We start from the raw sequence: 72,089 nt of genomic DNA, 5'->3' as shown, positions 1-72,089 counted from the left end.
GTCCATTGGTCTGGGGGTGAAAACCAGAGGAGAGGCTCGAAGTAATACCGAGACCGGAGCAGAAGGCTGACCAGACGTGGGAGGTGAACTGAGGCCCGCGGTCTGAGACTATGTTGGCTGGAATCCCATGTAGGCGAAACACGTGCTCAACCAGTAAGTCTGCGGTCTCCTTGGCTGTGGGGAGTTTCTTGAGGGCGACAAAGTGAGCAGCTTTGGAGAAACGGTCAACAATGGTTAAAATGACAGTATGACCCCGAGATGGCGGGAGTCCAGTAACAAAGTCTATGGCAATGTGAGACCAAGGATGGCTTGGTATCGGCAACGGGAGGAGCAGGCCTGAACTAGGCCTGGTGGACGACTTGCTACGGGCACACACGTGGCAGGCAGAGACAAACGACCGGCAATCCTCCCTCATGGTTGGCCACCAGAAACGCTGGCGCAAAACAGCCAAGGTGCGGGTGATGCCAGGGTGGCAAGTCAGGGAGGTGTGTGCCCATTCCAGCACCTTGGGGCGGAGTGATTCAGGGACAAACAGATCATTCTGCGTTCCCTGTCGGGGGTCCGGATAGTGGCCCTGAGCCACCAAAACCTCATCCTCCAGGTCCGTCATTGCTGCAGCTACCACGCAGGATGGTGGGAGGATAAGTGCGGGTTCCTCTTCAGAATCGACGGGACAGGGCATCCGCCTTCCCATTCTTTGAGCCTGGGACATAGGACAAAGTAAAATCGAATCTGCTAAAAAACATGGCCCACCTGGCTTGACGGGTGTTCAGCCTGCGGACTGACTTGAGATATTCCAGGTTTTTGTGGTCTGTCCAAACCACAAATGGATGACGAGATCCCTCCAGCAGGTGGCGCCATTCCTCCAGGGCTAACTTTACCGCCAGCAGCTCGCGATCCCTAATGGCGTAGTTGCGTTCTGCGGGAGTGAACCTATGGGCGAAGTAGGCACAGGGGTGTACTTTCCCATCCCCCAGCCTACGCTGTGAGAGGACAGCACCCACTCCCAGCTCAGACGCGTCCACCTCCACGATGTATTGCAGTGCGGGGTCCGGATGAGCGAGCACAGGAGCCGACGTGAAGTGGGCCTTAAGGTCGCAGAAGGCAGCCTCGGCGGCCTCCGACCACTGAAATGGTGTGTTGGTGGAAGTGAGGGCCGTGAGAGGGGCCGCTATCTGGCTGTAGCTGCGTATGAAACGCCGATAAAAGTTCGCAAACCCCAGGAATCTCAGCAGCTGTTTCCAGTCGCCCGGCCTGGGCCACTGGGAGACAGCGGTCACCTTTGCGGAATCCATCCGGAGTTCCCCGTTGGCCACGATGAACCCGAGAAAGGAAGTCTCAGGTACATGCAAGGCACACTTCTCTGCTTTCACGTAGAGGCGATTCTCCAGGAGCCGTTGCAGCACTTGCCGAACATGCTGCTCATGTTCTGCAGGGGTACGAGAGTAGATAAGTATGTCGTCCGGATAGACAAAAACGAACCTGTTCAGCATGTCCCGAAGGAAGTCGTTGACGAGGGCCTGGAATACGGCCGGCGCGTTGCAGAGGCCAAATGGCATCACCAGATATTCGAAATGACCCAGCGGGGTGTTGAAGGCGGTCTTCCATTCATCCCCCTCTCTGATGCGAACCAGGTGGTAGGCATTGCGGAGATCCAGCTTGGTGAAAATGCAGGCGCCATGGAGCGGCGTGAAGGCAGAATCAATAAGCGGCAGAGGGTACCTGTTCTTGATGGTGATGGCGTTCAGGCCAAGGTAGTCAATGCAGGGTCTGGCGTGCCATCCTTTTTCCCAGTAAAAAAGAAGCCTGCACCAACTGGGGAAGAGGAGGGGCGGATGATGCCTGCAGCCAACGAGTCGGCGATGTAACTCTCCAGGGCCTGCTGCTCGGGCTGCGAGATATTGTAAAGGCGTCCCGTAGGTAGAGCGGCACCCGGCAGGAGCTCAATGGCGCAATCATAGGGGCGATGAGGAGGAAGGGCTGCTGCGTGGTCCTTGCTGAAGACGTGCGTGAGATCATGGTAACAGTTAGGAACGGCAGAGGTCAGGCGTGGGTGGCGTTGGAGCCGGTCTAGAGGGAGTAAGAGCAGACTGCAGACAACTTGTGTGACACGTGGGACTCCATGCTATCAGCTTTGGGTGAGACCAGTCAATACTGGGGTTGTGCACTCAGCCAAGGAAGGCCCAGCACTAAGGGTGTGCGTGGGCAATCAAAAACATAAAAAGCAGTTACCTCACGATGATTCCCGGAGAGGCTGAGGTTGATTGGCTCCGTTTGGTGTTCTACCCGGCACAGCAGCTGTCCGTTGAGTGCGGTGGTTTTCAAAGGAGTGTCCATCTGGCGCGTTTTGATGCCCAATTGTGACACGATTGAGCGGTCAATGAAGCTCTCGTCCGCCCCGCAATCGACCAACGCAGAGACTTCGCAATTCCGACCCTCCCACGTGAGGGAAGCCGGCAGCAGGAGACGGCGGGAGAAATTGTTCATTGTATGGCTCACCAACGCCTCCCTTGCTATTGGCGAGCCCGATCTTTTAATGGGCGGACTGGGCAGGCCCGCAGTATATGATCATTACCACCACAATAGAAACAAACCCGAGCTGAGTCGGGGCGAGCTCTCCCCCGCCGAGAGCCTAGCACGGCCCAGTTGCATGGGCTCCGAGCCCTCCGCTGGGGGAGAGGCCACCACCGCAGGAGGTGACACCGAGGCGGGCTTCCCTGATGCATGCGTGGGGGCGGCAAGTGGGAAGGACGCTCGCCTTTGAGCCCCGCCTCCAAGCCTGGCTCCAGAGGGGGGCCCCCAGTAACCCTCTCTCTCGCCTTCTCCATCATTTTGAGCCATGCTTTGTCTGGCCCCTCACCTAGGACCTGTTTGCCATGGGTGACCCTGCCAGGGGCTTAAAGCCCCAGACAACATAGCTCCTAGGATCTTCGGGACACGCAAACCCCTCCACCACGACAAGGTGATGACTCAAGGAGGGGTGGATTGACTACGGTTTAGGGCTACTCTGTTTCGACAACAGTTGTACCTCTACTACGAAAATCTCAACATACAGAATTTTCAAGTTAAGACAAGCCTCAACAGGAAAATATTGTCTCTTGTTATGAAAGAAACTTCAGGACACGAAAGGGAAAAATACAGTGTGGCTGGTACCTGCAGCTCCCAGAGTTTACTGAACGTAACATACTTATAGCTGCTTTGCCATTGGCTATTGCCGACCATTCATGGCATTCAGTTGGCTAATAGGGACCTCTACTGTATGTGTGTGTATCCCAGAGTCCTCTTCATTCGCCCCTCGCATCCCGACAGCTTTACATGAGTGTACACAACTGGGATTTTTATGTTTTCTGTGCAGTAGCCTAATTCTGTATTTGTTAAGGTTTTTGATGCAATTTTATGCATTATAAAAGATTTATGTCTGAATTTTAGGGGGCTTGGAACAGATTAGAGCATTTACATGGAAAACGCGTCTCTACTCACAGAACTTTCAGGATACGAAACTACTTCCAGACCCAATTAATTTTGTAAGTAGAGGCACCACGCCATTACTTTCCGGGACTAACAGAAACGCATACAACGGCATCACAGGTAAGGACTGTTTGATCCAAAATATTGGAATAAAGTGTTTTCATGCCTTTTGTATCAGGAAGTACCATGTTGCTCGCAAGACGAACTGACAGCTCTAGTTTTGCCATTTCTTTCAACCGAAACTAGCATTTCATTCAACACTGGTGCATTGTTTGGAGATGTATCACAAGGAAGTAAAATTTGTCTAAGCTTATCAGGATACGCATTAGAATTTTTAGTTGTCATAAAGCATGAACGGAAGGCAGTCGAACAAATTCTTTTCATGGTAAGCTGCGTATTAAACATTTGAGTTTCATTTCCTGTCACGCAAGCAAGCCTTTCACATCTGCTTTACAATTGCAACAAATTGCTGTGATTTAATGATGAATTTGGAACTGTGCATTAATGTATTTTATAATTGTATAATATTGTTATGTAATACTTATCTTGGTAAAGTAACAGTTAAATTAGTCCTTTTGTTGGGAATAGTTGTAAATGTATGGCAGATTACAGTTGTAAAAGTTTTTGTTGTATACCTTTTTTGTCTGCCCTCAAAGGTCAATTAACACTTAGCAGAAGGACATATAAATTTAGGAGAATAAAACAGCATGGATTCTCAAAAGATTTACATTAGCCATTATAAGCATCTTAACGACTGAATACTGTTGTTCTAATTTGATGGCAACACTTTGCAAGTACGGTGAGTCCACAATTATCACTGTTAATAGGGACCAGAACCGACCACGTAAAGTGAAAACCTCGAAGTAGTGTCACCCCCCATCACCTGCCCTCTCACCAGTTTTTTTGTGTGTATGTATAATATAAAGAAGTGTACAGTGCTGGCCAAAAGTATTGGCACCCCTGCAATTCTGTCAGATAATGCTCAATTTCTCCCAGAAAATGATTGCAATGACAAATGCTTTGGTAGTTTTATCTTCATTTGTTTTGCTTGCAATTAAAAACACAAAAGAGAAGGATGTTTTTTTTTGTGTGTTTTTTTTAAAAATAAATATCATTTCACGCAAAATTCCAAAAATGGGCTGGACAAAAGTATTGGCACCCTTTGAAAAATCATGTGATGCGTCACTAATTTGTGTAATTCACAGCACTCGTTACTTACCTGTGGTACATAAAAGGTGGTTGCAATAACTAAATCACACTTGCTGCCAGTTAAAATGGATTAAAGTTGGCTCAACCTCTGTCCTGTGCCCTTGTATGTACCACATTGAGCATGGAGAAAAGAAAGAAGAACAAAGAACTGTCTGAGGACTTGAGAAGCAAAATTGTGAGGAAGCATGGGCAATCTCAAGGCTACAAGTCCATCTCCAAAGACCTGAATGTTCCTGTGTCTACTGTGCGCAGCGTCATCAATAAGTGTAAAGCCCATGGCACTGTGGCTAACCTCCCTGGATGTAGACGGGGAAAAAAAAGATTTCAACGAAAGATTGTGCGGATGGTGGATAATGAACCTCAACTAATATCCAAACAAGTTCAAGCTGTCCTGCAGTCCGAGGGTATAACAGTGTCAACCCGTACTATCCATTGGCGTCTAAATGTAAACGGAATGTATGGCAGCATACCCAGGAAGACCTCACTTCTGACCCTGTGAAATAAAAAAAGCCAGGCTGGAGTTACTTAAACTTACCTGAGAAATCCAAAAACGTTTTGCAAGAATGTTCTCTGCTCAGATGAGCCGAAAGTAGAGCTTTTTGGGAAAAGGCATCAATATAGAGCTTACAGGAAAAAAACAAAGCCTTCAAAGAAAAGAACACGGTGCCCACAGTCAACTCAACTAACTCAATTACTTTTTGGGGGAAGTAATTTGTAACTGTAACTAATTTGCTTTTTTTTAAAGTAAGATTAACAACACTGGTTACTACCCACCTCTGTATTTGTCACGCTACTCATTTTTGAGTGACAGGGCATGACTATCTTTACTTTGGACAGAAAAGTCTCAACATCAGTGCAATCAGAACTCATGCAGAATTCTACCAGCATGACAGGGCAAGACAAAGCAAATTTATTTGTATTGCACATTTCAACACAAGGTAATTCAAAGTGCTTTTCTTCACATAAGAATCCCAAAACTCAAATTTAAACTAGGCCTGCAAGCAGGACTGAACAGGCCCTCGCAATCTAGCGCAACTCGGACGTCACGCAACTCGGACAGTGTGCAGGTCAGGGTGGTGGCAGATCCTCCTCTCTAATCATCTCATTAGAACCTAACATGCTCGAAAGTCGCCTCTTTACATTCACACATATAAGAGATAAAAAAAACCCTATTGGAGAGAGTACTACAAAAAAGGAGCCACTACTGAGCTGTGCAGCCAAGCCCTTATTCATTGCCAAAATGAATCTTCTAAGTGGGCCAATTCGACCAAGTGTGCCAAATTCTGTGGCTCTGTAAGCTTTCCTTTTAATGGCGAACAAAGGGTCGTCACGGCAACAGAAAGAGACATGTGGACATGGGCTGTAAAATAAGTATTTCAAAAGGTCTTGAAACTACAATGACCAACCTGAAAAGAACTGGACATGTATTGGAAAAACGAGTGACTTTCTATTGCCACTAGTTGGCGCTGTAGGGTTGATGCAAATGACCCCTATAGGACCCTTAAGAGTATGACTCAACAAGCACGAGATGTTTGGCGCAGATATGTTGTAGATCTTCCAAGTTATGACTGTTCAAAACTTGTGGTGAGACGAAATGGCTTCAGTCATGTTCAGTTCTCCTGTTGGACCCATCTGCTTCAACCAAACCTCAGTATTTTTCATCAGGCACCTGAACACATGTCTTATGGCTCCCCTGATGCAGGTTTCAGGTGAATAGATTTTTTTTCCTTGGAGGAGGAGCCTGTTTTGTAAAAAAAAAAAAAAAAGGCATTTCCTGTTCCCACTAGGGGGCGCTAGGCCTAATGGGTAATATTTCAATGTGCTCGTGTTAAGGGTGGGATCCCGCACATACATGCCAGATATGAAAAAGATTGAACGTTGTGTCAAAGAGCTATTAGTCATTTACTGAATTTGTCATTTTGCCGAAAAATGGCCGACTTTGGCACCACGCCCAGATCAGACCCGTGAATGAAAACACACCATTTTGAAAATTTTAGATCTCCTATGTCTCCTGAATAGTCTCACCAATTTTGAAGATGATCCAACTAACTCCTTCTGTGACAAGGTCTCAAATGTGCACCCTGTTAATTGATAAAAAAATTCACATTCAATCCAAAATACCCGACTTCCTGTTGGGTTTGGAATATGGGTTCAGAGACTTTTTGGAGCAGTTTTGCACAAGGTATCGACTCTCCAAATTTCATTGCTCTACATTAAAAAAACCTAATAGAAAACGCCCTTATGAAAAATTCAAGGGGGCGCCACTGAGCCATTTTGTTACATTTTTTTTAACGTCGCAAGATTATCGAAATCCACGCAAAGCCGCATGTATGTGCAAAATTTGGTGAGTTTTTGTGCATGTTCAGACCTCCAAATGTAAACTGTATTACAAATGGATAAAAACTTCACATTTGATCCAAAATACCCGATTTTCTGTTGGATTTGGAAAATGGGTGCAAGAGACTTTTTGGAACAGTTTTGCATAAGGTATGGACTCCCCAAATTTCATTGCTCTACGTTGATAAATCCCAATAGACCCTACTCACCAACATCACAGAATGACGTGTCGCTGTATCCGGCCGCCATATTGTCCGTCATTGTTTATCTGTATTCTCAATGGTTTCAATTTGTCGTGCAATTTATAGTGCAATTCATGGAAGCCCCGGTGCTTTCAGACACTGTAAACTCATTGGATGCGTTGCATAAAAGGCGCTATGTGGAAAAGCTTCAGTCTATCTATTCGCCAGATCCATATTTGATGCCTAAATCTATATTTTTCGACCCGCTGTCTTCGCCGTCTCTGCCTGACATCTGCTACCCTGATATCTACAACTATCTTGTCCACAGAAACTCAGCCTATTCTCACGAAACTTTGAAAAACTTTAAGAGCAGCACTCTAAGCAACATTACCCGTGTGACCCTTTACTTCCAATTTTCTAAAATGGCGACAATCAAGAAAAAAAATGTTGACTGCGATGGCCGACGCTTTCAAGTATAGGTGGATATTGGACGTCACGGCAACAGAAAGAGACATGTGGACATGGGCCGTAAAATAAGTATTTCAAGAGGTCTTGAAACTACAATGACCAACCTGAAAAGAACTGGACATGTATTGGAAAAACGAGTGACTTTGTATTGCCACTAGTTGGCGCTGTAGGGTTGATGCAAATGACCCCTACAAGAACCTTCAGGGTATGACTCTCAACAAGCACGGGAAGTTTGGCGCAGATATGTTGTATATCTGCGAGTTATGACTGTTCCAAGTTTTTTGAAGACAAATTGTTGACAGTCATTTTCACTTTCCTGTTTGGACCCCTCCGCTTCAACGAAACCTCAATATTTTTCATCAGGCACCTGAACACAGGTCTTAAGGCTCCCCTGATGCAGAATTGAGATCAACAGATTTTTTTCCCTTGGAGGAGGAACCTGTCGCGTAAAAAAAGGCATTCTCTGTTCTCACTAGGGGAAGCTAGGCCTAATGGGTAATATTTCAATGCACTCATGTTAAGGGTGGGATACCGCACATACATACCAGATATGAAAAAAATTGAACGTTGTGTCAAGGAACTATTAGTCATTTACTGAATTTGTCATTTTACCGAAAAATGGCCGACTTTGGCACCACGCCCAGGTCAGACCCCTGAATGAAAACGCACCATTTTGAAAACTTAAGCTCTCATATGTCTCCTGAACATTCTCACCAACTTTGAAGATGATTCAACTAACTCCCTCGGCGAAAAGGTCTCAAATGTGCACCCTGTAAATCGATAAAAATTTCATATTCGATCCAAAATAACTGATTTCCTGTTGGGTTTGGAATATGGGTGCCAATTCTTTTTTGGAGTGGTTTTGGACAAGATATAGACTCCCCAAATTTCATTGGTCTACGCTGACAGACCCTAATGTTACAGGCCAATTTTAAAATTTCAAGGGGGCGCCACTGAGCCATTTTGTTAATTTTTTTTGCAACGTTTCAAAATTATCAAAATTTACAATTTTCCGCATGTATGTGCAAATTTTGGTGACTTTTCGTGCATGTTTTCATTTGCCCTGAAAAAAAAAAAAAAAAAAAAAAAAAAATCCTTTGCAAAACAATAGGGCCTTCGCAGGCTTAGTGCTCGGGCCCTAATGACTTATATTATGCAGGGTGAAATGGAATATATTTTGAAGATCGCGCAAACATTGACTTTTTTAAATCATAAGGAAATGAAAAAAAAAATTCAATCATACAAGGGAAAAATGGGCGGCACGGTGGCTGAGTGGTTAGCACGTCCTTCTCACAGTTCTCAGATCAAGGGTTCAAATACCGGGCTTCGGCCTTGCATGTTCTAAGCGTGCCTGCGTGGCTTGTCTCTGGGAACTCCTGCCTACTGCCTGTAATTAGCTGGGATAGGATCCAGCACCTCTGCGACCCTCCTGAGGAAAAAGTAGCCTGGTACTCCAGACTCACCGCTGTTACAGCTATTGAATCTGGCCACCATTAAGCGGATAAAATTTCCAGGGCGGAGCAAGCCACAGCAAACAGACAGCGGAGTGGATCAATCAGCGACGGGCGGATGTTAGAAACGCGACGAGGGAGAGCGGAGTTTATTCAGCATGGCTAGCGCGAGACAGATTGTTGTCAATGACTTGTGTCGATGTGTTTTCGGTAATTTAAAACTGATTTTACCGTGGATTGGAACATATTCTTGGCTCTCCTGTTCGCTATCTCTGTTGTTGTGGAGACGACTTCCGACACGGAAGAGTGACGTGGCTCGAAAAATAATTTCGACCCATTATAAAAATATGTTTTTTTGTTCATTTCATTCATTTTTGTTGCAGTTTTATTGCTTTACAACTTTTTACAACTGTAATTGACTTCCCTATGCACACAGACACACACACACACGCACGCACACACACACACACACACACACACACACACACACACACACACACACACACATATATATATATATATAAATAAATAAATAAATAAATAAATATATATATATATATATATATATATATATATATATATATATATACACACACACAGTGTATTATGGGCACCCTTGAAAAAGATGTGTTTTTTAGCTTCTAATAATTTTTTTCCCCAAATAATATGGGACCTTAATGGACCAAAAGAGAAAAATCCCACCTTCAATACAAGTGCATTCATTCAGTGGGGAAAAAATCCCACATTAAGAAAAAATTATTTGATATCAAATAATGTGTGTCGCAATTATTAGTACCCCTGGTGTTAATACTTTGTACAGCCCCCTTTTGCCAACAAAACAAGGTCTGGGGACGGAGATGGCCATGGGAGGAGCTTGATTTTGTGTCTCGTGAACCATCTCTGTGAAGATTTGGCCATATGTTTAGGGTCACTGTCTTGCTGAAAGACCCAGTGACGACCCATCGTCAGCTTTCGGGCAGAGGGGAACAGATTTTGATTTAAAATGTCCTGGAATTTCAAAGCATTCATGATGCCATGCACCCTAACAAGGTTCCCAGGGCCTTTGGAAGCGAAACTGCCCCACGGCATCACTGACCCACCCCCATACTTCACAGTGGGTATGAGGTGCTTTTCAGCATGCGCATCTTTCGTGGCACGTCAGACCCACTTAGAGTGTTTGTTGCCAAAAAGCTCAATCTTGGTCTCATCTGATCAAAGCACACGATCCCAGTTGAAGCATGAGACGGTATGTATTTTTGTGTGAGACTTTCAAAATTGTCCAAAATGCATGTGTGATACATCATTCGAAAGCTTACAATTTCAATTTTCTGGGAGAACAAAAATTTTGAACAGGAAGGCATCTAAAATATATATATATTTTTTTTAAACAGCAAAACCCTAATTGGAGGCGAGAGCACGCGAGAGCAGAATTAAAGACGCCACGATTTTAATGAGATATTATCGTGTACTTACCTCGATCCAAAAACTCCATGGAGCATGTATCACCGAGTGTCAAGACACAGCTGTGAATGGCCACAGCCGGATTTTTAGAAAATTTTATGGGTGAAACATGGTGATATAACAAGGGTCGCGATGCAGAAATCGCAGACAACAAGGAGTGGTTGAGACTTTATTTTTCATATAGTTACCCTTTTAAACGTTATTTTTTATTATTTTTTTTTTGTTTTGATCGATTATTTATCATCTAACATATCAGGGAAAATGCGACAGTAAAAAAAAAAAAAATACAATTAAGCGATAGTTATGAGGTAGATATCCGTGACAGACACCAAATTTTTCATTGTGACGTAATTTGTTTAAAAGTTTAAAATATGCGAGTGAATCATTTTCTTAAGTCGTTTTTTTAAAACTAAAATTTAGACATTAATTAACGATTCTAAGCTAAAAATGACAGACATTTTGAATAATAAATATAATTACTTACCTTCTTTTTATGGCTAGGTTGAAACAAAAGCGGTTGCGCAACGTCTGTAAGCGGGGATTTTCAGGGTAAAACGGACAAATTAAAAATTGTTCAGGGGCTTAGTGCGGCATGAATCAGCAATGGCAGCATATAGACATATTGTTCTATCAAGCACAACAATTGTTTTGTCTTAAAATACAACAGTTTATTTTAAAGAGGGTTGCAAGAGCAGAAACTGCTTTTTCAGCCTTGTCTGCATTTTCCGCCAAATATATATGTATATATATATATATATATATATATATATATATATATATATATATATATATATATATATATATATATATATATATATATATATATATGTATGTATGTATGTATGTATGTATGTATGTATGTATGTATGTATGTATATATATATATATATACATACACACACACACACACACACACACACACACAGTGTGTATATGTCTACACACACACACACACACACACACACACACACACACACACACACACACACACACACACACACACACATATATATATATATATATCATGAGGCATTGCACCACTTGAGCCAATTGGTTCGAGAAAGGGTTCATTTCTTGAAGCTTCATGTGTCCACGGAACAACCTACTGGCTAACTGTATAATCACAATCCTTTGTCTCCCAACCACATGAGGGATTCGTTAATTTTTGAGTGTGTGTCTATTGGGAAGGTATTATTTAGCAAAATATTGTCTGACCAAAGCCTCGATGTACATAGATTATTGCATAAGTATAATGTATATATTTTTTCTTCAACTTTCTTTTCATTGTTTTCCAGTCACAGAAGTTAAATTTGGCATACCGTACATCTTCAGCAATGGGATCAAACTCATAACCTCAGTGACCACGATGTAGGGGGGGCAGTACCCCCTGAATTATGGAAAAAAAAAAAGGAGCTTTACATATGAAACAAAAAAGGCATATAAAATATATGATATGATGTCTCCTGTAGGTCAGCAGTGCCAAGCAGCTCCCCAAAAATCAACGTACAACAAATTATACATATAAACATTTGAACTTTTGGTTCCAGTAAGAGGAATTGCCACACACAGTCACAGTCTCATATGTCACTCATTAAGTAAAACCTATATGTATATATTTTTAATGTAGTCTGTGTATTTGTGAAAATAGTTTTATAAATGGCATTACAATAATGTGGTAGGTAGTGGAATGTTATTTTTTTCTGATAATGACATATGCGTATGTCGCCGGTGTTGCATGGATCCGGACCCACGACGCAATCCGTACCCAGGACAGAACTCGAACTCACTCGCACGACGTGTCCAGCACGATAGACGGATGCTCTGACCACCAAGCCAGAAGCCCGGGCTACCCACTTTGCCTGCCAGGGCACCCACACGAGGAAAGGGAGGTTTCGACACAACCAGAGGCGTCGCATCCCATTGGGCAAATCAGGCAATTGCCTAGGGTCCCCAGCAGGGGCCCCCAGAGGGCCGACAGATTTAGCACACGCAGCTTTACTGCACTGTCGCAGCGATAAGTGCGACAGTGCCAGTGAAAGCCTTGTGTCTGAGTTCCCTGAAGGGGCCCCTTCACCCGCTCTACACCCCCCTCCACCCACCCTCACGTGACTCAGAGTGAGAGTGAGCAGTGATTTTGCTTTTTTTTTTAATTGGCGTATATCCAAAACAAAGAGAACTTAGTTATCCTTCTGGAAGTGACGAAAGAAAAAAAAGCATAAGAGGAGAAAAGGAAGTAAGACAGCGGTGAGTGTACTATGTTACTGTAGTTTTATGTTCTAATGTAATAGAAGCCGGGCACTTTGAGTGTCCTAAAAAGCACTCTATGAGACCGAGGCGTTATTTTACTTTTATAAAATATGCTATTGCTCCAAGTCCATCTGTCCCCCTTATTTGCACATGCTCGAAGGGCCCCATGTTGCTTGTTGCCTGGGGCCCCCGAGGACCTTTGCTACGCCTCTGGACACAACGGACTTGAGTGAACCCGTTACACATAATCAGAGAGAACAGTAAACATGTTCGTGTAACATGCAAAAGGTTACTGATGATGCTTGTGCAATTTGGACATTGATGTAGCTTGTAGATAGTGTTTTTTTTTTTTTTTTAATTGTTTTATTATTTATTTAATTATTTTTCCCACGGAGAGAAAGTCCTCTTTCTTGCTGGCTTCATCCTAGTATCAACTACTGTACCCTTCTTTAAACTCACTTAAACTTTCCACTCTCCAAACCACCTCCAAATTATCTAAACTCTCACCTGATCACAACTCTCCTGCTAACACCCACATTTTGAATGCAGGCAGAGGTGTTGATAGACGGAAGCGAGCTGTCAAACTGCGCAGCAAACCTAAAGCACTCCATGAAGCGATCACGTGGTACAGCTTGGCAGCGAGGCTTCGGACGTCATCATTTTCGGAACCTCCCCTAAATGAAGCGATCCTCGGTACGCGCTTCGCAGAAAAGTCCCTTCATTACTCGACACACGCTTCGAAGACTCGGCGCACCTCGTGACATCACTAATTTTATCTATTTTCTACTGACTGTCTTTTCCTGTTTTTAGAGCGATTTTAAAGTGAATTCTCTGGCTGCTCACAAATTGTTCCAGCGGGGAATTGTTCCAGCGGGTCCTATAGACCTGCCCGTGTGGACACCAGTTTTTGTTTGCAATATATTTTTTTTGGTTTGTAGTGCTTACTTTAATTGCAGTTTCCACCGTTTGTTTGCTGTGCGAGAGCAGTCCTGTTGTGCTGAAAAATGTCCCCCTCGGTGAAGTGTCCCCCCTGACGGGAGCACTTATTTATGAGGCTTTATTCAGGTGAAAACGTCAAATGTTTTCATGGACGCATTACAGTGATGGATTTACGACTGTAAAATCACTTTTAAATAAATAAATTACACAAAATACTACTACTGTATTTTGGTAACAAATCGTGGACTGGGCCACATAACCATCTTTGAAGAGAAATGTATTAGTCTACAGGTTTTCACGACCATATCCCAATGAAAATCACACAGGTGTGACATTAGTTCAAGCAGAGTAAAATAATACATATTCACAGTACAAGATTTATTAATTCAAGCAGAGTAAAATAATACATATTCATAGTACAAGATGTATTACTTCAAGCAGAGTAAAGTAACACATATTCACAGTACAAGAAAGTCATTTCCGTGTCCATCGATTGGTAAGAAAAAGCTGTTTGTACGAGTGACGTGTGGGCACTTCTGTCAGGGGGGACATTTCATGCGCGGGGGGGGGGCATTTTTCGGCACAACACCGGCCGACCTGGGGAGCCCGAATCCCACCGTCTAGCCAGAATTGACTCACTTTTTAGCCTTTTTATCATCTTGCTTTTTTAAAAAATAAACTCAGTTGTGCAACTGTAAAGCCTCGTCAAGCCTCCTCTTGCTGTGTCTCAGGGCCGGTGTTCTGTCAAAATTTGCTCCCTATTAAAATTTTTCTCCCAAAGCTTTTGTGGCGCTGAAAAAGCCCTCTTTTACATTTAATTGGACTCTAAATGTTATCCAAAGGTGCTAACTAAACTAGACATCATCATAAACATGCATGTGCAACAAGAAAATGGCGTATATTTATACTTAACGACACGGCGAAGTCGTTAACAGTGAGAGCACGGGGTGCAGTTGCTGTGTGCAACTAATATGGTAGGATGTGTTTGAGAACTTTAGTACATGTCTTTACATGATCAAACTTAAGTAAATATTCCTTTCTTCAAAGAAAGTTTGTCATGTTTACTTTGGAATCGCTGCATTCGCGGCCATTTTTAACGTTACTCGCATGCGCAAAACCGCAAGGTAGCAATTTTTGATGGGTTGCAAAATTTGTCAGAACACCGGAACGAACCTCCGTGTCCACAAACACAGGCACGCAGCATATGCAACGCCGGATTAAGTGGAAAAAGTAAAAGCGCTACCGCATACCAACAGTCAGGGGTGATTTGTTTGAGGATTCAAGGTAATTATTATATTTTTTGTACCATGCATGCATTTTGAAACGTGAAAAAAAAAAATCAATGGGAGAAATGAACTGCTACGGACTTGCATCGTCCTTCGACATATTTACGTAAAATAAATGCTACCTGCAAGTTTTTTTGTTTTTTTTCTTGCTTTTAACCAATAATCGAGACTGTTTTACGTACATATCTATAAAGAATTCAGGGATTTAAGCATTTATTCACAAGAATTTAAACATAAAAAGCTCTTTGTTGTGGTAAGGCGGCGCCACAGTGTGACTTGAAGACGAGCAGCAAATTCGACATGTCTACTTAAAATAAATGCTACCTGCACTTTTTTTTTTTTTTTGCTTTTAACCAAGAATCGAGACTGTTTTACATCCATATTTATAAACAATTCAGGGATTTAAGCATTTATTTACAAGAATTTTCTACATAAAAAGCTCTTTGTGTTTCCACTCGGTCAGCTTAGACGGAAATAGGCCCCCTATTAATCGCCCTTGCTTGTCCTGTCAATACCATTATGAAGTCTATGTTCGTAATGTTAAATTAATATTCTCTTGCACATATTTATTGATGTGCGCTATCAACTGGTTAGGTACCGTTAACAATGTAACATTCTTAGCAAATACTGTGTTTTGGTTGTTGCCTTGTGCTGAGCATACTTCATGCGCTGTATTTTCTGGGTCAACTACTGTTGTCTTTTTGCGATAATTTTTTTTTTTGCTGGGGGGGTCACCAAAACTTTTTGTCACCCTGGTCACCATGTAGGACCAAGTCATACAAAAGCGTAGCAGTATTATGGCTAAATGTTGTGCAATATTATAAAATTTAAATTATTTATTAATTTATATTTATTTTATTTTTATTTATTTATTTATTTATTTATTTATTTATTTATTTATTATTTATTTATTTATTTATTTATTTATTTATTCATTTAAATCACGAGTATGACTGCTTTGAGTCTTTGGTGTTTTTTCACCGAATATGTATTTGAACAAAAAGGAGATGCTGGATACTAAATGTTGTGTGGTGTTATATTTCTATTGATTGTAAAGCAGGACTTTCAATGGATTTTCATCAAACACAATTTTTTTTTTTTTTAATATATTTTTATTCTCAGGTACATTACAATTTTCTCAACTCATTCGCAATCATAATGGAGATTTTATGCTCTCGTTCTCACAGTCAAATTTAATGGTCATAGCTGCACTGCTGTTTGATTGTCCTTTCAATGTAGGTTGATTGGAAAAAAGAAGTTCCTCTGACTATTGAGCAAGCACACCAGAAAATTAACATCCTTATTATACCTTTTACATTCAAATCATGAATTCATTTTTGTAATGATATATGATTATGATACCCAGATGCATCTGCTCAAAATAAAACTTTATGAACATATGCGCACGTTTTTAATTTTCAGAAGTTGGCAAACGTTGATACGTAAATCTGGACATTTTGGCTTTGTACATGACAACAGCCATCATGCCAGCAACTGCAAGAAGACATCCAGCAATAAAGACGAGGTTCAGATTGAAATTCATCACTAGAGAGAAAAAGAAAAACAGTTTTAGACAGAGAAACAATACAAGTCGATACGAGTCATGTTTCGTATCATAGTACCTGTGGTTTTGTTACTCTCTGCTGATCTCTGAAGACGTAATGGCCCTTGAGAAACAAGGTGGTTTGCGCTTTGGATGACAGCCTCTCTCTTATAGTAATGGTGGTTCGATGTGGTGTTGATGCATCCCTTTGAGCACCGAGTGTATGGGTTCCCTGCCTCACACATCACGACTGAACAGCTGATATATACCTTGTAGGGGGAAAAAATGAAATAATTTACTGCAACAACAGTCAGAGACGAATTCCTCTACAGCAGGTACAGTGAATCTCAAAAGTGAGTACACCCCTTGAAATTTCTGCAGATATTTAAGTACATCTTTTCATGGGACAACACTGACAAAAAAATGACACTTTGACACAATGAAAAGTAGTTTGTGTACAGCTTATATAATTTAGGTAATTTATTTTCCTCTCAAATTAACTCAAAACATAGCCATTAATTTCTAAACCCCTGGCAACAAAAGTGAGTACACCGCATAGAAACTAGGTACATCTCTAAATGTCCAAATTGAGTACTGCTTGTCATTTTCCCTCTAAAATGTCATGTGACCTGTTACAGGAGTGCTGTCAGCATTGCTGCACAGATTGAAGAGGTGGGGGGTCAGCCTGTTCGTGCTCAGACCATACGCTGCACTCTACATCAAATTGGTGTGCATGGCTGTCACCCCAGGAGGAAGCCTCTTCTGAAGACGGTACATAAGAAAGCGCGCAAACAGTTTCCTGAAGACATGTCAACAAAGCACATGGATTACTGGAACCATGTCGTATGGTCCGATGAGACTGACAGGCTTTCTTGTGTACAGTCTTCAGAAGAGGCTTCCTCCTGGGGGGACAGCCGTGCACATCAATTTGATGTAGAGTGCAGCTGTTACAGATGGGGAGTAATTTATGATTTTGTTCAGGTATATGTTTGCTTTTCTTTTACTTTGTACTGGTTTATGTTGGTTTTCACCTGTATTTTTCCTTTGCAGCAGTTTCCAACTGTGTGACCACAGAGGGCCTCCACAACTGGAACCACTTCATCATCAGTTAATCATCCAATCATCTGTTCCTCCTTCCACTATAGAAGTTGAATTGTTTGCTCTGTTCAGGAGAGGCAGTGGCAGCTCTCCATTTGGTTGTGTTGGTTTGTTGAAGCCTGTTATGTTGTTGACTTTCGTTTTGTTTATGAAGTTTGCTTTCTGCCACTTGTTTACTAATGATTTCTTTTGTCTTTTTTTCTTTAGGTTGGGGCAGAGCACAGAGCTAGGAACTTTAGGTATACACCTGCAGGTATACATTTTGTCTCCCACCTCATGTAGGTATTAACTCTCTGTATTAGTCCATTAGATAGAGTGGCAACACAACCCATGTATTTTGGGGCACTATCGGTGCCTGCCACTGTAGTGATTTAGTTTGGGGTTTGTTTTGGGTTCTAGGTTTAGTAGGGGATTTTTTTGGAACTTTTTACTTGGTGGTTGCTGCATAGTGCAGGGGGTTGGGTAAATCTTTGTGTGCTCTGTGGTCATTGTTTTTTTTTTTCTTCTGTTAAATAAACTCTTTTAATTTGCAATTTTGATTTGTCACTACCTCCGCCTTTCACACCTGCCGTTTTATGTTGCGCTCGCGGCCCCTGACCACCGGGGGTATTCGTAACAGCAGCGTATGGTCTGAGCACTATCAGGCAGACCCCCCACCTCTTCAATTTCTGCAGCAATGCTGACAGCACTCTTGTAATGAGTCACATGACATTTTAGAGGGAAAATGAAAAGCAGTACTCAATTTGGACATTTAGGGATGTACATAGTTTCTATGCGGTGTACTCACTTTTGTTGCCAGGGGTTTAGAAATTAATGGCTATGTTTTGAGTTATTTTGAAGGGAAAATAAATTAACTCTATTAAATAAGCTGCACACAGACTACTTTTTATTGTGTCAAAGTGTAATTTTGTCAGTGCTGTCCCATGAAAAGATATACTTAAATATCTACAGAAATGCAAGGGGTGTACTCAATTTTGTGATACTTTTACTCTATACGACAAAGAAAGTTACACATTGTCTGACAATACGACATGACATTTCATAACAAATGATAATATGAGTAATACTAACAAATGATAGGGAAAAGTCCATTGTTAAAAATTTTTTTTAAAAACTTGAGCGACAATCGGATCAGTCCTTTTGCAAATGAGCAAGTTAATATCCTCCCCTTGTGCCGAACCATGGGCTGTACACATTGGAAAAATACAAGCAGACGGCAAGGTGTAAACAATAAATTCCTATGCCATTTTATCACGGCTTTGAGGAGAAAAATTCAGATGTTTACTGAAAAGGGTTCACTTTGTGAATTATTTTGAACACAAAAACAGAACAGCAATGACCAAAAACAGTGGTACCATAGACTTTATAATTGAATGGAGGGGTCACATCTGTGAGCCACTGCGCAACGCCTTCAAGTAGAGGGCCGTCCCACAGTTCGCTTAAGTTATTCGCAGTCGGCCGCAGTTAGTCAGCACATGCAGGGATCCAACGCCGGATTTAGGTTAAAAGGTACGAAAGCTGTACCGCATTCAAACAGGAAGGATTGTCCCAGGAGTGATTTGTTTGAGGATTTAAGGTGATTATATTTTTCGTACCATGCATATATTTTGAAATGTGAAAAAAAAATCGAAATTAGCCGCTACAGCATTGGCATTTTACTTCGCAATATTTTCGCAAAATAAATAATAACTGCACAGATTTTTTGCTTTTAACCAAGTATCAAAACTCTAACGTCTTTCTACGTCCATATCTATAAAGAATTCAGGGATTTAAGCGTTTATTCACAAGAATTTTCAACGGGAAAAGCTCTTTGCTTACATATGGCGGCCACTAGTTTCCTTACTGACTAGCCCCATAGTTCGCAATATTTGCGTAAAAGAAACGCTACCTGCACGTTTTTTGTTGTTGTTGCTTTTAACCAAGAATCAAGACTGTTTTATGTCTATATCTAAAAATAATTCAGAGATTTAAGCATTAATTCACAAGAATTTTCACTGGAAAAGCTGTTTTTGTATGGCGGCCGCCACATTGACATTCAGACTAGCATCGTACTTCGCAATATTTACGTAAAATAAATACCAACTGCACGTTTTTTTTTTTTTTTTTTTTTTGCTTTTACCAAGCATCGAGGCTGTTTTACATCGATATCGATAAAGAATTCAGGGATTTAAGCATTTATTCACAAGAATTTTCACCGGAAAAGCTCTGTTTACAGATGTTAATTGCATGTTGTTGTTTTTTTGCATTTAACCGAGAATCGAGACTGTTTTGCCTCCGTATCTATTAAAAAATGAGGGATTTAAGCATTTATTTAGAAGAATTTTCATTGGGAAAGCTCTGTTTACGTATGGCGGCTGCCACATTGACTGACAGACTCGCATCGTACTTCGACATATTTACGTAAAACAAATGGAAACTGCACTTTTTTTTTTGCTTTTAACCAAGAATCGAGACTGTTTTACATCCATATCGATAAAGAATTCAGGGATTTAAGCATTTATTCACAGGAATTTTCACCGGAAAAGCTCTGTTTACGTATGGCGGCCGCCACATTGACAGACTAGCATCGTACTTCGACATATTTACGTAAAATAAATAAAAACTGCAGTTTTTTTTTTGCTTTTAACTAAGAATCGAGACTGTTTTACTCGTTATCTATTAAGAAATCAGGCATTTAAGTATTTATTTACAAGAATTTTCACCGGAAAAGCTCTGTTTACATATGGCAGCCGCCACATTGGCTGACAGACTAACATTGTACTTCTACATATTGACGTAAAATAAATGCTAACTAGACGTTTTTTTTTTTTTTTTTTGCTTTTAACCAATAATCCAGACTGTTTTACGGCCATATCTATAAAGAATTTCGGGATTTAAGCATTTATTCACAAGAATTTTCACCGGAAAAGCTCTGTTTACATATTGCGACCACCTAATTGACTGACAGACTAGCATCGTACTTTGACATATTTATGTAAAATAAATGCTAACTACACGTTTTTTTTTGGTTTTTTTTGTGCTTTTAACCAAGAATCGAGACTGTTTTACGTCCATATCTGTTAAGAATTCGGGGATTTAAGCATTTATTCACAAGAATTTTCACCGGAAAAGCTCTGTTTACATATGGCGGCTGCCACACTGACTGACAGACTCACATCGTACTTTGACATATTTATGTAAAATAAATGCTAACTACACGTTTTTATTTTGTTTTGTTTTTTTGCTTTTGCTGTTTTACGTCCATATCTATAAAGAATTCAGGAATTCAAGCATTTATTCACAATTTTCAACGGAAAAAGCTCTTTGTCTGTGTTTCCACTCTGTCAGCTTTGACTGAGATAGGCCCCCTATGAATCGGCCCTGTGCCCCGTGTCCCGTCAATACATTATGAAGTCTATGGTGTTATCTCTACAGGTTAAACGTGCCTTAACGGGAAAATATTGTCTCTTCTTATGATAGAAGTTTCAGGATTAGAAAGGCAAAAATACAGTATGGCTGGTACACGCAGAGAGAGTTTACTGAAGGTAACATACGTATAGCTGCTCTGCCATTGCCTGTTGCCTAGCATTCCTGGTGTCCAATTGGCTAAGTGGGACCTCATCTGTATGTGTATATATGTGTAATCCAGCGTCCTCTTCATTCACCCCTCGTGTTCTGACAACTATACATGGGTGTAATAACTTTTATTCTTTATTCTTGTTTTTTTTTTACAATATCCACAACTCAGATTTTATGTTTATTGTGCAATATTTTAATTGTAACATGTATTTGTTACATGTTTTGATGCATTTTTATGCATTTTAAAGGATTTATGTCTGAATTTTGTGGAGCTTGGAAGGGCAGTCACACAGAAATCGTGTCTGTATTTACAAATTTTCAAGGTACGAAACTACTTCCAGAACCAATTAATTTCGCAAGTAGAGGTACCACCTTATGTATAATTATACGTTATTATCTGAAAATATATTTCTGCAACCTGAATAAAGGAACATATGTTGTAGCGTTACTGATATGTTTCTGGTAGTACAGTAGTATATATCTCTTGCTTGAACTTTTTTAGACTTATCAAAAACTCAGTATCTCAAAAATATAAACTCACTTGGTCATGCAAACCAATGAATTTGAAGGCCTCCATGCTGAACTTGAATTCATGTTGATCAGAAGTGTTGTACATCAAAACTGTTTGATCCACTGCACATCTAATCAGAGGACATAAAATGGTTTGGATCATGCATTACACTGGCATCTCATTCACAAATGCTGATTTATTTCTAGCTAGTAGAGGTGGGTAGTAACACATTTAATTGACTCGAGTAACTTTTTGAGAAAAATGTACTTCTAAGAGTAGTTTAATCAAGCCATACTTGTTGCTTTTGCTTGATTAGATGTGTAAAGAAGAATTTGGTGATTGGTGATGTTGACGTCTGTCATCCTGTACATTACCATGGTGAACAAGAAGGGGCTCAGAGCTGATCCCTGATGTAGTCCCACCCCACTTTGAACTCTTCCGTCACATCAACAGCAGACCTCACCACTGTCTTACAGTCCTTACACATGTCTTGCACCACTTGAACATACTTCTCTGCCACTCCAGACTTCCTCATACAAAGCCACAGTTCCTCTCTGGGCACTCTTCACTTGAAAATATAAGAAAGGCCTGTAATTGTCAACATGGGTCAACCTCAACCATGAAAGACAGAATGTGGGGGGAAAAAAACAGCAAATCACATTGTTTGATTTTTAAAGAACTTATTTGCAAATCATGGTGGAAAAAAAGTATTTGGTCAATACCAAAAGTTCATCTCAATACTTTGTTATGTACCCTTTGTTGGCAATAACGGAGGCCAAACGTTTTCTGTAACTTTTCACAAGCTTTTCACACACTGCTGCTGGTATTTTGGCCCATTCCTCCATGCAGATCTCCTCTAGAGCAGAACACGGACTTTCAACTCCCTCCACAGATTTTCTATGGGGTTGAGATCTGGAGACTGTCTAGGCCAATCCAGGACCTTGAAATGCTTCTCAAGATGCCACTCCTTTGTTGCCTTGGCTGTGTGTTTGGGATCATTGTCATGCTGAAAGACCCGGCCACGTCTCATCTTCAATGCCCTTGCTAATGGAAGGAGATTTTCACTCAAAATCTCTCGATACATGGCCCCATTAATTCTTTCCTTTACACCAGACATGTCCAAAGTCCGGCCCGGGGCCAAATGCGGCCCGTGGTCAAATTCCATCCGGCCCCCAGCCTCTGTCATAAAATTCAATAACGTCTGGCCCACACACAGACTTAATGAAATTGGTCAGCAGCACCGCTACCAGCATATGAAGTAGCTTACACACTAAATGCTGACCCTCATATACCCACTAAAAGGCAGCAGCACTCTAAGCAACATTACCCCTTGTGACCTTTTACTAACAATTTTCTAAAATGGCGATAATCAACAACAACAACAAAAAGAAAGTTGACTGCATTGGCCTATGCTTCAAGGATAGGTGGAAATTTGACTATTTCTTCACTAAAATATGCAACAACTGTGTCTGCCTCATTTGCAAAGAGACAGTCGCTGTTTTTTAAAGAGTTCAATGTGAGGCAATATTACCAAACAAGACACACTGACATGTACAACAAAATTACAGGGAAGATACACAGCGAGAAATTTAAGCAACTTGAAGTTTGCTCACAAGAGCCCGAGAGTCGAAAGAGAACGGCACACAGGCTAGTTGCGAGATTGTTGAAATTATTTTAAAAAATAGTAAAGCAAATGTGACACACAAAATGGCTTGCTAAAATTTGCCTAAATATATTCTATGTAAAGGACTTCAGCCAAAGTCGGCCCCCCACATTTTTACCACACCGAATCTGGCCCCCTTTGCAAAAAGTTTGGACACCCCTGCTTTACACAGATGAGTCGTCCTAGTCCCTTTGCAGAAAACAGCCCCAAAGCATGATGTTTCCACCCTCATGCTTCACAGCGTGTATGGCGTTCTTCGGATGCAATTCAGTATTCTTTCTCCTCCAAACACGAGAACCTGTGTTTCTACCCGGAAGTTCTATTTTGGTTTCATCTGACCATAACACATTCTCCCAGTCCTCCTCTGGATCATCCAAATGCTCTCTAGCGAACTGCAGACGGGCCTGGACGTGTACTGACTTCAGCAGGGTGACACGTCTGGCAGTGCAGGATTTAAGTCCCTGGCGACGCATTGTGTTACTGATAGTAGCCTTTGTTACTGTGGTCCCAGCTCTCTGTAGGTCATTCACTAGGTTCCCCCGTGTGGTTCTGGGATTTTTGCACACGGTTCTTATCATTTTGACGCCACAGGTTGAGATTTTGCATGGAGCCCCAGATCGAGGGAGATTATCAGTGGTCTTGTATGTCTTCCATTTTCTAATAATTGCTCCCACAGTTAATTTCTTTACACAAAGCGAAGAGTAAAGAGTTACAGAAAACGTTTGGCCTCAATTATTGCCAACAAAGGGTACATAACAAAGTATTGAGATGAACTTATGGTATTGACCAAATACTTATTTTCCACCATGATTTGCAAATAAATTCTTTAAAAATCAAACAATGTGATTTTGTGTTTTTTTCCACATTCTGGCTCTCATGGTTGAGGTTTACCCATGTTGACAATTACAGGCCTCTCTAATCTTTTCATGTAGGGGAACTTGCACAATTGGTGGTTGACTAAATACTTATTTGTCCCACTGTATCTGTTAATTTTCAGTTAGTTCCTGTTGATTTTGGGGTATTTTATGAGTCTCTTCAGGAAGTGACCTGGGAATCACCCAAATGAATAGGTAGTGACTCAAACTCAACAGAAAATGACCTGTAAATGCCCTGAAAATCCGACAGAATGACTGTGAACGCTCTGGTTTCGAATGAGCAAACGTTCCCAGTCTAAATGGATTGGGCGTCGAGCACCGTCATTGCAGCCTTAGAGTTAACGGAGATACAATTATGGTGGAAGATTTTGGTAGCAAATTGTTGGTTCTTTTTTTTTTTCAGACATTGACACCTTTTTATACCGATATCTCGATTGCTGGCAGGAGCATATCGATAACCTTTTGGGATGCAAAGTATCACAATACGTATATCACCATTTCGATATTTTTTCACAGCCCTACTTTCCCATATCTTCAGTGTGTGGCTCATCAGCTTTATTCCTCATTAGTTGCCACGTCTTCCTTGTTCTTAAAAATGTGCAACAGCACACTTCTCTTTCGTTCCTAAGGCATCTTCTCACTATCTAAGATCCAGTTGAACAACCCGGTCAGAAATTCTACTGCTACCTATCCTAGACACTTCCATACCTCCACGGGTATATCATCTGTACCTTGAGCCTTTCCACTCTTCATCTTTGCTACTTCCTGGTCCACAACAGTCACATTTTCTGCTCTTCGCTCCCTCTCATTTTCCTCTTTCATCAACTCTTCAAAGTATTCTTTCCATCGCTACTGGCATCTGTCAACACACTTCCATCCATATCCTTTACTACTTTAACCTGCTGCACGTCCTTCCCATCTCTGTCTTTTTGCCTTGCCAACCTGTATAGATCAGTCTCTCCCTCCTTAATGTCTAACCTATAACCCATGCAAGTCTTCGTAAGCCCCTTGTTTGGCCTTTGCTATTTCTAGTTTCACCTTACGCCGTAGTTCCCTCTACTCTTGTCTACTTTCTTCAGTCGCCTGTTCCACTTCTTCTGTAGTGAGAGCAGGGAACAGGTGGGGAGAAACTAAAAGTATGGAGGTTTGCCCCGGAAAGAAGGTAAATGAAGGTTAGCCATTGCAAAACTGTGTAATTGAGGAGGACCTGAGTCATGGGTGTCCAAACCTGTCCTCAAGGGCCGCTGTGGGTCCTGGTTTTTGTTCCTAGCAATCGAGCACAGACAGTTTAACCAATTAAGTTTGTGCCAAAACAAGCAGCACCTGACTGCAGTCAATTGATTACACATGTGAGACACCAGATTGGTGAAAAGATGTCGTCTTGTTTAGTAGGAACGAAATCCAGCACCCACTGCGGCCGTATGTGAAATAATTTGGATACCACTGACCTAAGTGGAAGAGTGAGGCAACAGGGAGAAGAGACCAAGAAGGTGGAGGAATTTAAATATTTAGGCTCAACAGTCCAGCGCAATGGAGTGTGTGGAAAAGAAGTGAAGAAACAGGCTGGAATGGGTGGAGAAACATGTCTGGTGTGATGTATGATAGAAGGGCTTCAGCTAAAATGAAAGGTCTATGTACGTAAATGTCTGGAGACAATGCCACTGAGGAAAAGACAGGAGGCAGAGCTGGAGGTGGCAAAGATGAAGATGCAGAGGTTCTCTTTGGGATTGACCAGGATGGATAGGATCAGGAATGAGCATATCAGAGGGACAGCGCATGTTAAAGGATTTGGAGATAAATTTAGAGAGGCCAGACTGAGATGGTTTGGGCATGCCCAGAGGAGAGAGAGTATATTGGTAAAAGATGCTGAGTTTCCATATGCCAGTCAGGAGGTCTAGAGGATGACCAAAGAGGAGGTTTATGGATGCAGTTAAAGAGGACATGAAGGTAGTTGGTGTGAGAGCATAGGGCAGGCTTAGATGGAAACAACTGTGGCGGCCCCTGAAGGGAAAAGCCGAAATAAAAACAATAAACGCTACTCTTACTGCACTACTTTGGGCTACACTAGAATCGTAACTTTGTTCCTCTTTATTCTACATATTAGATTCTGCTTCGTATTTGCCAGCGGTGCCCACAGACAATGGTTATACCAGATTCATCAATTTCACGTTGCAACAACAATCACACGACTCCATCATACCAATCAGACGTAACAATACAGTCACGTGACCACACACAAGCTTGCAGTCGGAAGTCCTAAGCATTGTAAGCACTTGATTGTTCTTTACACAGAATACTTGTAATTGTGTAAATTTTAGGGATGACTACAGTACATTTACTTGTGTAATGAGTAGAAGTAACGCTACTCTTACTTGTGTAAAGTTTTTGGCTACTCTACCCACCTTTGCTAGTTACACATGGAAAATTTGAGGTTTTCAAACTTAACTGTTAACAACTATTAGGAAAGGAATAGTCACTAGTAAAATCTATTTAAGGCAAATCAAAACTGTGCTCATTTATAATTTGATCCTGCATACGAAAATTTGAGGTTTTCAAACTTAACTGTTAACAACTATTAGGAAAGGAATAGTCACTAGTAAAATCTATTTAAGGCAAATCAAAACTGTGCTCATTTATAATTTGATCCTGCATACGAATTAGCTATAGTCCATCTAGTAAGTAGCTGAAATTCTGAGAGATATCTGAATGCGATATGTAATCTTATTTTGACTCGCCATTGGATTATGTAATTCATTCAACAATTTCCAAACAAAGTGGTCTCAAGAAGAAGCAAAGTCCAGATTTCATTAGCAATCCACCCAATTGATGAGCTAGAACACCTAGCAAAAAGTATGGAATCACCAGTCTATGACGAGCACTCACTCAGACATTTTATCATGGAGAACAAACTCAGATAAAAAGCTTGAAAAAAAAAAAAAAAAAGAATTTGTTGAAAAGCGCAACTCTTTAGCATTCAGAAAGACTAAAAGAAAAGAATTAAAAACATTGTGGTGGTAAGTAAATGTTACTTTTATAGAGCAAGTGCATGGAAATATATATGGAATCACTTCATTCTGAGGAAAAAAATCTGGAATCATGAGAAACAAACAAAGAAATAACAACACATCTCCAGTGTTTAGTAGCACCACCTCTGGCTTATAAAACAGCTTATAAGCAGTCTCTGAGGCATGGACTTTATGAGTATTCTTCATTAATTTGGTGCCAACTCTCTTTGATTGCAGTTGCCAGATCATCCTTGCAGGTTGGAGCTTTGCTGTGGACCATTTTTTTCAATTTCTACCACAGGTTTTCAATAGGGTTGAGATCTGGGCTATTTGCAGGCCATGCCATTAAGTGGATGAGTCTTTCTCCCCTAAATGGCACCAAATTGATGAAGAATTCTCATCAAGTCCATTCCTCAGAGACTGCAAGCTGTCATAAAGCCAGAAGCGATGCTAGTAAATACTCGAGATGTGTTTTGATTGTTGTTTCTTTGTTTGCTTCTCATTTCTCCATTTTTTCCCTCAGAATGGAGTGATTCTATATGCATTTCCCTGCACTTGCTCTATAAATGTAACATTTACTAACCACTACAATGTTTTTGGTTCATTTCTTTTAGTGTTTCTGAATGCTAAAGTGTTGCACTTTTGAACTAATTCATTATTTTTTTTAAGCTTTTTATCTGAGTTTGTTCTCCATGATAAAATGTCTGAATGAGTGCTCATCTGGGACTGGTGATTCCATACTTTTTGCTAGGGGTTGTAGGTGTAAGCTTACCCATTTTCAATGATAGAGTAAGTCGGCCGAACGTTAGGGTTGTCATATGGAGCAGCTCTGCACGATTCAACGAAAAGTTCTGTATTGTTGATGGAGGAGGAGGCTTCTATCTTCATGTAAATCCTCTTTCCTAGGTCATATTCTAGAGGGTATGAGTTTGGACTAATCCTGCTTTGGAATCGGTCATTCGGGTAGAACTCGAATTGATAGGTGAACCTGCCGAAACCCTTTTCCCAAACAATGAACGTCTCTCTGTGTGAGAGGAAAGTCTGGGTCACATTTCCTCGTTTCGGATACTGGCACTCAAAGTCCAATTCCAGTCTGTGTTTCCTGGTGATAAAGTCATCGGGGTCGTCTATAGTTGTTATTTCATTTTTGAAAATAAGGTATGTTTCGTCCTCCTGCAGAGCAAAAAAAGTTACTGATTCAGTTCTCAAAGCCCAAGTTCAAGGAGAATAAAAGGAAATGGTTAAATACATTTCGTTGTTACCTCCAGAAGAGTGCCACAAGAGTTAAGGGGGATGATTCCAACTACATGTGTGCTGTTGGAGTTTGTCTGGAGATTGCACAGAATGTTGCTGGCATCATTGACACGTAGGTTTTCCACATGGATCCCACTGAGTGACGCTTTCTCAACTTCTACTTTCATACTGGACTGATAGCACGTCACCTTGGCTTCAACTGAAAAGGATAGATACTGTATAATTTTCACCTCTTTGTTCCTACAATTTAGCCCTAAACTCAGGGGTGGAAAGTGATGATAATGATACTTAGTAACACTTTATTTGACAGTGGCGTCCTAAGACTGTCATAAAACCGTCATAATGATGACATGACACTGTCATGAGTATGGAACTGCATTCACGTTGTATGCTTCTAAATACTTTTCGCTAATTAATGACTCACCTGTCTTCTTGTTTACATTAATCAGCACACACCTCATTTCAGATTGATAGACTGGATTGGGCCTGCAGACAATTGGTGAGCGCATTAAAATAGTACTGATAATAAAGCCAAAATAATTACGATGACAGAAAATCTCAAATACTGTACTACACATAAAGGAACACTCAAGTCATGTTGATGATTTCTTTCTAAATACATAAAATGTTTGGAGATTGATGCTCAAAATGAGCTAAGACTGAGAAGAACTGAATGCCGAATGTCTGCTCTTGCTTTCCACCACAAAATAAGAACTTGATGCGCTGTCACTGGCTTTCCGCTCAGCACAATTGCAGCTTCTACATTTACTTCGCCATCAAGCTGTGCCCCCAAGTTACAGCCCTCAGTCCCCTAAATACATAATTTCGTGTAGCAGGGGCCGACATTGAATGCATTGTGGTTGGCTTCATTTCTGCCAAGGGTCCGCTGAAAAACATTACATCCGTGTAGCAGCGGGAAAAATGACAACTTCCGTCACCAAAATACATCCGGCCAAGTTCATATGTGTTTTACGTAATGTGGGCTTTGTGTAATTATGCACGGCATAGCAGATGGCGAGCCACGAGCAGCAAGGCAGGGAGCTCCTTCCTTTGACACTGTCCATCAGTAAATGCGTACAGTCAGCGAAGGGTCAGATAAATGTCAAGCGAACTGTTACTGACCGTACGCATTTACTTTTGGCAACTACTGCACGAGGAACCATAATTGCTTGCTTGCTTGCTTCCTGGGGTCGCTGCTAAACGCCGGCCGGCAGTTTCGCTCTCGGAAAGCCCTGCTGATGAAAGAGAGGCTTCCTCTTACATTTACAAAGCCTTGCTGCTGTGGTAAATGAGACGTGGAAACGATTTAAACCAAGTATAATCCACATTGTTGTAAAAAGCTATTGTAACAAGTAGACATTTATGTATACAAGAGACTTGGGCCAGTCTTATTTTTCCTGATTTTGAAGACTTATTAAATATAGTTAGCAATTGTTTTATTTCAGAATTGGCTGGCTGGTTAATAACACTCTTTCTTTGACCCAGTCAAATTATTTATTAAGGCTGACTTCCACTGGAGTGTCCCTTTAATTATTGGTCTTAAATTAGATCAATTTAGACATGTACTCTGTAGATTTTATAATATTAGCGGAGCAATATGTACAATAAGATTTGCACTTAGATTAGTCATTAAATATGATATTTCAAGAGACATTCAAGAAACGTACATATATTTTGGGTGGAAATACTTCTAAAATGGTTCTCATTAGTTTAGAGCAGACATGTCCAAAGGGGCCAAATGCGGCCCGTGGTCAAATTTCATCCGGCCCCCAGCCTCTGTCATAAAATCAATAGCGTCTGGCCCGCACACAGACTTAATAAATTGGTCAGCAGTACTGCTACCAGCATATGAAGTAGTTTGCACACTAAATGCTGCTCCTCATTTACCCACTAAAAGGCAGCAGCACTCTAAGCAACATCAACATACCCCGTGTGACCCTACCCTCCCAATTTTCTAAAATGGCAACAATCAACAACAAAAAATTTGACTGCGACGGCCAACGCTTCAAGGATAGGTGGAAATTGGGAAGATACGTAGTGACAAATTGAATCAACTTGAAGGTAGTTTAATTTTACGCAGCGGTATTTCACAAGAGCCCGAGAGTCGAAAGAAAACGCCACAAAGGCTAATTGCGAGATTGTTGAAATTATTAATTTAAAAAAATAATTAAGCAAATGTGCAGAGTGGCTTGCTAAAATTTGCATAAATATATTGTTCTACGTAAAGGAAGTCAGCCAAGGTCGGCCCCCCAGATTTTTACCACACCAAATCTGGCCCTCTTTGCAAAAAGTTTGGACACCCCCACTTTAGAGTTTTTCTCATTTTAAAAGTCAATTGTCAGCCCGTAAAAGTTGTTATTGTTTTGATTTTGTGTTTACATCAGATGTCCTGCCCATGTTCCACCAATCAGCCATTTACGAGATCAGTTCTTTGTCTCTGTCCAGGTTGCCAGAGCTCTGTTTAGGCTTTGTAAACTAATATTGGAGAAATAAGACAAATATATGAATATACAGTATGTCACAGTGCACTTGTACTAAAAGTACATTTACTAACACTACAAGAACGTGTACTTAATGTTATATTTGTAATTAATTAACTAATCTTCACACTTGTAGTACTGTAGAACTTGTACTACAAGTATGTGTACTTGTGTGGACTTGTACTACAAGTTAACCAACCTGCCCAGCAAAGCTAATTGCGTTTTGTAGTTTCTGATTGAAATGCAACATTGGTATGATAACGGAGCTTGATTCTCCATTGCCAAGCAGTTATCTCACTACCAAAATGGGAAGAAAGGAATTCTGTGAAGTTGGCCCCCCATCATACGCAAATTTATATCAAAATGATGTCAATGGTTTGTGCTACGTTTGTGCTTGTTTGTGCTGTAAAAACACACACACTGTAGGTGAAATGGAACACTGACTTTGTAGTAGCCCAGTAGTAGTACATAAACTATACAGCATGGGCATGTACTGGCACTGTGCACGCCTTGTTTGGAGAAAACGCGTGAGCATGACAAATTTGGACAGAAACGGCTGTTTTTGGATGGGAAAATATAAAAAAGATCAGCACCCCCTGCTGTGAGTAACTTCCAGCGCCCCTGGTGGCTTGAGATGTTAATTTCGAGTGATGACGTGACATGCCATTGGTTAGTGCTACGTTTGCGCTAGTTGTTGGGACACCCCTCTGTTATTGAGAGAGTTGGTACGCTCCGTCCGCCGCGACGCAGGGGTTGCGATTGACGTCATCACTCGAAATGAATATCTTAACTAATTCACTCCCAGCCATTTTTACCGGAGCAAGGCCCTTCACTCCCAGCTGTTTTACTGGATTTTGACTGATTTTGCAAGGCTCACAGAAAATTCTGTTCTATTCTGTTCTATTGCTATATACACATGGAACCCACCAAAAGAAAGATTAGACTCTCTTCTTTCAGCAGAAAATAAAAGTTAGTTCATACAGTATCTTATTCCATTCTTTAGAAATCAGCATTAGAAAATAGCTTAGTTTGTGCAATTTTCCAATTTCTAATGAAAAAACAGAGAAACTGAGCTTTTTGTGAAAGCATACATTTCAAACATAGCTTTGACTTGAACACAACTATTTTGTGCTTTAGTTACATCCCAAACATCTGAATAATGTTTTCCTTTTACAAAATAACATAAACAACAAGACAAATAGAGCTTTTGATCGCAAAGTAACAATTTCTTTACACATAACAAAACTATTGAACAGTTGAACTATTTGCGCACATAACAACGGGGAAGGCTCTCGGCTGCTCCCGGTTAAATGAGGTGGTTCCCAGTAATCTGCTGAGTCCGGATCAAGATCGGTCTCACTTTTTTCCATCATCTCCATCATCTTTATCGTTGGTTTCAACCTCGGGCTCAGGAGTAACGCAACATGAGCTCTGCAGAACGCGTGTGGAACCTGACGCTGTTGTGGCTGTCACCGTCTGTTTCATCAAGATAGATTTTTTTTTATCCTTCTTTGACGATGCTTTCGTTTTCTTTTCAAAACACTCCCTCCAGTGTCGTTTGCCTTTTTTCCCCCGATCGTTCTCCACATTTTTCTCAAATTCTCACACGTCTTCACAAGACCCCTTCAATTTCCATTTCCTGACTATTTTTCTTCACTTCCTTTCTTGGCCCGAGATGAGTTCTTACAAAATGCGCTACTGCCCTCCAGTGGCCAGTTTTATTGCTTTAAAATGAGTTTTGAGCGTTGTGCATTGCAGTTTAGAACCTAGAGATGCCTCTTGTCAAAAAAACAAACAAACATAAAACACGTATAAATATGTTTTCGGGACACTGAAACAATTAAAAATAGAACGTATTTATACGTTTTTGGGAGCAAATGACTTAATATCTAGAAAACGATAGCAGCACGAACGAAAATTTTTACATCACAACCTGGCACAAATGAATGGCACGATTGCGGTTCTGTGCCGCCGCAGATGGGGGGGGGGGGGGGGGGGGGGGTAGCGTGACGCCATCACTCGAAATAATATCTCAAAAGCGATAGCTGCATAAACGAAAATATTTACAGCAGAAAGTATAAACGATTGACACAATTTTTTTTGCCATTTTTAATCAAAATAGGGGGCTAGTTGACCTCAAATTGACCCATAAAATAATTGTAAATATCTCAAAAACGATAGCAGTTGAAACGAAACTTTTTACAGCACGAACGTAGCACAAACGATTGACATCATTTGTATGTAAATTTGCATCTGATGTGGGGTCAACTTCGCAGAAGTGAAAAAAGGGGATGTTGTGCGCTTCAATATTTTGATCCTGGTTACAGTACCATTTTTGGTCACCAATCTTACATATTGCTCCTTTAAAAATACGTGATGATGCCAGTATCTTTACCTCCTTAGTTTTCAGTTACTTACTGACCTGGGGTAATAGTGGGAATAATAGTATAATAATAGTTGGAATTGGAGATGGCAAAATAAGCCTAGGATGAATTACAATATATAAGAATTGCGTTTAAATATTTGCAAACATAACAGTTTCAAACAGAGACTAACCCTGATTCGACAGCAAAACACAGTGGGAAGTGTCCACCTATATCGCCAGGCTTCGGGATCCACCTTATGACGAACTCGTTGTGTGTGGTTCTGTGCTTATTGCTATTCCTTGGTCCACTCATAATGATGTCATGTATTCTGGATGATTACAAAAATGAAACAAACATTTTGTTGTTGTTACCCATGCTCAAAACAGAATGATTAGTCATTGACCTCATAATATATTGACAGGGCACGGGGCCGATTGATAGGGGGCCTGCATCGTTGGCGTGGCCGTCAAAGCCGACCGAGTGGAATCACAGACAAAGAGCTTTTTTCGTTGAAAATTCTGGTGAATAAATGCTTAAATCCCTGTATTCTTTATAGATATGGACGTAAAACAGTCTTGATTCTTGGTTAAGAGCAAAAAAACGTGCTCTTAGCAATTTTTTTACGTAAATATTGCGAACTATAATGCTAGTCAGTAAGCAAAGCGGCCGCCATATGTAAACAAAGAGCTTTTTCTGTTGAAAATTCTGGTAAATAAATGCTAAATCCCTGAATTCTTTATAGATATGGACGTAAAACAGTCTCGATTCTTGGTTAAAAGAAGGAAAAAAAAAAAAAGCAATAAAAAAAAGAAAAACAGGCAGTTAGTATTTATTTTTCGTAAATATGTCAAATGTGCTGCGAGTCTTCAAATGATTGTGGCGGCCCTCTTATTAGAACAAAGAGCTTTTTGCCTTGAAAATTCTTGTGAATAATGCTTAAATCCCTGAATTCTTAAAAGATATGGACATATAACAGTCTCCATTCCAGGCAAAAAACTAAGCAGTTAGCAGTTGTTCCACGTAAATATTGTGAAGTATAAGGCCAATGCTGTTGCGACTAATTTCTCCCATTGATTTTTCACAACGTTTCAAAATGCATGCATTGTAGGAAAATTATAATAATTACCTTGAATCCTTGAACAAATCTCTCCTGAGACAATCCTTCCTGTTTGTATGCAGTACAGCTTTCATAGTTTTCAACCTAAATCCGGCGTTAGATCGCTGCATGTGACCGACTGTTAACAAATGAATCTGAGTGTAGGATGGCCCCCTTCAGGAAAGTGTGACGCAGTGAATAGGGAATATGTCATGTCAATATATTATGAAGTCTCTGGATTAGTCAGGACATTTCATTTTTATCGCATAAATGACAAATATATACAATAAATAACTGGGATTATTTCAGAATTCTTAGCATAAAATGTATGCCAATGATCTCTAATGATCTAAATAAAATTATTCTCCCAGTGTGCAACACCTGATATTTAACCTGCTGGAATAATGATGTTTGTGTCAGAATCCGTGTTGCTGTTGACCTACAGGACTGTGTTTGTGTGTGTTTGGATTAGCTTTATTTCATGTACTGAAATCTGGAGTTCTCTGTATTCCCAATGAAATTCTATGATCAGTCGGTTTCTCTCAATCCCAGCACCGCATTATAAGGCGCTTTCAATGAATGGCCTATGTTAAAACTTTTATCATATACAGTATAAGGCGCACCGCATTCTAAGGTGCATAGAATAGACTAGTGTTTTTCAACCTTTTCTGAGTCACGGCACATTTTTACATTGGAAAAATCTCGCAGCACACCACAAACCAAAAATGTCCCAAACTTACTTACTGAACAGTATATTTGATTATAAAATAATTTCTCAGGATTTATACTTACTCAGTGTGACTTCAGCCTGTTTAGATGAACACAAAGCCGATATCCTGGCAGGAATCTTCTTTACCAGCTCTCAGTCTCTCTTCGTTTTTATTTTTTTTAATATAGCAGTTAGGCTTGAAAAGCTTAGAATTATGAGACAGGGGGACTTTGGCAATGCCTTGTGAAAAAATGCAATATTGGACAATTTCTCGCGGCACACCTGACAATCTCTCACAGCACACGAGTGTGCCGCCGCACACTGGTTGAAAAACAGTGGAATAGGCGCTACAGTAGAGGCTGGGGATACATTATACATCCATTAGCTGGAGCTGCGCTCCGAGTTGCTGGAAGACCTGTTGAGGCTCAATATAGATTCATATATACAGTGCCTTGCAAAAGTATTCGGCCCCCATGAATCTTGCAACCTTTCGCCACATTTCAGGCTTCAAACATAAAGATATGAAATTTAATTTTTTTGTCAAGAATCAACAACAAGTGGGACACAATCGTGAAGTGGAACAACATTTATTGGATGATTTAAACTTTTTTAACAAATAAAAAACTGAGAAGTGGGGCGTGCAATATTATTCGGCCCCTTTACTTTCAGTGCAGCAAACTCACTCCAGAAGTTCAGTGAGGATCTCTGAATGATCCAATGTTGTCCTAAATGACCGATGATGATAAATAGAATCCCATGTGTGTAATCAAGTCTCCGTATAAATGCACCTGCTCTGTGATAGTCTCAGGGTTCTGTTTAAAGTGCAGAGAGCATTATGAAAACCAAGGAACACACCAGGCAGGTCCGAGATACTGTTGTGGAGAAGTTTAAAGCCGGATTTGGATACAAAAAGATTTCCCAAGCTTTAAACATCTCAAGGAGCACTGTGCAAGCCATCATATTGAAATGGAAGGAGCATCAGACCACTGCAAATCTACCAAGACCCGGCCATCCTTCCAAACTTTCTTCTCAGACAAGGAGAAAACTGATCAGAGATGCAGCCAAGAGGCCCATGATCACTCTGGATGAACTGCAGAGATCTACAGCTGAGGTGGGAGAGTCTGTCCATAGGACAACAATCACAAATCTGCACAAATCTGGCCTTTATGGAAGAGTGGCAAGAAGAAAGCCATTTCTCAAAGATATCCATAATAAGTCTCGTTTAAAGTTTGCCACAAGCCACCTGGGAGACACACCAAACATGTGGAAGAAGGTGCTCTGGTCAGATGAAACCAAAATTGAACTTTTTGGCCACAATGCAAAACGATATGTTTGGCGTAAAAGCAAAACAGCTCATCACCCTGAACACACCATCCCCACTGTCAAACATGGTGGTGGCAGCATCATGGTTTGGGCCTGCTTTTCTTCAGCAGGGACAGGGAAGATGGTTAAAATTGATGGGAAGATGGATGCAGCCAAATACAGGAACATTCTGGAAGAAAACCTGTTGGTATCTGCACAAGACCTGAGACTGGGACAGAGATTTATCTTCCAACAGCACAATGATCCAAAACAAAGCCAAATCTACAATGGAATGGTTCAAAAATAAACGTATCCAGGTGTTAGAATGGCCAAGTCAAAGTCCAGACCTGAATCCAATCGAGAATCTGTGGAAAGAGCTGAAGACTGCTGTTCACAAACACTCTCCATCCAACCTCACTGAGCTCGAGCTGTTTTGCAAGGAAGAATGGGCAAGAATGTCAGTCTCTCGATGTGCAAAACTGATAGAAACACACCCCAAGCGACTTGCAGCTGTAATTGGAGCAAAAGGTGGCGCTACAAAGTATTAACGCAAGGGGGTCGAATAATATTGCACGCCCCACTTTTCAGTTTTTTATTTGTTAAAAAAGTTTAAATTATCCCAAAAATTTTGTTCCACTTCACGATTGTGTCCCACTTGTTGTTGATTCTTGACAAAAAAATTAAAATTTTATATCTTTATGTTTGAAGGCTGAAATGTGGCGAAAGGTTGCAAGGTTCAAGGGGGCCGAATACTTTTGCAAGGCACTGTAAGTCTCACTGTCGGCTTTTGAGAAAATTTAAGGCTTTTAGGTGCGCCTTATAGAGCGGAAAATACGGTACTTAAATAATCGATAGCTGCTAACACACATATTTCTCTCTCTGCCTTTTTTTAAAGACGTCTTTTTGGCAGTACCTTACACTCCTGCTTTGCCTCACCTTCTTCCTGGATTTGGGTCTACTTTTTTTTGCTTTTTCCCCAACCATGACATCACGAAACACTTTTAGCGGTTTCACTTACATTGATTGCGTAGCTTTCGCCTTGACTCTGATCTCCACCTCTTTGTTGACCTCTGCATAGATATGTTGTCCATTCTCGGGTGTTGGATGTTGAAAACGTGGTATGTAAAGTCCTTCTTCACATGATGGAATATCAGGGTCCACTGAGATTCCAAAAATGAGTCATTTAAATAAGGCTAAGAATCAGATATTCTGATCATGTTTTATACAGTATACAGGTAGTCCCCGGGTTACGAACGAGCTCCGTTCCTACGCTTGCAACGTAACCCGAATTTCCAAGTAAATCGGGATTGACCCTTTAAGTACCCCTAAATCTCAAAATATGTCTAAAAGCATTGTGCAGTGGTACCTCGGCATACGATCGCTTCAACACACGATCTTTTCGACAGCAAAAATTTGACTAGCCATTTGTTTCTACATCCGACAAAATGCTCAAATACGACTATTTTAGACAGCGCCGCAGTTACTTTGTTTTCCCGCAAGACGAACGCATGGCAGATTTTCTTGAGAGAAATCAACATGGGTTCCAACAATCTCAGTGCAGGTGGTGAATAAAGGTAAAAATGGAGGCTTACTATTGAAATGAAGAAAGACGAGAGACAAATATGAGTGTGGTTTGCACATCCGTGAAATGGCTCAAAATTAAGCCGTAGACGATCTATAATCCTGGTGGTCCTCTTCCGTTCGCCAGTCTTTATAAGTTAAGGTGATAATTATTATTATTGTAACTTCGCCAAAGAAATCGCCAGCTTCCTTAGGTTTTTGATCATTCATTTCAGAACTGCAACACAACATGCCTACTATCCGTCGCAGCTGAACATGTAAAGTGAAAGTAAAACGTCCTTCCTCACTCTGACACGTCAACCACACGGTGCGTTCAGGTAAAACACACAATTATACATCTACCACATTAAAGAGCCCGATTCGTTACATTATTACAGGTATTATTATTGTTACTATTATATTTCATCCCGATTTTTATTCATAATTTATTTGTTTTGCTCTGTGTAATTGCTATTTGCAATATTTGCAGTATTTATTAAGAACTTGTTGTAGGTTTTCAGGCTGTGGAACGAGTTAATGGAATTATAATGTATTCTTATGGGAAAATCCTGCTCAACATTCCACCATTTCGACTTACAAACAAGGCCCTGGAACGAATTAACTTTGTACTATATGTAGAGGTACCACTGTATTTTGTTTAATGATGGAGGATACACTGCCCTTTGGTATCAGCGTTAGGTCTGGCTGGACTGCCACCTTGTAAGACTGAGGAGCAGACTCGTCTGACATGGATAAAGGACAGCTACGCTCTGGTTTGGCCCACATAAGGCTGTAAGTTGTTTCACTTAATACAGGTTTGCGTATGGCGGAAAACACAGACAAGACTGAAAAAGCAGTTTCTGCTCTTGCACCCCACTTTAAAATAAACTGCTGTATTTTAAGCCAAAAGAACTGTTGTGTTTGATAGAACAATATGTATATATAATGCCATAGCAGATTCATAGTGCATTAAGCCCCTGAACTATTTTTAATTTGTCCGTTTTACCCTGGAGACCCCCATTTACAGAAGTCGCGCAACCGCTTTTGTTTCAACCCAGCCATAAAAAGAAGGTCATTATATTTATTAATTAAAATTCATTAATTGAGTTCGAAGATTTAGTAAAAAAAAAAAAAAAAAACGACTTGAAAAAATAATATATTATATTATATTATTATTATTAATAATATTCACTGGCATATTTTAAACTTTTTAGCAAATTACAGCACAATGAAAAAAAAACGTGTCTGTAAATAAATCACGGATATCATACCTCATTTGTTACTGTTGCATTTTTCCGCGATATGTTGGATGATAATCGATCCCAAACAAAGAAAAATTGAAAAAAAAACAAAGTTTAAAAGGGTAAATATTTGAAAAAGAAAATCTCGACCACTCCTTGATGTCTGCAATTTCTGCATCGCGACCCTTGTTATATTACCATGTTTCACCCATAAAATCCCCCAAAAATCCAGCTGTGGCCAATCACAGCTGTGTCTTGACACTCAATGATACATGCTACATGGAGTTGTTGGATCGAAAAGAGGTACAGTGTATCACAAAAGTGAGTACACCCCTCGCATTTCTGCAGATATTTAACTATATCTTTTCAAGTGACAACACTGACAAAATGACACTTTGACACAATGAAAGTAGTCTGTGTGAAACTTATATAATATAGTAAATTTATTTTCCCCTCAAAATACGTCAAAATATAGCCAATAATATCTAAACCCTGGCAACAAAAGTGAGTACACCCCCTAGAAACTACGTGCATCTCTAAATGTCCAAATAGAGTACTGCTTGTCATTTTCCCTTCAAAATGTCATGTGACCCTTTACAGGAGTGCTGTCAGCATTGCTGCAGAGATTGAAGGGGTGGGTGGTCAGCCTGATAGTGCTCAGACCATACGCCGCACTCTACATCAAATTGGTGTGCATGGCTGTCACCCCAGGAGGAAGCTCCTTCTGAAGACGGTACACAAGAAAGCCCGCAAACAGTTTGCTGAAGACATGTCAACAAAGCACATGGATTACTGAAACCATGTCCTATGGTATGATGAGACGGGCGTGCTATTAATGGCTATATTTTGAGTTATTTTGAGGGGGAAATAAATTAACTCTATTCTATAAGCTGCACACAGACTACTTTTTATTGTGTCAAATATTAATTTTGTCAGTGTTGTCCCATGAAAAGATATACTTAAATATCTGCAGAAATGCGAGGGGTGTACTCACTTTTGTGATACACTGTAAGTATGCGATAATATCTTGTTAAAATCATGGCGTCTTTAATTGTGCTCTTTCATGCTCTCACCTCCAGTTAGGGTTTGGCTGTTTAATTTTTTTTTTTTTTTTAATGCTCTCCTGTTTAAAATTTTTCTTCCCCCAGAAAATTGAGATATTAAGCCTTCCAATTATGTATCACGCATGCATATTGGACAATTTTGAAATTTGGCGAAATTGGGGGTGTCAGAGTGGAACTTCAAGTCACCTAAGTGTTTTCTGCCGCATGCATTTCTAATTAAGTTTACAGCTACAGTTTGTGGAGTTATGTATGAGGGATTTTCTATGAGAACTGTAAATACATTAGCATTCATGGCATTTAAGATAGCGGATTTTTGTTAGGCAAATTAGGCTAATTTACTAAATTTACATTTTGATCAGACTAGATGGATGTTTGAACACCACTTGTTTTGTGTCAAGTGTTTGATTGTTAAAATGTGTGTAGTTTTGAACATAAATGTTCAAAATGTGTGTGTGTATGTTACGACAAAAGTGAAAGAAGTAAAAAGTTTCAAAAACTATAGATGCCTTGTTTGCTTTCTGTCAAGCTGAACAACAGAACATGTCATAATAATAAAGTGAAGTAAAAAATAAGAGACTGTGAGGTACTTTTAGGTATAAAAAAAAAACAACAGGAGACAAAATGGCGGACGAGACCCGGAGGACGAGACCCGGCGTTGTAAAGTCGAAATCACGTAGGTCAACTACGTCGTAACCCGGGGACTACCTGTATTCTACTATATTTCCTTCATGTTCGTTACTTTGTTCATTGCCTATTAGCTGCTGGCAATCAGATTCTCAAAACACCTTCTTCCATACATGTAGTCAAACGATGTCAAGCAAAGATTGTCAAAGCATTTCTTCAAAGACTAAGACCATGCTCACCCAATAAGGAGAATTGCAAGGGTAGTTTGCTGAGAGCTAGAGTTCCAAGGTAGAGAGGTTCAGTCGTGGTTGTCATTGCGGCTGTAGGTCGAGGAGTGTTCGTTGGCGATGTTGTGGTTCGGTGCTGCCTTGTAATGGCATGTCTTGATCTTGTAGTCCACAACGCCCAGTTTGTTGTTGTAGGTATCATTGTGTTTGGGGCAGGTCGAGGAGTTGTAGTATGGTGCTGCATTGTAGTGGTTTGTCCTGTTGTTGTCGATCTTGTATTCCACGACCTTGGGTGTGCCTTTGTAGGTCTTCGATGCCACGGTGTGGTTGCTTCTGTTGTCGTCTCAGAGCTTGTAATATTTGATCCTCTAGTTTGCGACCACCAGTATGGGATGGTGGTACTTGTGTTAGTTGTCCACGAAGATGTGTATGGATTAATATACCGCCTCTTTCTCCTGAACATTAGAGGAGATTTGTAGGAATAGGAGCCATCACTATAGGAGAGTGTAATGGGGTGTCTTGGAAAGTCCTCCACTACCAATTCAAATCCAAAAACTCTAGTATCATTATGGGTATTGTTGTAGTACAATGTGCAAGAGTGCTGAAAGGTTTTAAAAACAATTTATAGTTAAACACTCCACTAAACAGTAACATTTGTATTCCATACTGCCCTCGGGTGTCCAACAAACCTGATCCAGGTAAAAGCCTACAGGGTGACTGCACGAGCTGCATTCTCTATTCCTGAGAATTCCATATCTACATCGTACTTGATCTCCATCAGCATCAAAGGCCATTAGCTTGTACCTCCGTGGGCAATTTTGAGGAACCCTTGAGAAAACAAGAAGAAATGATTGCAAATTTGATTCTTTGTAACAAATACAATATATGTTTATACATACAGTATATGTACTTTCTATCATACCATAATAATGGTATTTATTGAATGTTTTGTTGCTTTGCATTTACCGAAGAAAAGGTAGCGTGCCAATAACTGGTGATTTGTTTGGCTTTCCTGTGTCAGATCTTGTACCCAAATCCAGAGCGGTCAGTAGTCTCCAACTATAGAGGTAGTTCCTTGTTGGAATCCAGCAACAGCTTGCTGATCTGAGAAGTTACAAAATATTTATTCATTCATTCATCTTCCATTCCGCAAGGGTCTCATGGTTGTGCTTTAGCCTATCCCAGCTATTTATGGGCAGCAGGAGGATTACTCCCTGAATAGATTAGAAGGCCTGAGCCATTGTGGGCCTATATGTATGGGGGAACTTAAAAATATTCAACTTCACCCATTTAAAAAGATAAAATATATTTGTAATTCACATCATAGATACACATCAAGCATGAGAAACAAAATGTTTAAAAAATCCAGGAAATCACATTGTATGATTTTTAAACGATTTATTCGTGAACATATGTGGCCAATAGGTATTGGGCAGCTAATAAACAGACAAATCCTCTGTCCCTCACAGGCCAGTCACTTGCTCTTTAAGAAGTTATTCTGGCCTCCCCTTTTAACAGTATGAATGGAACCTGTTTGAACTGATTAGATGCATGACCCACAAATTCCACTTGGTGCATGTGCACTGCACTGAGCTGCGTTCCGAACGACCCAACAAATATGTTTGTATTGTAATCAGTACGAAATGGTCCACATGATCCGCTCAGCTCTGATCTTGATCCGCCTCTCCTCTGAGTCTGGCCTCTCTAGTCCGTCAAAACTAAAATACGGACGAGGTCTATTTTCCGTCAACCTGCGGCCAGATCAAGCCCCGCGGCATAGACTTCATTACCTATTGACGTGACACTTCGTCATTCTTTGCGTCACGCCTTATCAAAGGGGGCCGAGCTTCATTTAGTATAGTTAAGCGAAGACAGCACACGCTCATGTCTAAGCTGGATTCAAGCTTGGATTTTTTATGAACTACGAAAGCTATACCGCATACAAACAGGAAGGATTGTCTCAGGAGTGATTTGATCGAGGATTCCAGGTAAATATTATGATTTCTTACCATGTATGCATTTTGAAACGTTGTGAAAAAAAAAAGGGAGAACATGAACCGCTACTGCATCATTCTTTAACATATATACGTAAAATAGATGCGTAACTGCCCGTTTTTTTGCTCTTTTAACAAAGAATCGAGACAGTTTTACGTTTATCTACAAAGAATTCAGAGATTGAAGCATTTATTCGCAGGAATTTTCTTCTTTGTTTACACATAGAGTCGGCTAATTTTCGTAACTGACTAGCGGCTGCTAGCTTCATTCACTAATAGAGTTTATTGTACTTTGACATATATATGTAAAATAAACGCTAACTGCACGGTTTCTTTGCTTTTAACCAAGAATTGAGACTGTTTTACATCCATATCTATGAAGAATTCCTGGATTTAAGCATTTATCAACAAGAATGATAGCCAGAAAAGCTCTGTTTACATCAGGTGGCCGCTAGCCTCATTCACTAATAGAGTAGCATTGTACTTCGACATATTAATTTAAATTAATGCTAACTGCATAGTTTCTTTGCTTTTAGCGGCTGCTAGCTTCATTCACTAATAGAGTTTATTGTACTTTGACATATATCTGTAAAATAAACGCTAACTGCACGGTTTCTTTGCTTTTAACCAAGACTTGAGACTGTTTTACGTCCATATCTATGAAGAATTCCGGAATTTAAGCATTTGTTCACAAGATATGTCGTCAGAAAAGTTCTGTTTACGTCAGGCGGCCGCTAGCCTCTTTTGCTAACAGTATATATTGTACAATGATAATAAATGCTGGTGGTGTTATACTTATATAGCGCTTTTCCACCTTTCAAGGCGCTCAAAGCGCTTTACACTATAATAAAGGGCTATTCTATTCTATTATAAGTTGTGATTATTTATAAAATTTATTAATCATCTATTGACATTATTATTTATAATTGATTCTGCATGTGTTCCTCGAGTATTAAGTTTCTGATGTTAAATTGAGTGATTGAGTTATTAGCTGTTGAAAACTTGCAGTAAATAAAAAAAAAAGAAGTTGAAAACTTATGATATGTTAAATAATGCTATTGATCCTGAAAATATAGGTGATTATCTCTGCATTTGGGGATTTTTGTGCATCTAGTGTAGAATCCGAGACTTTTATAGCCATTTGAAGTTGTGTTATATAAAAAAAAAAAAATCGGGATTTTATAAGGGAACGACTTTGAATTTTTTGATGCCGCTGCTCATGGAGGCTCATATATGGCTAAGTGTTGAGTTAATTATCGAGGGTTGATTGAATATTTGCTTGTGCTCATATATACCTAATACATATTTTTTCTTATTGATATAACCAGTAAATGATTATCGCTTGATATACTAGGTTGTAGAATAATGTTTAAGTGTTATAAAGTGTTAAAGAGGGTCGGGGTGACAACTGCCTCGCTTCATGGCCGCAACATTGCGTAACTAGACCTTCTGGGACATCTTCAGCATCTTACGTCTAGACTTTCGTGGACATCTTCCATTCGAGGACATCTTCCATGGCCGCAGCGTTGCATAACTGAAGTGTCTGGGTCATTCTGACCACTTTATCTAAATGCCCTTGCTTACACACGTGTATTTAATTAGTTCCGCCTACATGCTCACACATAACCGATCAAAATCACATGGGTGTCTCCAGCTTGCTTTCCCCCTCCCTTTCGGGCGGCACCTTTATGTGTTAGGACAAGCCCCCAATAAAAGAAAGAGCAAGGAGTTTAGTTTTAGATCAATTTTGGTGACTAAACAGCGTAATCTAGCATTTCACTGTCTAGTCCCTCCTTGCTCTCCTTGGCCAAGAAAACTGAGTGTCATCTCTCTCTCTTATTTTTGGGTAATTTTACAAATGTCTACCTAGGATCTATTTTTGAACTTGACACTAAGGTAGGTGCCTGTTTTGGTTTTAGGTCTGTAGCAGCTTTGGCTTTGAAAATATTTGAATTTGAAGTTTTTGAAAATAGGCCCCCGTTTCCCGTGTAATGTTATGTCAGGTTATGAAGTCTATGCCTGCGGTTAAGCACGCACCAAACAGGAACTAGAACGGCAGCAATATCGGATCTTTCAAAGTAAATACCGTAATGTATATTCTGAAATGACTTAAGGAAATGACATTTGTTCTAAAACTATTATAGGAATACTGTCAGCGCTGCAATGATGCGTCAGCGCGACTATCGGTGTGTTTGATGTGGCAACGCGACGCTCCAATTGGGTGGGTTACTGACACCACGATTGTATAGAGCAGGGGTCGGCAACCTATGACACGCGTGTCAGCACTGGCACGGGAAGGATTAACCAGTGACACGCGAGCGCATGGCAAAATTAAAAAATACAATGCGCCTGTTTACCAGAAATCAAGACATTTTCAGTTACGCGCCCTGTTACTTAAGGGCTTTACGGGAGCGCCCCTCCCACCCCCTCTGCCTATGGTGTTATATGCAAGCAAAAATGGATTTTGAGCGCACCTCCAGCTCTTCCTCAATTTCTCGACTCCTGCGCTTGTCGTTTTTTTTCTCTGCGCTCTCAATTCATCAAAGGCTACTAACGTGTCACAAAGCCAACCAATCGGAGAGCTGGCTGAAATACACTGTGTTAACAATCTGCACTTGGACCGGCGATTAACGTGACCCGTTGTCGTCGATTCGTCCGGTGCTTACTTCGGAGAGGTGGCAATGCAGTGATGCGGTGGATGGGTTTTTGCCGGAGACTTTTATTCACAAAACAAAAACCAGTGGGATACACAGCCACTTTTCATGGCGCTCTCTGCGCAACTGTCTCTCAACACCTTGCTTCTCTGCCTCTTTTCCTCGCCCAGACGCCCACTTCTTCTACGCTTAACTAGTAAGCCGGTCATATTTTAGGGGACAACGAACTCTTGGGAAGGCCGGTAACAACTGGTTAGCTTGGCTGGTTACTTCTGCTAGCTCTGTTTGTGCCTTGTGTGTCCCACAACAAGTGTCAAACGTCACCACGAGACAAAACATGAAAATTCATGGAAAACAGGGCCAGGGATCACATTAAGGTAGGCGTCTTTTATATTTGTAATATAAAATCTAAAATTGTGCATATTGTGCACTGTTGAACTTGCTAGTGAACAAGACAAAATGTAAGCGTCGGCATTTCTGACTATGAAGGTTAAAACAGCCCACTCTGTACTGTGAGCAACCTGCACTGAAAATCACATCTGTTCCCCTTTTCGATGGAGGTAGATTTGTGTCTTTATTATTCAATCCAAAAAAAAAAAAAGTTGCTTCAATCAAAATATATATTTTCATTCAAAGAAAAAGTCGCTTCATTAAAAAAAAAATGTGTATGAATGCAACATTTTTGAAAACTTTTAAAGTATATTTGAAAACTATTTATCTTTGATTTTTTATTTTTTAAATTTTTTTTATTAAATTTTAGTTAAGTTTTTTTTAATTTTTTTTAATTTAAACTTTTTTGATTGAAGTAATGTAGTTTTGAGTTTGGACCACATTTTGGCTAGGACATTTGTGTCTTTATTATTCAATCCAAAAATAATTTGCTTCAATAAAAAAATATTTTCAAAAGAAAAATCACTTAAATCAAATTTAAAAAAAAAAAATCATAGAAAAAAACGTATTTGAATGCAAAAAAATATTTGGGACTCAGAAATTTGCATTTGAACACTTAATTTTTCATTAAAACTGTTGCACTTATTTTCAAGTTTTGATATTTTCTACAAAATGTATTTATTTTTTAGTTAATTGACAAAGAAGAATGGTAGTTATACGAATTCTATGTATGATTTTTTTCCATTGGAGTAAAATTACAGCTCTGTCAGATATAAAAATTTGGATGTGCGTCATTAATCTTGGTGTGGCACACTGACTGAAAAGAAAATTTGAAAATGGCACTCCACACCAAAAAGGTTGCTGACCCCTGGTATACAGTATGAGGTACAGGACTTGAGTGAGTGCAGGGAAAAAAAACAGTGAAAAGTAAGCTGCCAATTCTTACAAGCGCTACAGTGATGTCAAAAGTGATGTAGGGATGTAGGATGGCAACCATGATTGAGGAGAAAACGAGTGGTCATCCTTCACCAAAACTGGTTCGGCCACTATCAACCCCAACCATCTCTAGAGATGGAAGCAAGGCAGGAGGAACAGACTGAGTACCTTCGGAATCCTACAACGCTGGCTGAAGGAGAGCGTGCTCAGCGGTGCCGCAGACTTGCCATTTGCGGGATTACATTCGATACGATAATTGAACAGGGCCATTTATTATCCAGTGCGCATAATTTATGAATTGACCTTGAACCTATTTTGTTGGAGCTTAATTGTATTATACAATTTCAATAAAGTGATCAAAACACATTTTCACACCATCCATCCATTCATCCATTTTCAACACCGCTTATCCTTGTCAGGGTCGTGTGGTGTTGGATCCAATCCCAGCTGACCTTGGGCACACACACAGAGACAGACAATCATCACGCCGCCACTAAGTGGGAATTGATTCCACAATGCATGTGACAAAGTCAGGCGGACGTTCCATTGCAACTTCAGTGGCTCCAGTCATCAAATCCATAAATAATACTACACATAATCCCCGGGTTACGAACGAGTTCCGTTCCTATGCTGGCGAAGTAACCCGAATATCCACGTAAACCAGAACTAACCCTTTAAGTACCGCTAAATCTCAATATAATTAGACTTAAAGTCCAAAGTATTGTGTTCTGTTTAATGTTGGCGGATACACTGCCCTCTGGTGGCAGCGTTGGGTCTGGCCTAACTGTCGCCTTGAAGGACTGAGGAGCAGACTCGTCTGACATGGCCAAAGGACAGCTGCTCTCTGGTTTGGCCAACATAAGACTGTAAGTTGTTTCAGCTAATGTATGTTTGTGTATGCATTTGTAATTAAGTTTACAGCTACAGTTTGTGGAGTTACATGTGAGCAATTTGCTATGAGAATTGTAAGCATGTTAGCATTTCTTAGCATTTAAGATACTGGACTTTTGTTAGGTAGTTAGGCTAATTTAATCTACAAAATTTACATATTGATCAGACTAGATGGACATTTGAAGACCAATTGCACAATTGCCCTATTTGCAGTCTGTCAAACAGAAAAACTTCCTGTTTAGTGAGGACAGAAAATGTCATGTTAATGAAGTAAAGTAAAATATAAGATACTGTGAGGTAAAATAAAGTACTGCAATGACTGGAGACAAAAATGGCGGACAAAATCTTGTAAATCGAGGACGTTGTAATTCAGGGGACTACCCATATAACATTGTGAAACAAAAAGGGACAAATGACCTCCCAATAAACATATGTATCTCACTCATTGATCATGCGGCTTATATTCTGAAGAATACATTATACATAGAAGTCGTACCGCATAGAGAAAGGTCTGTTGGATGGAACAATTCTTGTCATCACTGTTTCTGCTTCGCACCATTTTCTGTTATAGATTGGAGCGTTGGTGCTGCTGTCAAGTGTGGCTCTTTGCCTATCCAGGTAGCTCTCATATCCACAGTAGCCTTTATAACAATTCATGTGTTGACCGTGGTAACAGCCATCGAAGGTTTCCCTCAAGGTAATGTTCACCTGTGAAAGAAATCCTGTCAATTAATGGAGAAGGCATACTTGTTTGACACAATTTGTTTTATGACGCGAGCTGTTTTCTGGAATAAAATCGTTTTTTATATCTATCTATCTATCTATCTATACACTCGCCAGCCACTTTATTAGGTACACCATGCTAGTAACGGGTTGGACCCCCTTTTTCCTTCAGAGCTGCCTCAATTCTTCGTGGCATAGATTCAACAAGGTGCTGGAAGCATTCCTCAGAGAGTTTGGTCCATATTGACATGATGGCGTCACACAGTTGGTGCAGATTTGTCAGCTGCACATCCATGATGCGAATCTCCCATTCCACCACATCCCAAAGATGCTCTATTGGATTTAGATCTGGTGACTGTGGAGGCCATTAGAGTACAGTGAACTCATTGTCATGTTCAAGAAACCAGTCTATGATGATTCCAGCTTTATGACATGGCGCATTGTCCTGCTGAAAGTAGCCGTCAGAAGTTGGGTACATTGTAGTCATAAAGGGATGGACATGGTCAGCAACAATACTCAGGTAGGCTGTGGCATTCCAACGATGCTCAATTGGTACCAAGGGGCCCAAAGAGTGCCAAGAAAATATTCCCCACACCATTACACCACCACCACCAGCCTGAACCGTTGATACAATGCAGGATGGATCCATGCTTTCATGTTGTTGACGCCAAATTCTGACCCTGCCATCCGAATGTCGCAGCAGAAATCAAGACTCATCAGACCAGGCAACGTTTTTCCAATCTTCCATTGTCCAATTTTGATGAGCTTGTGCAAATTGTAGCCTCGGTTTCCTGTTCTTAGCTGAAGAGGGTGGCACCCGGCGTGGTCTTCTGCTGCTGTAGCCCATCTGCCTCAAAGTTCGACGTACTGTGCGTTCAGAGATGTTCTTCTGCCTACCTTGGTTGTAACGGGTGGTTATTTGAGTCACGGTTGCCTTTCTATCAGCTCGAACCAGTCTGGCCATTCTCCTCTGACCTCTGGCATCAACAAGGCATTTCCGCCCACAGGACTGCCGCTCACTGGATATTTTTTCTTTTTCGGACCATTCTCTGTAAATGCTAGAGCTGGTTGTGCTTGAAAATCCCAGTAGATCAGCAGTTTCTGAAATACTCAGACCAGCCCTTCTGGCACCAACAACCATCCCACGTTCAAAGTCACTCAAATCACCTTTTTTCCCCCTACTGATGCTCAGTTTGAACTGCAGGAGATTGTCTTAAACCATGTCTACATGCCTAAATGCACTTAGTTGCCGCCATGTGATTGGCTGATTAGAAATTAATTGTTAATGAGCAGTTGGACAGGTGTACCTAACAAAGTGGCCGGTGAGTGTATATATTTATATATATTAGGGCTGTCAAAATTATCGCGTTAACGGGCGTTAATCAATTCTTTAAGTTAATCACGTTAAAATATTTGACGCAATTAACGCATGCTCTAAATGACCCGCTTGCACATTGCCTCAAACAGATTACGATGAGGCCTTTTATGGACATTAAGAATGAAGAGAACGCCACCGGCCGCTTGGGGGCAGCGCCGTTCCATACTCATGTTATTTCTTCTAAACGTGGGAGAATCAGTAGTTGTGAGACGTTCATGCTGTATTCACAATGCAATGCAAATTGCTATTTGTGCTCCACACATATTTTGGTAAGTTTTCTTTCTTTTAGTGGCAATTATGTGTCTCTTGGTGTATTTTGGGTAAGATAAGCACAACAAAAATAATATTCCTATCTCTCCCAAAAAAATAATGTTCACAAAAAGAAAAGCACTTCAGTCTATAGTACACTGTAAAACCTGATAAGTTAGTACAACTCAAACCATTTGTGGAAACCGATTGCCAAAAACGATTTAAGTTTATTAACTTAAACAAATCAACTAAACTCAATTCTTTGGTTTAAGTTCAAGTAACTCAAATATTTGTTGTTAAATTAACTTGAGTAAATAAGGTTTATTTGAATCAATCCACTCAGTTAATGAAACTTAACAATAATAAGTGTGTGTCACTCAAATTAATAATTACTACTAATTTATTTAAACTGTTTTAACTGAATTTATCTGAATTAAGTAACACTGACTTAAACAGAATTTCTTTACCTGAATGTTAAAAATGTAGTTATCATTACTGAGTTTTGTTCCACTTAAGTTCTGAGATCAAGGGTTCAATCCCGGGCTTCGGCCTTCCTGTGTGGAGTTTGCATGTTCTCCCCGTGCCTGCGTGGGTTTCCTCCGGGAACTCCGGTTTCCTCCCACATCCCAAAAACATGCATGGTAGGCTGATTGAACACTCTAAATTGCCCGTAGGTATGAGTGTGTGCGTGAATGGTTGTATGTCTCCTTGTGCCCTGCAATTGGCTGGCAACCAGTTCAGGGTGTCCCCTGCCTACTGCCCCGAGTTAGCTGGGTTAGGCTCCAGCACCTCCGCGACCCTCGTGAGGAAAAGCGGCATGGAAAATGAATGAATGAATGAATGAATAAAGTAAATTATTATATTCTAGTTCTGAGAACATGTAGCTACTCAATTCAATTGAGGAAACCGATTGCATTAAAATATTTAAGTTGAATTGACACAATAAAAACTTTAGATATGCCACACAACTTAAACCCTTTATTCAGTTGAAAGCTCAACATTCAAATTGGAACACAAGGTAATTTTCTCTAAATTACAAACGTAAAACGTGTAACAATCTTACATTACCAATGCAAACACAAATTATTATTTTAGAAATGTAACCTTCAACAATTAACTCCTAACCTCTTTACTCCAGCTCATTTTTCAACGCCTGTAACTTAGGTTTGAGCTGCTTTCTCCCATCATCAAGAACTAGGAGGACAACCTGGATGAATTCGAAGAAGCCATTTAGCTTCTCAGGGTAACTCAAATGGAGGGCATATACTAGTCCAAACAAAATTACAACTGAATCAGCCCAAGATCTGTGAGACATTACAACTTGATCCTCAAGAACAATCATCACATGCTGAGTTTCAAAGGGAACTCCTGCAGGCACCTCCTCATCGTTCACCACTGCCACCAGAGCCACTGCCCCCTCCTGGGCTGCTGCCAAATCATCCTGAAAAGAGAATACAATGTTGTAATTAAGCTTAATAAAAGGCTGAAGGAACATCAAAAAAGAAATTCAACGTACTAATGCAGTTTCGTGGTGTTTTGTGATTAAATCTTACATTAACCTAAGAGAATTTATTTCGAGATTTGAAATATTTGGAATACTGGCCATGACAGAGTCGGTAATGTCTCAATAACTGAATTTTAATGGTAGTAGAAAACCCACACAATTTACATTTCCACATAATTTCATCCAAGGTTTTTGAAAGGGGAGGCCGCAAACTCGTTTTTTTTTTTGTCCTGGATTAGGTAGCATTTGATTGCTTACATAAAAGCCAAGTAAAACAATAAAACCACAAGTTGTAGAAGAAGAAAAAACATCCACCTTCTTCAAAAGTACCAAAGTTACCATTTATATGGAGCTAGACGAATTTATTTTACCTTTGTTCTCTCCTGTACTGCACTGCAGTCCTTCGTCGTCTATCTCAGGGGTCCCCAACCTATTCCACAAAGGCCCACTGTGGGTGCAGGATTTCATTCCTACCAAACAAAATGACCACACTTCTTCCCCAATCTGGTGTTTTACAAGTGCAATCAGTTGATTGCAGTCAGGTGTGGCTTGTTTTAGCAGAAGCCTCATTGGGTCAACTGTCTCTGCTGGATTGGCTGGAACAAAAACCAGGACCCACGGTGGGCCTTGAGGACTGGGTTGGAGATCTGCATTCTGCGTAAACCTAGAAAGTTCTCAGGATTCTGATTGGCTGTCGTTTTGGTGCCCGGGAAACGTCTCAGGATTCTGATAGGCGCTTATTTGTTGCCCGGGAAAGTATCGGATTTCATATGCTACGAGTACGTGCAACCTAGCTAGTGCTGGCTAGCGCTGAAGTGTGCAAACTAATCAAACACCACATATCAGCGTTCACGTTACGCACGTCCAATTTGAACAGCCTGGCTACGCTAAGAAAACATTGTCAAAACAGTAAAAATAACCGAAAAAAATTACCGTGTATGTGTGACGATGGCAGCAAATCCTTCCAGTAACTTTGCAACGAAGCGTGTGCTCACGTCACGACTGCCGAACTCCGTTACTCCGCACCAACTGAAAGAGAGTGCAACTGGGCACATCTCACGTTCGCAGCAGTGAGATCTCTGACAAGCTAGTGTAGTCTTCTTCTTTTTTTCGGGCAGTTTACCCCTTGATGAGTAGACTAGTCTTCTTCTTCTTCTTTTAATTTGGTAGGCGGACAGCTGCCAATCTCAGGGCATTTACCACCCTTCCAGGATTGACGAGTGATGTTTACAAAAATTGATTCAGTGGAATACAAGTGTGGGGGGAAAAAGGAAAAAACGAAGGTCGCTGGTGTGCCGTCAGTGATGTCTGCAATTTAATGGTACAAAACAGTCCAAAATTCTGGGCTTGTTTCTGTTTAATAAAGAGTGGAAGCTTTATTTATTCCAGAGTGGGGAAACTCAAAAAATTCTTTTTCCTTTCTCGCATATAAAACCTTTTGTTCTACCAAAATCCAAACGCACAAAAAGAAAGCAAACGTATTACTAATTTAAAAAAAAAAAAAAAAAAAAAACCACAGTTTGAATAGAAGAAATACTTTCTGGGGAAAAAACAATGTTACAACACAATGTTTTTTTTTGTGTGTGTACATGCAAATGTATTTACATTGTTAGTCAAACATATTGGCTGATTGATTTTGTGCTAACATCAAATCTTTGCACTTTGGGAGCTCATCAAGAGCTATTGGATGCATTCTTTAGTTTATTTGTTAATACAGTTTTGGTAACTAAAATAACAGGAAAAGCTGAAAATTGATGAGACAATTTTATTTTGATAGAAGATTAACTTAAAGAAAATTAGTAGATGAAAAAAGAATGAATGATATTACCACTACTTAAATGCTCCAAAACTTCTAATGCACTCAAAGCAACTGAGTTATTGAAACAAATATTCATTTTTGAGTTCTACTTTTTTATGGGAATGAGTGACTCCAACTTTTTTCATAGTTTAAGTTATGTTAACTTATTTATTTTTATTAAGATGTATTGTTCGGTTTTACAGTGTAATGAGGCCCATTCTGACACACAGTTAAACAACAATGCAAAATGAACTGGCATTCCATATCAAAATAGCTATGCAAAATACACGTAAAACTTAGACTTTGGTCACTCTATTTTTATTATTGTTATTTTTATTCTTATTGTTATATTACCTCTACTTTTGATTGAAATTTTTACAAATTTTATTAAAACGAAAACATAAAGAGGGGTTTTAATATAAAATTACTTTAACTTGTAACTATAACAATTATCTTTTAAGAACTACAAGTCTTTCTATCAGTTGATCACTTAACAGAAAGAATGTTAATAATGCCATTTGTGGATTTATTGTTACAATAAACAAATACAGTACTTATGTACAGTATGTTGAATGTATATATCCGTCTTGCCTTATCTTTCCATTCCAACAATAATTTACAGAAAAATATGGCATATTTTAGAGATGGTTTGAACTGCGATAAAATACGATTAATTAATTCTTAATTTTTTGATTATTAATTTTATATATATACATACATATATATATATATACATATATATATATATATATATATGTATATATATATATATATATATATATATATATATACAGTATATACAGTTAATTACAGCTTAAAAATTAATTAATCGTAATTAATTCCAATTCAAACTATCTATAAAATATATCATACTTTTCTGTAAATTAAGACACAAGATGGATATATACATTCAACATACGGTACATAAGTACTGCATTTGTTTATTATAACAATAAATCCACAAGATGGCGTTAACATTATTAACATTCTGTTAAAGCGATCCATGGATAGAAAGACTTGTAGTTCTTCAGATAAATGTTAGTACAAGTTATAGAAATTTTATATTAAAACCCCTCTTAATGTTTTCGTTTTAATAAAATTTGTAAAATTTTCAATCAAAAAATAAACTAGTAGCTCGCCATTGTTGATGTCAATCATTACACAATTCTCATGGGTGCTGAAGCCCATAAAATCAGTCGCACGCAAGCGCTAGCAGAGGGGGACAAAGATCCCCAAAACACAAGTAACAAGTGGACATTGCACTGTGCTGTCATTTTAATCTGTTTGAGCGGGGCATGTGCGTTAATTGTGCCAAATATTTTTACGTGATTAATTTAAAAATTAATTACCGCCCGTTAACGCGATAATTTTGACAGCCTAGTTTAAAGCAATGCATGAAGTGAAATGACAAAAAAAAATCACCAATATCACGTAATTATATTCGGTCACTCACTGTCATTGTTCCATTAGGGTTTTTCTCTGCTATGAATTCGGTGTGTCCTCCAAAATAGTGTGATGCAGACGCTCCTGAGACTAGAAGCATCTGCAGCAGGAGCACTGGTGTGAAAACCATGATGCCCCCAACTTAAGATCACTCTTCTCTCCTAGGTTAGGTGTTAAAATGCACTTGCCACATCCTTATATAGAGACGCAAGACCAAACCTCCCAGTGAATTTGATGTGGCAAATGTACAAGAATGTCCAGTGTGCTTGAGAACAATGGGGTAAAACTGGTTCCAGTGAACAAACTACAAGAAATCCTTTGAGGACTTGGTAACATTGCTCACAGGAACAAAAAAAGGGGGACTAGAGATCTTTAGCACAGTTTCACAAATATAATTTTCATCCATTCATGCATTTATACTCTAAATGTGCAGAATATGTTGAATTGTGTATGTATAGCTAAATTAGGAATAAACAGATCGTTCATCCCGTGAAGCTAAACTTAATATTATAAATGCATAGATGTCATAAATATATGTAGCACTTTTGCATCAATAACTGCATATCAAGGAAACTGAAATACTCCAAGTATTAAAGAGTGAGTTAGTGATTATTCCATATAAGCAGGGCCGGGCCAGCCTATACGTAAACTATGCAGCTGCTTAGGGCCCCTGACTACTTGGGGGCCCCCAATCTGGCAAATGTTTAATATATATTCGCTTTTGTTTACTACAGTTTGCTTTATTTGACTTTTGTGAGTTTTGATACTTGATTACAAGCTTTAAAAAAGTTCTTCCTTAACTTCTTTATTTCCTCTTTTAGAAACAGGTTTGGCACTATCTACTGTAAGTACTGACAATCATTTGGGGTGAGAAGTTTGAAGTATGCAGTGCAAAAAAATCTGATTAATATACAAAATATGGACGTATGGGTTGGATTGCATGTATGGGTTTCACAGTACACTGTGACGAAATGGTGGGCCAAAAATATGGGCCCCTTTGCATTATTTTGCTTAGGGCCCCCAAATGGCCTGGGCCGGCCCTGCATATAAGTGTCTTGAAATTATCTCCTTGTGTGAACTCTTCCCACAATGAGCCACTATGTTGAATAACAATGACTCACCTAAAATTGATGTTTAGATAATCTCTAACAGCATTATCTTATTTGTTGTTGTTGTTGTTTTTTGTTTTGATAGCGTTGAACTGAATACCCACTGCTCACTCTTTAACAATCACAAGCACTAAACAAACCAAATAGCAAATCCTCAGCATGCGCTACAATACAATTCATTTTTGAAGTGCAAAGAAAATGCCATTGACCTTTAAATGCGTAAGCGGGATTTAAGGCTGCATTATAATGCATCATGATCCTAAATTTTTGCCTGTCACTGAAGTTATCATCTAATCCAAACTGCACAAACAAATAAAGAAACTGGTTAATCTAATGTTGATGGACTCAACGGGGATTTTCTGGGGTATGTAATGTTAAGGAGGGTGGTGAAGGAAAGGCACACATCACTGCGTAACTGGTTATATGACAAATGATGACAAACAAGGCAGAGCTACAACTCTAAAAACAACCATTTGACCTTTGTTTTATCGATGCTGAATTTAATCACACATAATTTCATCGAAGTTATTCAAACCAAACAACAGCGTAGGTTTGCATATGGATGGTAGAGACATACATTGCTGGCCAAAAGTATTGGAACCCCTGCAATTCTGTCAGATAATGCTCAGTTTCTCCAAGAAAATGATTGAAACTACAAACGCTTTGGTAGTAATATCTTCATTTATTTTGCTTGCAATAAAAAAAAAAAAAAAAAAAAAAGAGAATGGAAAAAAAATTAAATCATGATCATTTTACACAAAACTCCAAAAATGGGCTGGACAAAAGTACTGGCAACCTCAGCCTAATACTTGGTAGTACAACCTTTAGACAAAATAACTGCGGACAAACGCTTCCGGTGTCCATCACTGAGTTTCTTACAATACTTTACTGGAATTTTAGACCATTCTTCTTTGGCCAACTGCTCCGGGACTCTGAGATCTGAAGGGTTTCTTCTCCAAACTGCCATTTTCAGATCTCTCCACAGGATTCAGGTCTGGACTCATTGCTGGCCACTTTAGAAGCAGGCATGCAAACCTGCCACCTTTCGGCGAAATTTCGCCGTTTTGAAATCAAAATGGGTAATTCTTCTGAATCACGTAGATCCGAGGAGAAAAAAATGGGACTTGTCCTGGCAACGAGCGAGTGAAACCAGTAACTTCAAAACCGTAGTCCACGCTCAAAACGACACTCTAGTCCTGGGGTCCCCATCTGCCGGGCCGTGGACCGGTTCCAGTGCACATTTGCTACCGGGCCGCACAGAAATAATAATTTAGTAACGACCGCATTCTGGCCGAATTAACCCTGTGCCCCTGCTTAACACACCAATATCCCTGTCTACTGTAGATATAATACTACGGGATAGATAAGAATGTCGTCATAGAAATCCATTGAATGGACTGCTAGAAGTACATCTTGTTTGTGCATATAATATATCTATGTGCGCTTGTCCTCGATAATAACGTATTACTAGGCCGCGGGCGCAGTACATTAATAAATAAATAAATAATAATAAAATAAATAATTAAATAATTAGCCACCACACGAGTGAAGATGACTGGAAAACAGACGTCTTTGGAGATATTTTTATGGCGAAAAGGGCACCTGACGAAACTACAACCTCGAAGACCCACGAACGGCGAAGGAGTGGATTTGTGACCGTTTGTGAATAAACCGAATGATTCGAGCATGTCTGTGCAACAGGAGGATCAACTTGTAGATATCGCAAATGACGGCGACCTTATTAAACATACATTTGAGACAACAACTCTACCGAGATTCTGGATTAAAGTCATTCCGGAATATCCTGACATCGCTACGAGAGCATTGAAAACCTTGCTACAATTTCCAACATCGTATTTTTGTGAAGCGGGCTTCTTAATTAATGCTTAACTACAAGGCGAAGTCCTTAATGGTGAGAGCGGGGTGCAGTTTTTGTGAGCAGCTAACATGGCAGGATGGATCTGTGGAGAACTTTTCTGCAAGTCCTTCCATGATCAAACGTAAGTTAATATTCCTTTCTTTCAAGAAAGTTTGTGTAGTGTTTACTTTGGAATCGCTGCATTTGCGCATTTTGCGGCTACGTTTAACGTTACTCACATGCGCAGAACCACATCGTTGCAGTTTTTGATGGGTTGCAAAATTTGTCAGAACACCGGTCCGTGAAAAAAAGACCCAAATAACACAAGTCAGTGGTGCAAAGTCACTCCTGCTCTAGCCCGATGACCTAGACCTATCACTGCCACTCTCTTCTCGTGACAACAAATGACTGACAATAGTGAGAGACGGAAGTACAGCTGTTTTCCGCTTAATGCAAATGGGACATACTGTATATTTTATAATTTAAATTTTGAATAATTTGCTACTTAATGCGTGTTATATGTTCTTATTTCAGGATGAGAGATTTAGACTTGTATATATTAAATTATTATGTACTGTGTTGAATTCGAGATGTCTCCGGTTGCACTATGAAATGCCCTTTTCCGCGCATGCCGTGTGTCCATGTTACTTTGTCACCTTTTTCACCCCTAACCAATTTGCATGCCTGAGTAGTCTCCAGTGTTTTCTCTCAAAACATTTTCTAGTGGTTTTTGAAGTGTGTTTTGGGTCATTGTCCTGCTGGAAGACCCTTGACCCCTGAGCTTTCTCAGAGTGGGCCCTACATATTGATGTAAAATTTGTTGTTAGTCATCAGACTTAAAGTGCATGTGACACGAAAAATCATGTTTATTTCATAATACACGCTGTATTTTATGCTCCTGAATGATATGGACCGCTTGGATGTGGTGGAAGTGATGGCTATATTTATTTAGTTTTTTGAAGCCCGCGCCATGTCTTGCATTGAGGAGGAGGGCGCTGTGACGTGTACGTGTGAAGGCGTCCTCTTCCCTATACAGCGTACTGTTGTGTATGAGGACGAAGGATTCAGCTGATTTTGCGGATTAATACGTTTATTTTTGGCATCACGCCAGCCAAACGCCTGCAGAAAAATCATTCTGTATGAGGAAGAGGCGTATGCGCCTTTTTGGAGTTTCAAAAGGTTCCCATTCACCGTGGACATTGGCCAAAACAAGTCCGACTACTGTGGAACCATTGGACTTACGAGGAAGTGAGTAAACATCTTGTTTTATATTATGTCAAATACGAATACAGCGATTACAAAGTAAACACTTCAAACTTTCTTTAAATAAAGGACTACTTACGTTTGATCATTGATAGGCATTAGCATGGCACATAATGGCACATTAGCTGCACGTTAGCTTCACAACAACTGCAGTCGCCCTCCTCCGGGGAACGAAAAAATTGCTCTCCGCCGGGCGGTTTGCCAATCCACAAAGACAATCGACGACGCAGTCGTCATGTCAAATAATCCGGGCTAGTTATGTGTGATTTTCCGCTTCGAATACTTTGCAACATCACTCGGTTTGGGTTAGCATGTCGGCTAGCTATCACGCCTCTTGCTTTGTTTACATTCTCCGAAGCCGGGGAAGGGAAATGACATATGTCCGATTTAGGTGTCATAAAATATCGTTCGGGAGGTGCGATAGTAAAGGTGAAGTCGACAGTTTTGACCATTATGGAGTAATTTTTCCATGTCGTCCTGAATAAGTGCATTTTTATTATTTCATATTCCATTTAGCACAAGACTGTTATTTTTCATGACCATGTCATTTATTTAGCAATTGGGGAAAATACTTGGATAAAAAGAATATCCTTTAAAAATATTGAAGTAAAGAGACAGAAACAATGACATTTTGCAGCTCTCTTCGTCGCGTTTTCCTCGTTCTGAATAATTCCCCCTCAATGGGCTGAATAGTAAAACCAATGAGCCCAGTCTCTCGCTGACGTCATCCACCTGTTGGGGACGCTAAAGCCCTATAAGGTTAGGCTAACAGGCAGATTAAAAAAATAATTTCTCGTCATCTGCGCTTTGCTAAATTGTTGTATATAGTCGAATCGTCTCAAAATATGATTGTAATTCACATAATAATGCCATTTAAGACTTTTTTTCTCCTGTTGTATGCTGTTTAATAATGCCATGCACACAGTCAAGCAGACCAGTGCCAGAGGAAGAAAATCAAACCCAAAACATCAGGGAACCTAACGCAATGTTTGACAGTGGGGACCGTGTTCTTTTCTTTGAAGGTCTCGTTTTTTTCCCTGTAAACTCAATGTAGATGCCTTTCCAAAAAAGCTCTACTTTTGTCTCATCTGACCAGAGAACATTCTTCCAAAATGTTTTTGGGTTTGTCAGTTAGGTTTTGGCAAACTCCAACCTGGCTTTTTTTATGTCTCTGGGTCAGAAGTGGGGTCTTCCTGGGTATCCTACCATAGAGTCCCTTTTCATTCAGACGCCGATGGATAGTATGAGCTGACACCAGGGGTCGCGTTAACCGAATATTTTCCGTCGTTGACCGGTTTTTTAAAACGGTGACGGAAAAAACTGAAGTCCATCCGTCATTTTGACAGGTTGCAATTCACACCCCAGACCACAGGGTGGCGAGTGGGCATATTAATTAGCTATTGTCTCTCTTGATGCATGACGTCGTTGGCCTTACTCGGAAAAATGTCAAGGCAACTGAGTGTTTGCCTGGCACGGCCAGACTGTTCTCCCTGTATTTTTCAAACACTGAGAGAAAAGTCTGGGACACAGCCTCTCGAGTAGGTACCAAACCAATCGACAAATCAGATTTGTTTATTTGCGTGATGTGTTCTTCATGAGCAATGTCACTCTTGTGCGCCGAAAGTTGTCTCTACAACAACACGGATGGCGAACGGGACAGCCGAGAATATGTTCCAATCCGGGGTAAATTCAGTTTTGAATGAGCTAAAACACATTGACACGAGACATTGACAACAGTCTGTCTCGCGCTAGCCATGTTGAATAAACTCCGTTCTCCTCGTATGTTTACCTCCGCGCGCAAGTCCCTCGTCCTGCCCTCGTCGCTTTGCTAACGGCACGTCTGCCCGTCGCTGATTGGTGCACTCCGCTGTCTGTTTGCCTCTTGTTAAGCTTGTTCGGACAGAATATTAATTAAAAATGAATGAGAACTAAATACTATTGAATATGTCATTATTATCATTTTAAAAATGTAAGTGACGGGTAAAAATAGATTATGACTGGATTTTTATGACACTGTCAGTCAAAATGACAGATAACGAAAAAGTCTAGCGCAACCTCTGGCTGACACTGTTGTACCCTCGGACTGGTGGACAGCTTGAACTTTGTATGTTAGTCAAGCTTCTTGATCCACCATCCGCACAATATTTCATTGAACTCTCTCGTCAATTTTTCATTCCGTCCACAACTAGGGAGGTTAGCCACAGTGCCACAGATTGTCTTTTTATATTTTGTAAGGATAGAATTGACCCTACCATTATTAAATGAATTATTTTCATTATGTTCAGACTTGCATATCCCCCTTTTCACTTACTGAATGTGCCGGTCAAGTTTTTCCCTCAAACGTACATTTGATTGGCTGATGACTTGAATACACACACATATGCGCATCCACACAGTCCCGACAGAAATACAACATGTCAACAACATGCCGCCTCCTTTGAAGATTCTGAAGACAAGGGATATTAGAAGTGTTTTTCGGCCAACAGTAGCCACTGCTAATAATGTAAAAAGATGCCAATGTTGTGGAGGTGGATGAGACACCACCCATTTTGCTAGTGAAAGTCTGACCTGCATCAGAGTTAGCACCATAACATTAAACTGGGTGAATTTGCTAAACTGCAAAACTCAAGTAGGAAGCTGCTGAGAGAGAATTGTCTTCCTGTATATGATTTCTACTGTTAACATTATTTAAACTGTGAAGAATGTAGTGTTCCCATGAGCTCACCACCTGTGGGAGGGGCCAAAGGGGTTGGGTGCGTAGAGAGTTGGGCGGCAGCCAAAGGCGGGGGCCTTGGCGGTCCAACCCCAACTGCAGAAGCTAACTCTTGGGACATGGAATGTCACCTCTCTGGCAGGGAAGGTGCCTGAGCTGGTGGGTGAGGCAGAGAATTTCCAACTAGATATCGTCGGACTCTCCTCCACACACAGCTTGGGTTCTGGTACCAATCCTCTCAAGAGGGGTTGGACTCTCTTCCACTCTGGAGTTGCCCATGGTGAGAGGCGCTGAGTAGGTGTGGGCATACTTATTGCCCCCTGGCTTGGTGCCTGTACGTTGGGGTTTACCCCGGTAGACGAGAGGGTAGCCTCCCTCCACCTTCAGGTGGGGGGACGGGTTCTGACTGTTGTTTGCGCTTACGGACCGAACAGCAGCTCAGAATACCCACCCTTTTTGGAATCCTTGGAGGGTGTGCTGGAGAGCGCCCTCTCTGGGGACTCCCTCGTTCTACTGGGGGACTTCAACACTCACGTGGGCAGTGACAGTGAGACCTGGAGGAGCATGATTGGGAGGAACGCCCCCCCGATCAGAACCCGAGTGGTGTTCTGTTATTGGACTTCTGTGCTCGTAACGGTTTGTCAATAACGAACACCATGTTCAAACATAGGGGTGTCCATATGTGCCCTTGGCACTAGGACACCCTAGGCCGCAGTTCAATGATCGACTTTGTAATCGTGTCATCGGACTTGCGGCCACATGTTTTGGACACTCGGGTGAAGAGGGGCGGAGCTGTCAACTGATCACCACCTGGTGGTGTGTTGGCTCCGATGGTGGGGGAAGTTGCTGGCCAGACCTGGCAGGCCCAAACGAATTGTGAGGGTCTGCTGGGAACGTCTGGCAGAATCCCCTGTCAGAAAGAGTTTCAACACCCACTTCCGGCAGAACTTCTCCCTTGTCCCAGGGGAGGTGGGGGACATTGAGTCCGAGTGGGCCATGTTCCGCACCTCCATTGTTGAGGCGGCCGATCGGAGCTGTGGCCGTAAGGTGGTTGGTGCCTGTCGTGGCGGCAATTCCCGAAATCGCTGGTGGACACCAGCGGTAAGGGATGCTGTCAAGCTGAAGAAGGAGGCCTATCGGCCTTTTTGGCCTGTGGGACTCCGGAGGCAGCTGACAGGTATCGGCTGGCCAAGCGGACTGCGGCTTCGGCGGTCGCCGAGGCAAAAACTTGGACATGGGAGGAGTTCGTCGAGGCCATGGAAAGCGACTTTCGGACGGCTTCGAGGAAATTCTGGTCCACCATCCGGCGTCTGAGGAGAGGAAAGCAGTGCACCATTAACACTGTGCATAGTGAAGATGGTGTACTGCTGACCTCGGCTCGGGACGTCGTGAGTCGGTGGGAAGAATACTTCGAAGCCCTCCTCAATTCCACCGACACGCCTTCCTTTGAGGAAGCTGAGTCCGGGGACTCTGAGGTGGGCTCTTCCATCTCTGGGGTTGAAGTCACTGAGGTGGTTGGTAAACTCCTTGGTGGCAAGGCCCCGGGGGTTGATGAGATCCGCCCGGAGTTCCTAAAGGCACTGGATGTTGTAAGGCTGTCATGGCTGACACGCCTCTACAACATCGCGTGGACATCGGGGACAGTGCCTCTGGATTGGCAGACCGGGGTGGAGGGGGACCAGAGGGTGTGTTCCAATTATAGAGGGATCACACTTCTCAGCCTCCCCGGTAAAGTTTACTCAGGGGTGCTGGAGAGGAGGGTCCGTCGGGAAGTCGAATCTCGGATTCAGGAGAAGCAGTGTGGCTTTCGCCCCGGCCGTGGAACAGTGGACCAGCTCTACACCCTCGGCAGGGTCCTCGAGGGTGCATGGGAGTTCGCCCAACCAGTCTACATGTGTTTTATGGATTTGGAGAAGATGTTCCACCGTGTGCCTAGGGGACTCCTGTGGAGGGTGCTCCGGGAGTATGGGGTACCGAGCCCCTTGGTAAGGGCTGTTCGGTCCCTGTACGACCGGTGTCAGAGTCTGGTCCGCATTGCCGGCAGTAAGTCGAATTACTTCCCAGTGAGGATTGGACTCTGCCAAGGCTGCCCTTTGTCAGCGATTCTGTTCATAATTTATATGGACAGAATTTCTAGGCACAGCCGAAGCGTTGAGGGTGTCCGGTTTGGTGGCCTCAGCATCGCATCTCTGCTTTTTGCAGATGATGTGGTGCTGTTGGCTTCATCAAGCCGTGACCTCCAACTCTCACTGGGGCGGTTCGCAGCCGAGTGTGAAGCGGTTGGGATGAAGATCAGCACCTCCAAATCCGAGACCATGGTCCTCAGCCGGAAAAGGGTGGCATGCCCTCTCCGGGTCGGGAATGAGATCCTGCCCCAAGTGGAGGAGTGGAGGGTCTTTTTCACGAGTGAGGGTAGGAGGGAGTGGGAGATTGACAGGCGGATCGGTGCAGCATCTGCAGTGATGTGGACTCTGCACCGGTCCGTTGTGGTGAAGAAGGAGCTGAGCCAAAAGGCAAAGCTCTCGATTTACCGGTCGATCTACGTTCCTACCCACACCTATGGTCACGAGCTGTGGGTCAAAGAACAAGATCCCGGATACAAGCGGCCGAAATGAGTTTCCTCCGCAGGGTGTCCAGGCTCTCCCTTAGAGATAGGGTGAGAAGCTCGGTCACCCGGGAGGGGCTTCGTGTCGAGCCGCTACTCCTCTGCGTTGAGAGGAGCCAATTGAGGTGGCTCGGGCATCTGGTTCGGATGCCTCCTGGATGCCTCCCTGGAGAGGTGTTCTGGACATGTCCCACCGGCGGGAGGATCCGGGGTCGACCCAAGACATGCTGGAGAGACTATGTCGCTTGGCTGGCCTGGGAACGCCTTGGAATCCCACCAGAGGAGCTGGCTGAAGTGGCTGGGGAGAGGGAAGTCTGGGCTTCCCTGCTGAAGCTGCTGCCGACCCCGGACTAAGCGGAAGATGATGGATGGATGGAACAATGTAGTGAACAAAGATTTACCCACTTCTCCGAAATCTTCATTTTTATTTTATTTATGTGGTCTTAAAGCAGCCAAAAGATGCTTGAATGTGACGTCAGTGGGCTAATGATCTTCAGTATACAGCCAATACTACAGTATGCAGAACAACTGCAGATTCAGCTGCTGTTACAGTATATTTCGTTTATTTTTCGCATCACGCCAACCCAATGTGCTGCAAGCTTTTGTTGCTGCACCAGGGAGAGGCATGTGAGCCTTTTTGGGTTTCAAAAAGTTCCTGTTCACGGTGGATAATATCCAAAACAAGTCCGGCAACTGTGGGACCGTTAGACCAACGAGGAAGTCAGTAAGTTTTTATATTATGTCAAATACCGGGATCATGGATTCAGATTCAGAACATTTATTGTCATTGTTACAAAAGCACAACAAAACTTTGCTTGGAGCATCCATACAGTTAAGTGCAAAACCCATGGCCGTTCCTGACTGATTTGGTACCTAAGGCAACAAATTTGTTGCCCCAATCCCCCCCCCCCCCCCCAACACATGTTTAATCAGTCACACTGAAAAAGCACATGATCACTTTGTAATTTATTGTATAAAAAATACAACAACGAACAAATGCAGAAATCAAAAGCAAAATGCTGTAGTAACTATTCAAAAGCACTCCATAAACAAACATAAATTATTAAAATAAATTACAATTGTTATTACAATATGATTAACACCCACCCGCACAAACCTACATAAAGACACACAGAACACTTTAAAATAAAACTTTTTTATTTTTTATTTTACCTTGACCTTGTTGAAATTCGGCCCCCCGGCCCAGACGCACCCGGGGACAGCACCAGCCAAAACAAGTGCCGATCAGCCGACGCTGCCCCCGCGCGCGCCGACCGGGAAGGCAGAACTCCGCGCGTTCTCTTATTTTAACCCTTTGTACTGACTCCATGTTTCAAAAGCTTGAAGAACACTCACCGAAAACAGGTTGACAATTTATTCGTCGACAATGGTAAAAACAAGGCAAAAACAGACGACGGAGGGACAATTCTGGATCCAAAACAAGGCTACATGTTTCCGAGCAGAAAAAATCTGTGTTATCTCAGTGTCCAGTCTTTTTAAAGTCTTTGCTGAGGCGGGCCTTGTCGAAGGCGTTTCTGGGCGTTGCTTTTGGGTCATCCCCTCTGTGGCCGGTTTTGGGCGGCTTAGGTTCGTGCGCGGATTGGGACGCCCGCTATCAACTTTGCTGTCCGGGCTGGTTGTACTTGTGTTAGGACAAAGCGCTTTGTCCTTGGAGTTTGCTGGGATAGCTGATTGCACGAGTTGGTGCGTCAATCTTGTGATAAGACAGCATTGTGTATCTCTTCTATTTCTTCTCATTAAACTATGGTGTGCTATTTATTTTATATTAGTAGTGAAGTCCTACCGTAAATATGAAAATGATACTATTTCCTGATAAATTATATTAAGTGTGTTAGAGTAATGCAAACAGTTAGACGGTGCCTGTACCATATGTATGTGTTAGACTATATACAGTGCCTTGCAAAAGTATTCGGCCCCCTTGAATCTTGCAACCTTTCGCCACATTTCAGGCTTCAAACATAAAGATATGAAATTTAATTTTTTTGTCAAGAATCAACAACAAGTGGGACACAATCGTGAAGTGGAACAACATTTATTGGATAATTTAAACTTTTTTAACAAATAAAAAACTAAAAAGTGGGGCGTGCAATATTATTCGGCCCCTTTACTGCTTTTCTTCAGCAGGGACAGGGAAGATGGTTAAAATTGACGGGAAGATGGATGCAGCCAAATACAGGAACATTCTGGAAGAAAACCTGTTGGTATCTGCACAAGACCTGAGACTGGGACGGAGATTTATCTTCCAACAGGACAATGATCCAAAACATAAAGCCAAATCTACAATGGAATGGTTCAAAAATAAACGTATCCAGGTGTTAGAATGGCCAAGTCAAAGTCCAGACCTGTATCCAATCGAGAATCTGTGGAAAGAGCTAAAGACTGCTGTTCACAAACACTCTCCATCCAACCTCACTGAGCTCGAGCTGTTTTGCAAGGAAGAATGGGCTAGAATGTCAGTTTCTTGATGTGCAAAACTGATAGAAACATACCCCAAGCGACATGCAGCTGTAATTGGAGCAAAAGGTGGCGCTACAAAGTATCAACGCAAGGGGGCCGAATAATATTGCACGCCCCACTTTTCAGTTTTTTATCTGTTAAAAAAGTTTAAATTATCCAATAAATTTTGTTCCACTTCACGATTGTGTCCCACTTGTTGTTGATTCTTGACAAAAAATTAAAATTTTATATCTTTATGTTTGAAGCCTGAAATGTGGCGAAAGGTTGCAAGTTTCAAGGGGGCCGAATACTTTTGCAAGGCACTTTATGTGTTAGACTAATGCAAACAATTATATTGCGTGTGCGATGACGATATCGTTTCTCCTTCAACCTATAACCTTACTGGCTGTGTTTTCAGTGATGCAAAAGCATTTATTGCCCAATCATATGACAGCTGTTTTGGAAGGTTCACTTCCTTCTCCACTGGCAGTTTATGTGTGGGAAGGTACTGGACTTGGTGCTGATGTGGATAAGTTGGCTGTAAAAGATGCCCAGGGATGTACAGAGGTGGAAGGAAAATATTTCAGAAGAGCATCTACAAAGAGAATAAAGTGCATTGTTACATTAGATTAGTCAAATAGCTGTTGATTGTGAAACCAGCATGACATAACCATAATAGCCCCTAAATTCTTGCACCCTACTGTACCTGTCTACTGGATCCGGCCACTATTTTTGACGGGCACAGTTAAAAGAAAATACATTCTTGAAGCACTGCAACTACACAGGACTATCCAATAGTAATTAAATTAATTAAATAACATATAAAAGCAATATATATATATATATATATATATATATATATATATATATATATATATATATATATATATATATATATATATATATATATATATATATATATATATATATATATTTTTTTTTTTTTTTTTTTTTTTATTTTTTTTTTACATGAACTGGATTGCCATTTCAATGAATTAATGACACATTTAATAACAAATGTTTTCATTTAGATTCATGGCACCTTTAGTCATTATACCACAGAACTGTGAAATTATTGAGTGCATATTTAAGGATGTGTTTATTTAATTAACCTTGGCACTTTTAAGCAAGGCACATTTTATTTGAAAAGCACAATTTAACACAAGGTAAAAGTGGTTCACATCACATGAAAATCAGCAAGGCAATTTTAGTCCCCCATACACTTTGTCCAACTTTCTCTAAAATGGGAGGGGGAGTAAATTTAACTGAAACCAATTCACATCTGGCTGAATACTGAAAATACTTCTGAAACAACAGTTTGGCTAATGATACAGTATAATTTAGCTTTAGCAGTATGTCACATAAACTATGTAAATAACCGCTAGCTTGCAGTTGCGCTAAGTATACGTGTTTATCCCTTTGAAAAAAGATTTGTTCATCACAACAAACCTCTTTTTTCACGTTTACGCTCATCTTTTTCCTTTTTCTTCTTTCTAAAATGCGACCTGGAGGGCTTTTGTCTTTTCATGACGTCGACTCGTCACCGTAACGTCGCTCAATTGCGGAGGCTAAAAATAGCACCTTAGACTACACTGTAAAAAATTTCAGTGTAAAATAACGGTAAAGAGCTGGCAGCACGGTTGCCATTTATATACTGTTATTTTACAGTCTTGGTAATGTAAAAATGTTTCACAGGAATAGTCAATTATCCAGAAAAACTGTTGATTCCTGTATTTATAGAAAATACAGTAAAAATCTGTCAGCAGGATTGCCATTACCAGACTGTTATTTTACAGTCTTGGTAATGTAAAAATGTTTCACAGGAATAGTCAATTATCCAGAAAAATGGTTGATTCCTGTATTTATAGAAAATACAGTATAAATCAGTCAGCAGGACTGCCATTACCAGACTTATTTTAGTCTTGGTAATGTAAAAATATTTAACAGTAGTCTAATCCGGGAAAACTGTCTACTCCTGTATTACCAGAATTCACAGTAAAGAGCAGGTAACTGAGGAGCTGCAGTGCGCTGCGTTTTTAACAATATACTGTGTTTTAACGGTATTTCAGAAAATGAATTTACAATCTATGAGTGCATACATTTCCGTCTAGTACAGAAAAAAAGGCTGATGTCAAGTGCTTAACAGAACAGGTTTTATTTCATCGTGTTGGCAGGCCGTGAAAATGGACAGGATCGGGTCGTGTAGGTCAGGCTGAGCAGGCTGGAGATCTGCCGTAATCGGGTCAAGCAGGACAGGTTGAGCTCATTGGAGCGCTGGCATAGTCTGGTCAAGCAGGACAGGCTGAGCAAGTTGATTGGGCTGGAACTCTGGCGTAGTCAGGTCAGGCAGGCAGGCTGGGTCAGAAGTGGTGATCGGTCAAGGACAAATCCCAAATTACCCCTAAACAATATACTACAATTGTCCAAATATTTCCACCGGTGAGTCAAGCCATGTGCTAATGGCCGCTGCTGGCACATTTCATCTTTTAATTCGGCTGCCTCTCTGGTTATCTTTTGCCAACGTTTCCAGTTGCACAGGACTGCAAGTGTCAAAAGCCAAACCAGGCTGCCATCTTCATTTCCTGCTTTATAGCTCTGGGTTGCTCATGGGTTGATTGGCCAATCTCTTCCAGCTGTGCATCGTTTCTATAGCGCTTGCATGCCAGTAATTTTCCAGTTCACGCCCTGGTTGTCTGCTCAATGCTTTTTTGTTGATGGTTATCAGGGTTTGACTTTACGATGCGTAAAAAATCATTGTCGATAATATTCCCATTCTTCGCATGGGTTCTTCAATATGAAGAAGTAAGAGTTTGTAAAAAGAAAAAAAACATTGAAGCAAAAAAGCACCTGTCTAATTTACTCCAAATGTAAACATTGGTCCCATGTGTGATGTGGGGACAAAGTTCGTCGCAGCCAGTGACATTTCCACAGTAATTCACCGCTATACCACTAGATTGGTGTGGCTTTGTCTTTGTGTGGTTTGGGGGGACTCTTGTCGAATTCCTTTATTTTCCACCGGTCATTAGCCACGTTTACATGCTGACTTTTATTCATACCGATTCAAATCATTCCGAATGGAAATTTCACATCAGCTGTTTACATGGCACTTCATCTATTCCGATCCAGCGTTTACATGTGTCTGCCTTTATTCCGAAAGGACGTTTGACAACGCCCGTCTGACATGCGCAGATTAATCATAAAGCGTCACGTTGCAAAACATGGAGATCGATCGTCAGATCAGCTGCTGTTCTAACTTTTCGAGTGGAAACAAAACTTCAGAATGACACGCTGTTCATTTAAAAAGTTGTGTGGGTGCGCTGTGCGTGTGCTTGGCAGCCATGTTGCATGTGACGTTACCTACGTCACCAAGTGACGTCACCACGTCAGTACGGAGCATGTGCAGAAAGAACGCAACCAGACACCATTCCGCTTCCCTGTTTACATGATATAATTTTACTTCTAATCGGTTTGGGAAAAGGAATATTCCACCCCTGTGAATCGGAATGAAATTCCATTCGGTTTGGGCCTGTTCATTCCGAATGAGGTGTTTATATGGAACACATTTATTCGGTTTGAACAAATATTCCAATTGTAATTGGAATATTTGGCTCCATGTAAACGTGGCAATTGACAGCAATGGCAATGGAGATGAAACGTGTGCATTTGCAGCTGCAGCTGATTAATATTAAACAACAAATGTTGTCAATACAAATGTTGAAGCGTAGGCGACACAGAAGTCGTTTGCGAATGTTTGAAAATGGTGTTGTTGTTGTGCTGAACTGGAAACAATGTTCTGAGCGGACCAATCACAGTCTTTGGACGTGTGTAGTCAGGACTTTTTGGAGGTTCACGTCAGGCTATGGTGTAGGGTCATAATCAGGTCTGCGTTAATGGCGTAGGTCCGCCGTCACCGCTACACAGAAGCATATGGTAAATCAGCCTTCAGGGTGATGGAATACTACAATTTTTGGAGAAGGGCCAGTTTAGATCAGAGTGGGGATACAACAAGAAACATATAACATATGAGTAGAATAGAATGGAGGTGACGCCAAATAATATAATAATATAGCCTATAGGCCAACAAAACATCCAGTCTGGTGTTTGCGTCGATGTGATTGTGTTTTAGTCTGAGGCCCCATACATCATCCGCTACAGCTAACGCTAATGGATTTAGCTAACATTTGCAACATTAAAATTTAAAACTACTAACAATCAAAACATAAACATAATAAATTTATTAAATAAATAATAATGTAAATAGAGAAATAATTAAAAATAAATTTTATCGTATTGTTACTCCACTGTTGGATACATATGAGACACTCAGATTTTGCCTTTTTAACCGCTCACTGGCAAATTATTATTTCCCCCCAAAATTCACTCAGCTGCATTTTTTGCAAAACAATAGAAAACTGCCCTCTACTGGCACTCCAGAGGAATTAACATCAATATTATATATCGTTATCCAGCAATCCTCAGAACTTTAGTTTAATATACAATAATTTAGGTAACATGAGTAAGACTTAATTAACTCACCGTTAATAAATTGGTACACATAAATCCCAATATAAGTTGAAGAACAAGCACGGCAGAGCAGCAAATGTCATCTAAAGTCATCCTCTGAAGAGTCTCCAAAATCCAAATTATGGCTAATTATGTCCTCCAGGATTTGATGGCAAATTTTTTGCGGTATCTAGTTATTTTAATTAAAATTGGCAAAAAACACAGTCTATATTGACACAATGTAAAAGATGTCAGATTTCTGACCACGCTCCAAATTTCCAGTCAAAACTTCCACAAAATACAGTAGTGTCATGTAATTGAAATATTAATATACCGTTTACAGCATTTGTCTTGTTGCTTTAATGCTGGTAACCCACAATGCATTGCTAACTACAGT

General features: G+C 40.7%; 1 protein-coding gene across 1 annotated transcript; it reads right to left on the bottom strand.

Annotated features, from left to right (window-relative positions):
- Positions 1-16,155: 16,155 nt before the first annotated feature.
- LOC130922448 (uncharacterized) lies at positions 16,156-48,791 on the bottom strand. Its single transcript, XM_057847290.1, has 12 exons — positions 48,586-48,791; positions 42,191-42,328; positions 41,914-42,052; positions 41,237-41,825; positions 37,527-37,668; positions 33,592-33,729; positions 28,980-29,041; positions 28,564-28,754; positions 28,074-28,474; positions 21,789-21,888; positions 16,671-16,860; positions 16,156-16,593 (listed from the first exon to the last, which is right to left on the bottom strand). The coding sequence occupies exons 1-12, from the start codon at positions 48,744-48,746 to the stop codon at positions 16,460-16,462; spliced, it is 2,385 nt and encodes a 794-aa protein (XP_057703273.1). The 5' UTR covers positions 48,747-48,791; the 3' UTR covers positions 16,156-16,459.
- Between the last annotated feature and the right edge of the window lie 23,298 nt (positions 48,792-72,089).

The sequence above is a fragment of the Corythoichthys intestinalis genome, chromosome 1 (assembly GCF_030265065.1).
Source record: "Corythoichthys intestinalis isolate RoL2023-P3 chromosome 1, ASM3026506v1, whole genome shotgun sequence".
Classification (NCBI taxonomy): Eukaryota; Metazoa; Chordata; class Actinopteri; order Syngnathiformes; family Syngnathidae; genus Corythoichthys; species Corythoichthys intestinalis.
The sequence above is the reverse complement of the archived record's forward strand: the minus strand, read 5'-3'. Positions and strand labels throughout refer to the sequence as shown.

Coding starts and splice junctions, on each gene's coding strand:
- LOC130922448 (XM_057847290.1), bottom strand. CDS start 48,746: ATGAATTGTTATAAAGGCTACTGTGGATATGAGAGCTACCTGGATAGG. Junction 28,755..28,979: donor TAATGTAAACAAGAAGACAG/GTGAGTCATTAA, acceptor TATCCTTTTCAG/TTGAAGCCAAGGTGACGTGC. Junction 16,594..16,670: donor AGAGAGTAACAAAACCACAG/GTACTATGATAC, acceptor TTTTCTCTCTAG/TGATGAATTTCAATCTGAAC.